The sequence below is a fragment of the Rattus rattus genome, chromosome 1 (assembly GCF_011064425.1).
Source record: "Rattus rattus isolate New Zealand chromosome 1, Rrattus_CSIRO_v1, whole genome shotgun sequence".
Taxonomy (NCBI): Eukaryota; Metazoa; Chordata; class Mammalia; order Rodentia; family Muridae; genus Rattus; species Rattus rattus.
The window spans coordinates 158,424,307-158,496,395 of record NC_046154.1 but is presented as its reverse complement, the minus strand read 5'-3'; the positions used below and the strand labels follow the sequence as shown (position 1 = coordinate 158,496,395).

Below are 72,089 nucleotides of genomic sequence, written 5' to 3'. Positions count from 1 at the left end.
ATGGAGTCAGGGTAACCCCAAAAAAGAGGTAGAAAAAGGATTGTAAAACCAAGAGGATTGGAGGACACCATAAGACCACAACCCACAGAATCAACAAACAGGGTGCATAGAGGCTCACAGAGACTGAAGATACTGTCACACAGCCTGCATAGATCTGCATTAGTTTCTCTGATTATATGTTTCAGTTGTATAGCTTAGTGTTTCTGTGAAACCACTCACTGTAGTAGCAGGAGCTCTTTCTGACATTTGTGAGTGCACTTGACCCTTTCCTCCTACTGGGTTGCCTCATCTAGCCTTTATGAGGGTGTGTGCCTAGTCTTATTGCACTTTGATGTATTCCATTGTTTTTTCGGGGAGACCAGCTCTCTTTTTGGAGGAGGGAGAGGGCAAAGGAGGAATTGATCTAAGAGTGGGAAAAGGTATGTGTGAAGGATACATGAAAGTAGGGGAAACTGCTTTTCGAATATAATGCATGTAAAGAAATAAAATATGCTCCGTGTTGATGACACAGCCCAGTAATCCTAGCACTGGCAAAGCAGATAGAGAAGGATTTCTTTGGCTTGCTGGTTGGCCAATTTCCTTGAGTTCCACGTTTAATGAGCAATTCTGTCTCAAAAACCAGGTCGAGAGTAATTGCAGAAGATCCTTGCTGTTGATATCTGGCTTCCACAAAAATACCACACTTCACGTTTTCACACATACATGTGGCCACTAACTTATCACATAGTACTCTGTTCATTGTGTGTAATAAATAACAGCAGGGACTTTTTCTGTATGGGATAATATTAACTCTCAACTCATTACAAAGCACATTAAAAGAATAACATAGTGGCTCTCAACATTCCTAATGCTACAACCCTTTAATACCATTTCTCATGATTTGATGACCTCCAACCATAAAGTTAGTTTTGCTGCTTTTTTATGACTGCAGTTTTGCTACTTCATGATTAGTGATATAAATATGTTTTCCTATGTTCTTAGGGGCCCGTCTATGAAACAGTGGTTCAACTCCCAAAAAGGTTGTCACACACAGGTTGAGAACCAGCACAACAACACTGGAGAAACAAAATGAGATTACCCTAAATAATTACTGATGGGGCTGGAATGATATCTTATGGGACAGTAAAAGGCATCCTGGTTCCTGGTTGACAAGGCTTGAGACCCAAGTGACCCTGAAAGGAAGGTAGGTGTTTCATCTGACTCCCAGGAAACCAGGCTGATCCCTAGCCCAGAGCACTCCTTAGATTTGTGACCATCAATCACTTAAGGACAATGCCCCAAGCCCCTTCACTGGTAGAGGATGTGGCCACAGGTCACATAGGCTCAAGACAGATCTCCATTATAATGAGGTACCTAAAGGCCTGGAGACTTAGCCAATGAATTTCTCTTCCCAGACACTCCTCCCTGCAAAAGGTATTTATCCCAGGCCTACCCTGAGAAGTGGAGTAAGGTTTTACTCATCTACATTTTGCCATGACAATAAATGCTTTGAAACCATGGACTGCCTCCTTTTATTGGGATCTGCCCTGGGGAGCCACAGAGAAGGCCTTCACCTACAGAACCTCCATCTAATCACCCAAAGAAAGCCTTCCTGTGCTTCCAGTGGTGGCAACTGCCAAGCTCAAGCCTACCACCATCTAGCCAAGGACTACTGTCCATAGGACCAGACAGAGCTCCCTGCTTTTCCCACTTTTGCCCCAGGTTAGATCCAGCCTCCTGGGCTCCCATTCTGTTCTCAGCTCTTCCTTAGCATTCCAGAAGCACCTGGATGCCCAAGAGCCTGAGAATACTGCCTCCTTACAGGCCTAGGGACTCCCCGGCACCGCACCCCAAGCTCCGGCTGTGTTCCACTCCGAGACTGTTTCCCCACCCCCAGAGCAGTGTTCTGTGGCTGCCCTACAGCCATTCACCAGAGTGGGATAAGCAGGATCAACCTCCTTCCTACATCTTGTCTTCCAAAGAGCCTGAGCCCTGTGGTGAAGCAGGAACCCTACCATTTAGCCTACAATTTTACAGCAGTTAAGGTCATTCCATTGCTCTTGCAGAAGGCGCAGGCTTGGTTTCCAATATTCATACTGGGGGGGGGAGTCAGGGGGCACACAACTGCCTATAACTTTAAGCTCCACAGAATCTGACACTCTCTTATGGATTCTGCAGTTAGGCCATGCATGTTGTGTACTTTCATATACTCCGCAACACACACAAATATGAATAAATGTTCAAATAATTACTGGTACCGTGAACTATGGTTCTATTTGGTGAAATGCTAATAGAGAAAAATATTAAAATGTTATTATGATAACAATATTATGGTACATGTTACAATTTTGTCACAAAACATTGGTAACTATAAACAGCTGAGTGTAGTGGCATTGGCCTGGGATACCAGCTACTTTAGAGGAAGAGGCAGGAGGATTGACAACTTCAGGGTCTGCCAACAAACACAAAAATCAAGACAAGCCCAGGCAACTTAGTGAAACCCTATCTCAAAAGAATGTGGGGTTGTAGAGAATGCTCAGTGGTTAGAAGTACTTCCTGCTCAGAATACATGAGTTCATAGGCCAGGACCCATATGGTGGCTTACAATGATAGTTAGGCACAGCTCAGAGATTAAGAGTGCCTGCTAATCATGCAGAGAACCTGAGTTCAGTAGCCAGCATCCATATCAGATGGCTCACAGCCAACTGTAACTGAAGTTCAAGGCCATGTGATACCTTCATCTGGCCTCCCAGAGAACCAAACATGGATGTGGTCCACTGACAAAACTGTCATACACATGCTAAGTGAACAAATAAATAAATAAGATATTATTCTTGAAAACAAAACAAACACGAAAAGAGGGCTGTCAGTGTTAGACTGCTTGTGTAGTGTGTGCACTGTACTAGGTTCAGTCTTCAGCATTGCAAAAAAAAAAACAAAACAAACAAACAAAAAGAAATGGATATGACATCCAAAGGAAGGCAAGGCATAACATAATTATGGTGTCCACAAATTTTAACTCTAAGACAAAAGGCACTGAAAGGAAAACCCTCACTAGATTAGATCTCATGCAGAAAATACGAGAATATTAACCTATATCCACCTAGCACATCTACAATGTAAAGCAAATAGACTTATCTGTAAGGAGTGGGGGTGTACATGAAGGAGTGTCCTTTCAACAAATCTTAATAAGACAACACAGTCTATGTGTAAAGTAAAATGAACTGGCTCGCATAGAATGATTCCTCAGATTGTCTTCTGGTCCCCACATATACCCCTGTGCACACATATATTCACACTCATGTTAAGGTGTTAAAGAGTATTCATCATTAATAATATGAAAATAAAAACAATGTGATATCCTCATATACCTAAGGAAACGGAGTGAGGGGCTGTAGATGTAGTTCAGGTGGAAAAATGCTTGCCTAGCATATTTCTGTTTCAATATCACCTGTACAGGAAGGAAGGAAGGAAGGAAGAAGGAAAGAGGAAGGAGGAAGGAGGAAGAAAGAAGGAAAGAAGTGATTATGAGATCTACTCTGGAGTAGCCTTAGGATTCAGATGAGATTACAAAATGGAAAGAGAAAATTGACTCTTATAAGCAGGCCTCTGACACCACAAACACTCATATGCATGTGTACACCTTTATATACATACACCCCACACAAATAAAATATAATAAAAATTATAAGTACATATGTGTGTTCAATCCACACTTGGTTTATTGAGATGCAACTTCAATGTAAGTTGAGAAATCCATATATCTGAAAAGATGACTTCTGGACTTTTTGAAAAACAGATGAAATTCTCAATCTACTATATCTAAAAGCCCAAGGTGAGACATTACCTAACATTTAGACTCTTTAGAAGGCAACTGATATATATATCAAGACATAGAAAAATTTGGAGAGAATTCTAGCGTGCTGGGTAGGGCACGTAGATAGCAGGCATTTCTCTGTTGGACAGCTTGAGGTAGGATAGGAAAATACTGAATTGTGGTGACATGGGAAAAGAGAGGCTTTGGGAGGAAAGATGCTATGCTCTAGAGATCTACTCTCCCATTGTAACTGATAAAAAAGTCAGAATCACACCCCAATGACAAGACCCTAAAGGCCCACTGACACTTTCTGTGTTCTTCAAGCAACATCTTATCTAAGAGGATAAATAATCTGTTATTACTTAGGGCTAGGTGATGTCTTCCTGAAGACATCCCTATCAAGTATAACAAAATAACAGGAAATTAGTTCGTGTTTACTTCTAGCTAAAACAGTGGTTTTCAACCTGTGATCATTGCTCCTTAAAGACTGAGTGACATTTGAATGGGATCATGGATTCTGCATATTAGATATTTATATTATGATTCACAACAGTAGGAAAATTACAGCACAAAATAGCAATGAAATAATTTTATCATTGAGGGCTACCACAACATTAGGGTCACAGCATTAGGAAGGATGCAAAGCATTAGACTAACATAATATACAACCTTGACTTTCTAGTACTCTTTTATCCTGCCCTAGAGGATAACCCTCATTTAGCCACCTTAAACGTTTGTGTGATCACAAAAAGCCTTCAAATTTTAATCTTTACGTAAATTCTTATTTAAGGTATTTTGAAATCCTTTTTGTACTTGTCTGTGTGTATGTTTGTGATATGTGATTGTGTGTGTGTGTGTGTGTGTGTGTGTGTGAGAGAGAGAGAGAGAGAGAGAGAGAGAGAGAGAGAGGGAGAGAGAGAGAGAGAAAGCGCATTTCTATTTTCAGAAAACAAGCTGTTAATTCTTTATTTGTGATAAAGATTACAGGTAAATTTGCAGGTGTCTCAATTACAAAATGATATTAAGTAGGTGGGGGTTGGGATTTAGCTCAGTGGTAGAGCGCTTGCCTAGCAAACGCAAGGCCCTGGGTTGGTCCCCAGCTCCGGAAAAAAAAAAAAAAAAAAAGATATTAAGTAGGTGGTGTAATACTGACAGGAGGAATTATGGAGACAAAATATGAAGGAGAGACTGAAGTAAAGGCCATCCAGAGACTACCCCACCTGGATTCATCCCATATGTAGACACCAAACTGAGTCACCATTAAGAATTATGTAAATAACATTCTTGAACAGGATGCAATTGCTGCCCATAAAAAACTCATTGTGGCCATGGCTGCTTGAGCAAGATCAAGCTAGTCAACATTCTAGCATGGATGGAAGAGGGGGTTACAAGGTCCCATTCCTAACTGAGGAGATAATGGCACTTGATAACTACTGAGCAGAACAATTCTATGTAAATAACAGTCTCCAGCTGCATCTGAAGCAGAAGATGGTCTAGTCAGACATCAATGGGAGCAGAGGCCTTTGGTTCTGTGAAAAGGCTTGATACTCCAGTGTAGGGGAATGCCAGGGCACCCTCATAGAAGCAGGACAAGGGGGAACCCCTCTTTAACTGGTGGCTGGCAGTTTGCAGAGTTGCAAAATTATAGGCAGTTTTCCTTGTGAATGAAGCTATAAACAGAAAGGGGGCAGTCTCAAACATTAATATTCTTTAGATGAGGCTTTGCTTCCTGAAATAATCTGATGGAGGAATTTGGGCAAGAATTAAAATGCAGAATATGAGACGGAGAACTGTGAAAAGCTGTCTCCTGAACAGGATGCAATTGCTGCCCACAAAAAACTCATTGTGGCCATGGTGGCTTGAAAAAGATCAAGCTAGTCAACATTCTAGCATGGATGGAAGAGGGGATTACAAGGTCCCACTCCTAACTGAGGAGATAATGGCACTTGATAACTACTGAGCTGAACCATTCTTCCATGAGGAGGGGACTCTCCTGGTAGTTGCCAGTTCAAGTAAGTAACCTCACAACTGTGCACATATACTAACTGGACTATACTTAGCTTGGTATTTCATGAGCAAGTTATATACCTTAAGTGAGAAACAACAAAGAGGGAAACCTAAATGAGAAGAAAATAGTAAGCAAAATAGAGTGAGTGAGAGGAAAAAGAAAGGAAGAGAGAGACCGAGGGAGAGAGGAGAAAATAAAGAGGGGAAGTAGGAGCGGGGGACTATGCCTGGAAGTCATGAGATGCTTTGAGGAATAAACAAGTCTAAATATATATGTGCCAGACAGCGATGACACAAAACTTGAATCCCAGTATGCAGGATGCAGAGGAATGCGGAGGAAGATCTCGGAGTAGGAGGTCAGCCTAGTCCATAGAGAAAGATCCAGGACAGGCAGGACTACATATGGGATCTCTTTCTCAAAAAGCCAAAAAGGGTAAAAGAAAAAAATGTCACCAGGTGGTGCACTCAGAAGGCAGAGGCAGGTGTATCTCTTGAGTTAGAAGCAGAACAATGCTACAAAATGAGGCATTGTGTCAAAGAGAAAAGGAATAAAAGCAGGAAAAACATGGAAAACAGAATAACAAATGAATAATAAGAAGCACCAGCTAGCATCCAGAATCCTAACAACATACACTGCAGGTATTAAAAGCAGGTATAGTCACAAGTTCAGCCCACCAAATTCATGATTTTGTTCATATACACAGGCTCCTGGAGAAGATATTTTTACCCTCCATTTTTGTTTATTTAAAGCTTCCAGCTCTAGAGATCAAACTCAGGGCTTCAGGATACGCAAGTGTACTTACCACCAAGCTAAACCTTCAACTGCAAAGGGAAAGGTAGAAGGCTAACTTTACCAGGTGAAACAATGTCCTCTCCAAGACTTCAGGTTCTAAATATCTTCATCAGAAAGTTGGGTCAAAACAATATCATTTTGTCCCTCCAGAAATTATTTTACACACACACACACACACACACACACACACACACACACACACACACATACACACACACCTCTCACATGATATGTATATGATATTTGTGCTTGAGGTACAAGCTTCATACTGCGAGTGGTTAAAAATTTTTAATATGAAAACATAGCTGGCCATTTAAAACAATACCCTAAGTATATTGAATGGACTTTGTTCTCTTTTTCTTTATTTTAAATTTATTTTTTTATGGAAAACACATTCTGTAGAAAAGGCTGACCTCAAACTCTGATATTCCCCTGCCTCTGTATCATTTTTGTTTTCAGAACACAAACTCTTAATTATTTATGGAAAAAAAGGTTATAGGTAAATTTTCAGGGGTCTCTGTTACAAAATTATATAATGCAAGTGGTTTGAAACTACAGAAAATTGAGTTAAGAATGTGGTTTTACTAGTAATATGCTTGCTAAATATGTACAGATCCCAGCGTTGCCTCCCTAGCAACAAAGAAATCAGATGTGGTGTTGCACACCTGCCATTAGTAGAACCTAGGATGTGAAAGCAGGTGGATTAGAAGTTTAAGGTAATTCTTGCCTACACAGAGATTTCTCAGCTAGCCCACAATCCTTAAGACTGTCTCAAAAACCCAAACAACTCCAATAATATCAAAATCATTTAGAATTGTATTGCCTCCCCATTTCTAGGCAAAGGTCACCAGCTTCACATTCCCTCCCTCAGGGATCCACTGACTTGCCCCTTTTGAGCTCCTACTTTGCTGAAAATCTTTGTCTTTTCCTTGCAGCTACTTAACTCTAATACCAGCTTTGATTATCACATTACATTTTCCTGGTGTTTTAGTTTCCACATGGTTACACTTAGAAAGACTGATTACATTTACAATAACTTTTTACCACCTTTTGAGGTATTATAGTTCAAGACTTTGATATATTTGTATAGCTCAGGACCCACAATTCCAACTCTCCAGCCAACAGTAATGACCACTTTTTATCGCTGTGCAAGCGACCTTGTCCATGCATTTCCCTAAGAGCCAAGGGGAGAAATACTCTGAGTCTTTAAAGGCTAAACTGTGGTGAAGGGTTTAGATCAAATACTGGGTGTATCTATACTTGCCTGCTTCTCTGTGTGATCTCCTTGTTCTCTGCCTCACACCCATGAATATAAGTATAAATATATAAACATATCTCTATCCCCTTCTACATTCTCAAGTATCCAAATTTCATAATGCCTACATGAATTATTAATAATCTTTTGTTCTGTGAGGCCTCAGGAGCACCCGCCCTAAGGAGGTCTCCAGCCTAGCTAACAATGTGGTCAGTCTACTTACTTCAAAGTCAGGAAAAGCCACAAAAAGTCAGAGGGATTGTCTGCGGATCCAGATGAAGCAAGTCCTCGAGGATTTGGACGAGTAATTTTATTTTTCCCTTTAAAAACAAAAAATGAAATAAAGTATTGCAAGATATCTTGGCTACCTTGCTAAAGTAAATCCAAATAACTATGACAGAGAATACAAAATGGTTCTAGTAGGTCTAGACACATGAGGGAGGAAAAAGGGAGGACAAATGTAGGACACCCACCCCCTTCTTATTTAACAAAGAAAATAAATACGTACAAAAGAAAAAAAGCTAAAGACAGGATTTGTTGACTCATGCTCCAGGACTTCCAGGTTAGTCCTTAATATATGACAGCTGGAACTGGGTAGAAAATGTCTATGGTGCCGTGTGATTGGCTAGTGAGTCACCCCCTTTCATTGGTAGAGAGGAGGGAAGGGTGGCAAAAGAAAGGATATGATTAATGTTTAAGGTAGGGTGTGTGAATCTCAACCCTCAAGTCCAGGTATTCTACAGAAAGCTGATGTTGCAGTGAATCTGAATATAAATTTCTGGATAGGGATCTCCAAGACTGTACAGATGGATCCTTTTATTGTCCATGTGTGATATTATTTTATATGTGCCATCACTATTTAGCATTTAAAAGGAAATTATAAATGAGGGTAGAAGTCTGTCTTTGAACCCCACTCCCCCCATGCTATGTAGTCCAGGCTGAAACAGAACTCCATTTCTTCCTGTCTCAGCCTCTTGAGTGCCAGGAATACAGGTGTATGCAACACTTATGCTTAAATTTCAAGTTCTAACTATCCTTATCAAGTCTGCTCCTTTTCCTGGCTTGTATTGACCATGGTCAACTGCAGTATGAAAATATTAAGTGGGAGAGGGGCTAGCAGTAAGAAGGCTCAGCTGGTTGTACTTGATTGACATCAAACCTTGAAGACATGAAAGGAGCAATTTACTCCTGCAAAATGTCCTCTGATATACTCTTCTATGCACAATTTATAGCGGGATAAATAAATGTAGTACATGTCTTAAAAGTTAAGTGGTAGATCCCATAAATAAAGAACTCAATATTATTAAACAATTTTTAGTGTGTTTAATTGATGTTGTTCTATTTTATTATGTTATTGTCATTAATAATTTGTTTTGCCTAATGTATAGATTAAACTTCGGCAGGTGAATTTATGAAAAAAAGTAAACAGGGATCTACGATAACTTAGTTTAACACATCTACTGCATACACTGGGCAACTTTGAATGGACATAGTTAATGTAAATATATACTAAATAAATATTGGTATACATTACAAGAAGATGGTCAGGATTTTCTATTGACTTTATGTTCATCAACTTGTATTACATCTATTTATTTGTTGGTAATCATGGCTGGCTGGGTGTGGAACAGAAGCTTGGTCTTTGAGCATATCTAACAAATGCTCCACCACTCAACTAAAGCTGCACCCTGTCTCCTATACAGTGTGGTCCGGTATTGTCATCATGGTGCCACTCCCCCTACCCCCACCTCACCCCAAAATGCTGCTTTGAAACCTGTGAACCTGAGTTTGATCCTGGGGACATATTTTGTGGAAGAGAGAACTGACTTTCCTGAGTTTACCTCTGACCTCCACACATACATATGGACCTGTGGACACGGACACACACACACACACACACACACACACACACACACACACACACACACACAAACACTTACCACATCACACACTTTAAAACAATCATATCATAGTAAAGAATCTTTTCTTTCATCATGAGATTTTTGTGCTTTGGTTTTGGGTCTCTTTTTGGGTTAATTTCTAGTTTATAAAGGCCTGGGAGTATAAAGAGATATTACAGCTTTTGCATTTTCCTCATTTAATTCTACTGAGAGGACCATCATTTTTCCTTTGTGGTGCATCACAGTGGGGAATCCACTGTAGAGGCCTCACTATAGCCAAGGGAACACAGTACACTCGGCTGATTTTATGAAGAAAGCTACAGGTGAAAAGCAGTCCTCAGCAATAGTTACAGATGCCCAGGTGATTCTAGAATGCTGAATCCTGTGTTAAGGATCTAGACCAGTTGTTCTTAACCTTCCTTATGCCATCTAGCTGGTCCTTCAGTAGCATTTGTGATATCTCTCACATTTACAGGGAACCTTGGCAGGTGATAATTTAGCTTATTCCCCAACGTAGTTTATAGCACCTTATCTATACTAAATTGAGTTTGTATGTGGAAAAATTCCTTGTCTTCTGTGCCCTACATATCACTTGCTATGAGGTTCTTACCTGATGCCCCAGGAGTTCTGATATTATCAGCTGGTGTGGACCATTTTTCAAACAGCAGATGCTGTAACAACTGCAATGAGCAAGACTTCTGGGGCGTCCAGTCTAGCTCAGAAATGCATAGGTGTTTGTTTTGTTTTGTTTTGTTTTTTATTTTCTCTTTGAGGAGTTACTGTAGCTTTGGAGGTGTGTCTAGCCTGTGTTCTGAACACCATTTGCATCTGGAGATTGCTCTGAATGTGATCCATTATAACATTGTGAACTTCGAACACCTAACACCCCCACAAACACATACACATATTAAATTATGTATAAAAAGTCATTCACACATATGTGCACACATGCAATTAAAACTTTTAAAAGGAATATGAAGGAAAACCTGTGAGTCTGAAAACTTTCTGATGTTGGGAAAATTTTATACAAATGATTATCAAACTAGGAAACTGAGTAGGAAAAAAATGAAAATAACACTCTATTATACTAGCTAATTCAGTTCAAATAGAAAGGGAAAACACTGAACATCATATAGAAAAATGACATGATGTTTACCAAAGATAAGAAGTCTTAAAATGTGTGATATTGTCTGTGAGAAATAGAATAATTTTTTTTGTTGTTTTTATTTAGTTGTAGTGGGTAAAACATTGAAAGTAAAAATGTGAAATCTCCAATGACACTGGCAAAAGGAATTATGGCTTAAGAGGGATGACACTGTCTTCAATAGAAATTTAACTTCACTCCTTAACTATTCTTTCATTTTAAAATGATTTATTTTTCTTTTTACGTGAATTCGTGTTTTCATACATATATATCAGTGTGAGAGCACTGAGTCACTCAGAACTGAAGCTAAAGACAGTTGGGAGCTGCCCTCTGGGTCCTGGGAATTGAAACAAGATCTTCTGGTGGAGTGTCTTAATTCCTGACATCTTAATTTCTGATAATCTCTCCACCTCCCTAATTATTTGATTTATATAGATTTTCTAGCCATGCTTCTTTGCTTATTTTCCAGAATTCATGTATTGTCTTCTTCATTTCTTTGCCTCATACCATATATTCCCATATTTTCCATTTTTTTTCAGTTCAGCTAGATTTAAAACATTGCTCCTTTAAATTATTTTGGGTTTATGTTTGTTCATTTCCTATATTACTTCCTTAAAAAAATTGTTTTAAGAAAGTCTGTCCCGCGGTTCAGGTTGGACTTGAGCTTTCTGCAAAGCTGAAGATGATTTTGAACTCCTAATTCCCTTTGGTCTCAAGTTCTGGGATTGCAGGTGTACACCACAAACTCTGTGGTTGCAGATGATGTACACCACTGCCCCTGGCTTATGTTGCACTTGAGTCTCAAACTCAGGACCTCTTGCCTACTAAGTAAGCACTCCACTGAGCTGTACCCCAGTTGCTTATTTTTATTTTACTTACTATTACATGTAAGCATATAATACATTAAACATAATGTCTCCCATACTGCCTCTCCCCTAACATATTTATTGTCTCTTAAAATTTTTTGAGTTTTAAAATTTTTATGTGAATAGGTGTTTCACTTGCCTGTATGTGAATGTACTACATGCAGTCAGGATCTGCAGAGATCAGGAAATGTTTATTGGTCCTATGGGATTGGTCATAAATATGGTTGTGAACTGACGTGGGGACTAGGAATCAAATCCTGGTTTTATGCTTGAACAGCAAGTGCTATTAATTACTGAGTTATCTCTCCAGGATTTTTTCCTTAATTAATTTATTCAATTTATATCCAAATAACAGCCCCCCTACCTTCAGTGTCCCCTTCTCCTTCAAGTCCTCCCACAACCCTCCCTTCACCTCTGAGAAATGGGACTTCCAGGATATTAACCCACTCAAGCACCTGAAGTCACTGTAGCACTAGGCATATCTTCTCCTACTAAGGGCAGACATTGTAGGCCAGTTAGGGGAATGGGATCTACAGACAGGCAACAGAGTCAAGGTAAGTCCCCACTCCAGTTGTTGGTGGACCTGCATAAAGACCAAGCTACACATCTGCTATTTGTGTGCAGAGGCAGGGAGGGCTAGGCCTAGCTCTTGTATGCTCTTTGCTTGGTGATTTCAATTCTGGGAAACTTCAAGGGTACAGGGTAGTTGACTATGATGGTCTTCTGTGAACTCCCTATCCCCTCACCTCAGAGTTCCTCAATCCTTCCCCTAACAGTTTCCTAAGACTTACTGAGCTTACTATAATGTTAACTGTGGATATCTGCATCTCTTTTGGTGAGCTGCTAGGTAGAGTCTGCAGAGCACAATTATGTCAGGCTCCAATTGTTGAATCCAGGCTTCCAGATATAAAGTCTGAGCCTCCAAAGTAGGAAAGCAGGCTTGCAATGTGTCCTATTGATCTCTGAGAACAGCTCAGTACCCACATACACCTCATTGCCAGGAGTTGCTAGTATACCCTGTATATCCATGGAACCTGTGTATCCATGCCAGAAGTGACAAATATAGCTGTCAACAATGTCTTCACATATTGTATCATTGTGACAAGGACTATACCAACAATGAGGTGTCAAAGCCTCATCATAGTGTATTCTTGTGTATGTATTACCCATGCAGTCACATTAGTAACTGCTTCCTCCATCCACACATAGATCTCCATGGAAATGTTGCTGAGTGGCACATTCAGCAAAGTTCAGTTCTCAGTGGTCTCTAAGGAATCCAGGTGCACAGTCACAGAAGTGAACCCCAAGAGCATCCTGACATGCAGGTTACCATGTACATATGGCTGGGATCCACATACATCAATTTCCAACTTACAGTTCACAGTAGAATACTCTTGAGGACAGACACACATGTATCTTAATATCTCATTGAAGTCTCCTAGAGTTTTAGAAGTTGTGTTTGTGTGTGAGGGGGCTGTATGTATGTATGTATGTATGTATGTATGTATGTATGTATGTATGTGTATGTGTGGTGGGCGTTTGAATACTCTAATGTAGGTGCGTTCAGAGACTAGAAGACAGCATTTAATCCTCTGGAGCTTCTGTTACAGATGGTTGGGAGAGGTCTGAGATGGATTTTTAGAGCCCAACCCTACTACTACTATGCAAGTATCTTCTGAGGCTTCTCTCCAGCCATTTAAAGTAAAAAAAAAATTAGTTAACATTTGAATAATAGGATTCAGATGACACTTCATACAGATATAACACTTTGTTTTGTCAGTTTTCCTCCCACCACTATCCTCCCTGCCATATCTTCTTCCTACCAACCACCTCCCTTCCACATGCTGACTTTTATCTATCAATTCCCTTCACCTAAATAATACCTTCTACTTTCTTTCCTTTATTTTTATTAAAAATATTTGTTTCCTCATATAACATCCTAGATATGGTCTTCCCTCCTTCTACACCTCCAAGCCTCTCCCTACCACCTGGATACACCCTCTTTCTCTCATTACAAAGAAAACAACAGGCTCCTAAGAAGTAAAGTATGACAAAATAAAACATAATATTCTAATAGAAATCTATCATATCAGAGTTGGAAACGATAAAGAAAGAGAAGGAAAGGTGCCCAAGAGAAGGTAGAAGAATCAGAGACATACTCATTCACACTCAGGAATACCATAAACAGATTAAATAGGAACTATAATATATACTTGGAAAAACAGTTGCAAACCCGTGTATGCCCCATGCTTGCTGCTTCTGTCTCTTAGTTCATGTGGTCTTTGCTTGTGCTGATGAAGAGGGCACTACGATACAAATGAGGATGCTTTCAGCTAACCATCGGACTGAGCTTGGGGACCCTAATAGAGGAGTTAGAGAAAGGACTGAAGGAGCTGAAGGTGTTTGCAACCCCATAGGAAGAACAACAATATCAACCAACCAGACCCCACCAGAACTCCCAGGGACTAAAGCACCAACCAAAGAATAGACATGGAGGGACCGATGACTACAGCCACATATGTAGAGGAGTATTACATTGTCTGGTATTAAGAAGAGAAGAAGCCCTTGGTCCTGTGAAGAATTTATACCCCAGTGTAGGTGAATGCCAGAGCTGTGAGGTGGGAATTGGTGTGTGGGAGGAGGACATCTTCACAGAAGCAAGGAGAGTGAATTTGAGAGATGAGGAAGCAGGAAAGGGGATAACATTTTAAAGTAAATACATAAAATATCCAAAAAAAGAAAAAAAGAGGGTATTGTTTTCTTTGTGTCCTTCAATTCTTGCTGGCTATTACATTCTTTATAACTCCTCTTCCACACTGTTCTCTAAACCTTCAAGGTAGGGATTTAACAAGACAACCAATTTAGGGCTGAGTGTTTCTAGCTCTCCCACTCTCTTTGTAATGTCTGGCCATGGTTGTCTGTATTTGTTCCCATCTGCTTCAGGGTAAATTGTCTCTGGTGATGCCTAAGCGAGTCTCTGACGTGTGAGTACAGGAGAATGTCATTAGCAGTCATTTTATTGCTGTGATTTTCTTTCAGGCTAGTATTATTTTGGTTTATGCCGAGTCTCTTGGTTTTCAAATTTCAGGTACCTGGCCACCCAATCAGAGTTGGATATGGGTTCCTTCTTCTGGAGTGGACCTTAGGTCAAGTAAAATACTGTTTGGTTACTCCAACCAACTATGTGACACAATTGTACTAGCATATCTTTTAGGCAGGACATCATTGTAAATTAGAGAATTTGTGGCTGACTTGTTTATGATTTTCTTTTGGTACCATGCAGAGTTCCTTCCTGTACCAAAGACAGTAGAACATAAGATCATAGACTCTATGAAGGCAGCAGTTTGGCTTCTTCATGTTAATTGAGTTGTGTAGATCCTTTTAGAAATGGTCACTGCTTTCAGCAAGTTATAATCTTGACAATAATATAGGTTGTTTGGGATTCCCACAAGAAAGCTTTGAACAAGTCAATTAGATGTAAATTAATGGCTGAGCTGGTAACTACAATTTGGTGAGAAGAGATGTTCATTGGGGCCTAATCTCTCCCATCATTTAATCATTTCATTTAGATCATATTTACATATGTATATATTTTAGAATTCGCTTACTATAAAGTTTTCCATACTACTGGTCAACTAGCCCTTATGTTAGCTCTTTCTTCCTTCTACCTCCCCACCTGATCTTCCAATTTCAGTCCACCCTCAAAAAAACTATCTATTGTCTTTCTCTTTGCTAATAAGATATTCCTGTACCACCATAATCTTTGACTTTATGCGTAATTTCTTTGGTTCTACTGATAGTAGCTAGATTAACATTGATTCAACAGGTACTATCCACATATAATCAAAAATATTCCATATTTACCTGAGTGGAATAAATCACTTAGAATTTTTGTTCTGTGTATCGTTTTGTTTTGTTTTGTTGTTTTAAATCCACCCATACCTCTGTGTTCCATAATAATGCTTTTTTAAAAAAAATATTGTGATTATATATATATATGTGTGTGTATATATATGTATATATACATACATATATATGTATATATTTTTGTACACAAACATATATATATGTGTATATATATGCATATATATATATATATATATATATATATATATATATATATATATATTTCCTGAAGAAGCCTCTCTGATGATGAATGGACAAGGCACTGATCCATGACTATAGTAGAACACAATTAGGAACAATTTCATTAATTTTATTGGTGCTTGTTGTGTTTGTGTTTACTGTAGTTTTTGGCAATTCAGACTCTGATTTCTGGCTGTGTAAGCACTGTAGGCAATAGGTTCCCTGTCAAGGTGTAGGCTAGAATAAATCCAAATATTGGTTGGTATCACCCAAAAGGTGTATGATATCATTGACCTAGGACATCTCTCAGGAATTCCCTTTTTAAATGGCTAAGTAACATTCCATTGTATAAATTTACCATGTTTTCTATATTCATTGTTCTGTGCCAATGGTGGGTTTGTTGTTGTTGTCATTGTTTTTAAATCTTTCCTTGTGCTGATGCATTCAAGGGTATACCCCTCTTCTCTTCTATTGTACGTAATATATCTGGTTTTATGTCGAGGTCCTGCATCCACTTAGAGTCACAATTTTTGCATGGTGATAAATATGCATCTATTTTTATTCTTGTACATATAACCATTAAGCATGACCAGTACAATTTGTTGAAGATGTGGCCGGTTTCATTGTGTATTTCTGTCTTGCTTGCTTTTTAATGAAAATCCTGGTGTCCATAGGTGTTTATATTTATGATGTGGTATTCAGTTTGATTCTCTTGATTAATGTATAGCATTTTTTGCCAATATGATGGTTTTTTTTAATTATTATAGGTCTGTAGTACAAGTTAAAACTAGGGAGAGTGATATGCCTTGCAGTTCTTTGTTATCCAGGATTGTTTTAGGTTCCCTGTGTTTTTGTCTCCATATGATAAATAGCCCACCTTGCAAACACAATTTTGCTTTCAGACTCCACTATATAATTACCTTGCTCTCTGAGTGAACTCAGCTACTGTAAAAACCCCAACTCATTCTATGAGCCATGTCAGCCTACTAAAAATCACAGTTCCCCTGAGACATTCCAATCACAGCAACAACCAATCAGTTCTTAAGGGGGAAGTACATAATGATTAAAATAAATTGATTAAACACACACGAGGATATACATGAACAGCTCTTGAACATGCTGAAGAAACCTCTGTACTCAGAAGACATGAGAGAGCCTCGCCACCTTCTTGAGATATGGAATAATCCTCACTGAATTTGTCTGTCTTAATGAGAGTTTGGGTGACCATACTAGGATTTGGGCTGGTGCTGACTGTAAGCAGGAGGTCTGGGAGGATCTCATCTGCCTCCAGAGCAAAAAGGTACCTTAGATTGGCCCACCCAAACTCAGAAGGCAACATAGTTCTCCTGTGCATCATGGTTATTCTTGAAGGGAGGTTTGCAGAAAAAAATAAAACAAAGCCAATGAAAGCAGGTATTTCTTTGTCTTAAGGAAACAGAAGCACAGAGAAGGAATAGGGAGCAACTAAAGACTAGAATTGAACTTTCTAGACTCTGGAATCTTAGGTGTCCTACTGTTCTGACACAAGCTATACATGCAACCTCAGTGCAGAGTGTCAGAGAGACCTTGCCACAGATCAGCTAGGGTAGGGCACCTTCCACCTTGGAGAGAAGCATGTGAGTGTGTTGTCACTAGGCTCTATTGGAGGTGGTAATGTACCTTAGTTTAAAGTGCTTACCCATGCTTGAAGTAATGGCCTCCATTCATACCAGTGCATAAAAGTAGGTGTGGTTGTACATGCCTATAATCCCAGCAATTCCGTGTATGTAGGAGGATCAGAATCTCAAGATCATTTTACAGTTTGAGAACAGACTTAGCTACAAGAGTTCTTGTAAAATATAAAAAAGGAAACAGAGATTATAAATCATGGGGAATTTTGTACCAAGGACAAAGACTAGACCACTCAGCACTCATGGTGACCCTTTTGTATGGCTGCTATGATTTATTTAACTCTTGTAATATACAGCTTTCTGAACCACTGAGCTACTTGCTGTGAGTTACCAGCTTGGAAGAAGGAGCCCAGGGGTCTGAACTCATCCATTTCCCTTCCAGAGAGCACTAAGTCTCCACTGGAAAAGGTGATAGAAGTTACTTACCTCCTTCCACCTTAGAAAAGCTTTGTCTGGTGGGCCAGGGGTAGACCTTGAAATCAAAGCACACACTGTTCAGTGTTGTTTGCAGCATTTTGGACCATGAGAATCAATCCTCATTGACTGTTTTCAGGATCCTCAGGAAAATGTCAGTTATTTGGTTCAGTGTAGACATAAGCAAGAGAATGCACAGGCATCCTGAAATATTCATCTTGATGATTTTTGACTTGTGCTTACCTGTCTATAGGTCTCAATAAAAGGAGACAGACAGTTCTCTGGCCAAGCTCAGCAAAATAAGAACAATCAAGTTTTCAGAGACACTCTATCCAATGAACCAGGGTGTCACTCCTGGGCCCTCTAGAAGAAAATAGTGGGCATTCATGAAGGACTCTGCCTCATAACTATGTATATGGACTAGAGTCAAGGGACCACCAGTAAATACCCCGGGACAAAGGCATTACAATAAAGATAAGAAGTTGAAGGAGCATCTACATGCTATATTTTCAGTCTTCTCTCTGCATCAGATCTCACCTTCCTCACCCCATTGACTGATCACCAACAAGAGACTCAATCTCATCTCTCCAGCATTTCTGCTTCTCCTACTCTTCCCAGCTCTGAAGTGCTCTTCTGGGAATAGAGAACTCTAGTACAAAACAACATTCTCTCAAGCCTCTGCAGAAGCCTTCTCATGACAGGCACTGCTGTCAGCTCCCTGCTGGATGGGTCTGAGGGTTGATATCTGTGTTAGATAAGGTTGGAAGTTGGAGGGGCTGTGACAGTACATGGGCTTAACTGTCAAAGAAGTCCACAAGGACTACAAACCAGAAGGTATCCTTTTGCAGCAAGATCATGAGTTTCTAGGCTAATTTCCCATAACTCATCAGCTCCCCTCCCACTTCAACTGCTGCTCCATTTAAAACTAAGTCATGGTGGTTTCCCAAGCCAAGTGCTGAATGTCAGTGTCCAGGAGACCTAGTGGATGGAAAGCACAAGATTGGAACAGAGGTAGTATGATTCTGCTCTGTGTGGAGTGTAGTGCTGAGTCATATCTGACTGAGGATTACTTGTGTTTCCTATTACATTATGTTATCCCTATATATTCTTGAAGTTCAGGATATACTTCCTTTCATACTCCAGTGCTAGGATTGTAGGTGAAGACCACTATACCACATCACCACTGTGTTTTGGACTCAAAGTTAAAGACTACTAAACATGGATTATTTTTTTTTATTAACTTGAATATTTCTTATATACATTTCGAGTGTTATTCCCTTTCCCGGTTTCCGGGCAAACATCCCCCTCCCCCCTCCCCTTCCTTATGGGTGTTCCCCTCCCCACCCTCCCCCTATTGCTGCCCTCCCCCCAACTGTCTAGTTCACTGGGGCTAAACATGGATTATTATCAAGCTCATCATTTCTTGTCCATGTAATACCTCTTCTTCACTTTCCCATTGTATTAACAGATAAGTAAGCTGGAAGTTTCCCAACCCTACCTACAGCCAACCAGGGATCAGGTCAGATCTTCTGTATCTTCCAATCCTGAAGGCATGTGTATGTCACAACCTTGCTTTTCCCTTATTTTAATGACTCTTCTTAGCGCTCTGATGAATTCTTCTTAAGGTACTTTGATGGACTTACATAGTTCTCAAAAGCCCTGAGTGAAGAGCTTTGTTGGTGATGTGCTAGCTCTACAAGCATAATGACCGGAGTTCAAATCCCCTGTAAAAAGCTGAGTGTGGGGTATTGAAAAGATATATGGCTTCCTGTTAAATGCATTTCCTGTTCTTTCAGAGGACTAGGATTGAATTCATACTACCAACATAGCAGCTGTCAACCATTTGTGACTCTGGTAACAGAGGACAAAATGTCCTCTACTGAACTTTACAGGCACTGCATGTGTGTGATAAACAGACATTCATGCAAGCTACATCCCCAACCATACTCAGACAGAGAAAGAGAGATAGATAGAGAGAAATAGAGAGAAACAGAGATGGAGACAGAGACAGAGACCTGTCAGTTTCTAACAAATTTTGTAACTTTTACTTGCATTTCTGGACAATATCTTCTGCCTTCTAATGGAATTGGGATGTCTCCCAAGAGATAATCAGGTTTTAGGGACAAAAATATCATGGAATGTGAGAACTGGAAGAAGAACACTTTGCCAACATTTCAATGTCCTCCGGCTTGACCCCTCCCCTGCTTGTCTCCCTCTTTCTTGTGTTTTGAGATAGGTTGCATGCTCCCACATTAATCAAGAAATTCCTTCAGAGACTTGCCCAAATGTCAACTGAAAGGAGAAAATTCCTCCTTTAAAGTTTACTCTACCAAATTCAATTCTAGTTGATGTTGGTTTGACAAAGACTAATCAGAATACACATTTTACATTTTGTGAGTGCTCTATTGTCCTTTGAATCTTTATGTTTGATACTGCCCATTGCTATGGGAAAAGGTATTGAACTTGTCTGTGCATGACCAATGAAAGAAGATACTTTTAAGTTTCTTAAAGGACCTGAAGAGATGGCTTATCCATTAAATTATTGACAGTTCTACTATAGGTCCCAAATTCAATTATTAGCACCCACATGACAGCCAACAACTATCGGCAATTCCAGTTCCAGGAGGTCAAACCTTTCTGTCCTCCTACAGAGAAAGGCAGAGAATTTCACACATACAAATAAGTCCATTTTACTAAAATAATACAAATAAATTTCATTTATTTTCAAATTTGTATTTATTTTATATGAATGAATTGTCTCAGTCAGAAAAGGATGAGGAATTCCCTGAAACTATAGTTACAAGTAATATGATGAAGTTGGCAACCAAACCTAAAGAATAGTCAGTACTCTTAACTGTTTAACTTCTCTGCAGCTCCAAAATAAATGTAAATAAACACTGTTTTCAGCCAGATGAAAGGATCAGTGCATGCCTTTCAGCCCACCACTTGGGAGGTAGAGACAGATGACTTTTTTGAGTTTGAAACTAGCCTGATCTACAGTGTAAGTTATAGGACAGCCAAGGCTATACAGAGAAACCCTAACACATACAACCAAAAGAAACAAGAAAAAGAAAAACATTTCAACATCCTGCAAGTCTAGAAATAACAGCACTTTATAGGATTGTCACAGGTTAAGTTTGAGGAAAGTCTAATGTTGCTCAGGCTGCCTTGGAACTTTCTATGTAGCTGAGGCTGGTTACATCATCTCATGGTAAATCTGATCCAACTGCCTCAGCTTTCTAACAGCTGGAATTTCAAGCAATATTCCTAAGCCCTACTATTTTGTTAAATCATCCAAAAGATGTACACAGAGGACTGGAGATACATAGAAGCAGTTAAGAGGAGCTGTCTGTACTTCCAGAACACTAGGATTCAATTCCCAGTACCCAAATAGAAACCCAAAACTGTTTCTGGGGAAGCAAAGGTCATCTTCTGGCATCCCCTATGCATAGCACACATGTAGTATGCATGCATGTGTGTGTGTATGTGTGTGTGTGTGTGTGTGTGTGTGTGTGTGTGTGTATGCAGGCAAAAAGAAGAAATAGATAAATAAATAAATATGATGTAAAAAGGAGACTTTAAAAAGAAGTATGGGGGCTGGAGAGATGACTCAGTGTTAAGATAACTGACTAGTCGTCCAAGTAGTACCAAACTAATTTTGCAGTAACCATACTCAGAATGATGTGTAATGGGATCCAGCGTCCTTTGTCCTATTCCAGTGTATCTGAAAAGATCCACAGTGTACTCATATACACTAAATAAGTCAATATGTTTTGAGAAGTGATGCAAACAAGACACTCTATGCTTACTTTCCTTTAAGAGATTTCCCTTTTCCTGGTTTTCTTTGTCTATATGTTAATGTGTGTGCCTATTACATTTTGAATGAATGTGTTGTGGGAGTTAGGAGTCGGAGGCCAGCAGATAAATGGATAAACTATATAGTTTTTCATACCTGTCCCTATTTTTTTTTGAGACAGGTTTCTTTCTGTGTAGCTCTGGGTGTCATGGATCTCACTCTGTAGACTCAACTGGCCTGAATCTGAAAGAGTAGCTTGCCTCAGCATGCAATTGCTAGAATTAAAGGATTCACAGCTGCCTGGCTAAGACAGGAATTCTCTCTGTGTAACCCTTGATGTCCAGGAACTGAGTTTGTAATCCAGGATAGCCTGGACCTCACAGAAATCCACTTGCTTTTGCCTCTGGACTTCTAGAATTAAGGCAAACACTGAGAGTGGGTTCTGGGGTTTACATTCAGCAATACAAGCCTTTCATTGAGAGGGTGTAGGCTATCTCTCTACTTCATCCCCTTTTGTCATTATTGTATGTTGTCTTGAGACAGGGTCTCATATAGCCCACTTGGCCTTGAACTCATTATTTCAGTTGAAGTTCCTTCAATACTTTTGGAAATAAATTAACAAATCAAGAGTCTTGTGATAGAACTAAGTTGTTTTAAATATACAACTCTGCCGAAAGTGATTTCCGGCATAGAGAAAAAGGCATGGATGCCATGGTGCTGAAATGGTACAAGACAGTTTAAAAAAACAAAACTTTCAGAGAGACATTCTCGTTCTCTTCTTTTATAGGACTATCTATAGGACTTGCATACCTCTTTCTCTATTTCTTTTACATAGGACAAAAGCCTCAGCCAGTGAACATATTAGGACTTCAGAGTGGCAACTTCTGATTGGTGGCTTCCCTATACAACCAGTCCAAGGAACTAGATTGACCACTTGTAATTTTTTGAAATAAATTGCTTGTTTGTCTATAATTCTGACGGACTCTAGATCACCACATACTAAAAAGGAACCAAAGCAATTTATGTCTTATATTCTTTATCATCCTCTAACATTACCAAGTTCTGGGACTTTTTCTTTATATTTTGAGAATATAAAAGTGTTTCTCATGTGCATGACACAGGTTACCAGTAAGGTTGATATTCACAGGTCTCAAGGAATCAAGATTTGTACTGAAGATGGGTCTTATTCAAGAATTTGTTGTGACTCTCAGCCTTTCTTTTCTGGTGTGTGTTCTCTTCATTTTCTTGTTCTGTCTGCCCAGTGTCTAGGGGAGATGTACTTTTCTGAAGAAGGCTTCTTTTAATGAGAATGCAAGGGGATCACAAGCTCTACACAGGCAAAAATTCATCCAAGGACATCACTGGTTGTTTCCTCGTATGTCCTGTGTGGATGAAGACAAACTAATCTTACCAGAGAAACAAGATTTTGGAACAGGGTGGAAATAAGGCACACTTGTCTCAGAAAGGTGCTGATCTTATGTCAGTTGCCTAATGGAACCCTGAAGAGCTGGCAAGCAAACTGGGATGTCCTGCAGAGGTATGCCTCCATGGCTATTTGTTACTCTTTTCACACAAACCCCAGTGACTCCTGGCATGAACTTCTCTCCAAAGCCAAGGCTTTGCCCTGCCCCATGCAGGTTAACCAGCTGAGACTGCTGTTGAATTCTAAGCCTGGAGAGAGGGGGCTTGCCTGCATTTTGAGCTGTTGGTGTGGACCTTCAGCAGCTTCAGTCCCACTTTGGCCAAGCAGTGTGCCCAGTTGCTGTTGCCCAGTTCTGTGCTTCTGCAACAAGTGGGCAGTAACTTGGTGCTGTGGCCTCTGAAGGAGGAGCTGGGTACAAAGCAGCCCGGTCTTCAAGTGCAGCCCCAGGTATGGGTTGCCATGGGACAGCAGATGTGTATGAGATGTGTGTGTGTGAGATGCTTCAGATCCCTAGGACTTAGGGTATGCAGCACCTGATGCTTATCAACAGTGTGGATGAGGCTCATGAACAGGGCTGCAAGAGCTTACTTCATTGCATTTTGGGTTTGTGGAGGGAAAATTTCCAATAGTCTAAGTTCAAGATGAGAAAGGATGTACCAATATCACTGCAGGTGTAACTTTACTGGGTTTTCTAAAGTGCCTTGGTCTGTGGTTCCTGGCTGGTGTGTGAGTCAAGATATCATGAATGAAAGCCCTTGCTTTTCAAAAGAGCATTCAGATGTATTATTAGCTATATTAGGATTGTCTGCAGAGCTGGGGCAGAGGGAAAGCCAATGGCTATAGGGTTGAGATAAGGAAGGCTGAAAGAAAAGAGAGATCAAGCTTCTATGTCACTTCTACATTACGCGGTTTTTGTTTGGTTTTGTTTTACACTCTTGTGGATAATTTCAAAGGCTCCTGAATATGAAGGACCGAAATGAGGTGACCAACTTTTGTGCTCTGAACCTGACTTCTATGATCTGCTTGACCTCAAGCCCTGTGAATGCCTTCTGAGATATCTCTAGCCTCAGCTAGACTGTGGATACTATCTCATCTCTGTATGTCTTTCAGACCTTCAAGGGCTTGGAGCTCTACTGTATAATTAGGCTTCCTGAGACATTGTGTACCAGATCCTGACTGTTGCAGAACTCAGCATGAGAGAGTCAAGCTATGCTCAGAATTGTTTGTTTGTACTGATATTGCTGTTCCCAATTCTAGCTGGTACCTTTCTTGTGATTGGACAAGGGACAAGGTAGAGAGCCTGAATGACATTCTCAGTAAAGAATTCAAAGACTAGAGTGCCCCTTCCTCAATTGCTAGGTCCTCAATTTGTAGGAAAAAAATGCATTCTCCCAAGAAGGTGGAGCAGACAGGGGCAGAGGTACTCAGCCTCAAGATTTGCTCGATAAGCAGGTGGGATAAAAGATCTATATGTAGGTTGATGCCATTATGCAGGTTTTGGCAGATATATGATAGAACAAGGCCAGTCATTGGACAAGAAGGAAGCATGAACATGAGAAAAGTTTAAGGAAGAGGAGGCCAGAACCAGGGGGAGGCAGCCAGGAGAGTAAGGCAACTGATGTTAAGATTTCTCCCTACAGTATATTACAGGTTGTTTTGACTATCTTAAGGGATGGATGTGTACAGGATTTTGTGTTTTCTAGTTGGGCAAATTATATCTTCTCTAGGTGGGTGGTTTATATCCTTATCAATTGGTTGTAAGTTTATTGTATGGATGGATATATTCTGGATTTAGAATGTGACATGTAAATCTAATTGTTGGGTTACAGTTTGTTGAATATTGTTTTACTGGGTAGCTTGAACCAGAGAGTTCATGGTTACAAGAGAACCACCAGGAGAGACACTAATCTGAGATGAATTAGCGCTGGGTCCAATGGCCCCTTGGAGCCAGAACTAGTGACCACAAAGGTATGCATGGGAATTGTTCCATGTGCTTTTTTTTACCACAGCATCTATACACATGAATATGAATTAAAATAAAAAAGCTCTAAATGTCTTTTTAATTTTAGCTCTTTGCTTTTCTCTCTCAAAAAAAGAAAACTAGTCCTCTATGTATTCCCAGGACCCAGCACAGCTGTACTGACACTGGACTGAAGAAATGTTCAAAGCCAATGAAACAGACATTGTTGAGTAGTGAGCATCTCTGGCTGAGCTGTGCTGGAACACTGAATGAAATGCAGAAAGAGTACTCTGATGAATAAGGCAGGGGCCATGGTCTTATGGAAATTAAAGGGTATTTAGTTTTTTGATACATTGTTTTGTTTGACATGGCCAATATGATGACACTATGTCTTTTTTCTAAACTTGTGATTTTGGGGGCTAGACGGTAGCAATGTGTGATAGAATGTGTGATCAACTAAGGCATAAGATCCAGTTGTCTGTATATCTTTGGACTTGGACAGGATCCTGGAGACACAGAGGCTCTTAACAGACAAGTAATGCAGAACCAGGACTCGAGCGTGAAAATAACATCTTGATCTATGCTGGGTCTCCTCATATTATCTAGCACCTGCTCTATACACACATCTATGGTATTTCTTGTTCTACCATCTAGCTCTCTTGCTCTGAGATCAGCATAGGCTCCTTTACACATCAGTGATCACATGTAAGCCACAGTAAGGAGGTATGCCAGTTCCAGAAGGGCCCAGAGTTATGTTAGCTCTATAAAGGCTGCCACAGTTATCATGGAGGAAAGGAGAAGCTCGATTGGAGCCTGTTGATAAGCAGGACCCACCCTACTTCTCATTTCAGTCTCTGGATAACTATATTAACAGGTTTCCAAAAATATAAATGTCTGTTTGGAATGAAAGCAAGCCTCTACTGAGAGGTGCTCAAGGAGAAAAATCTGGGCATATTGGAGCACTTGAGAGGTGGGAGCAGAATTTCAAAATCAGCTTTGACAACATAGCAAGTTAGAGGCCAGAATGAACTACAAATACTATCTCAAAACACAAGAAAACGGGAGACAAGAAGGGAAGGGGTCAATCTAGAAGACATTCAAATGTCAGCAAAAGTGTTCTTCTTCCAATCCTGGAGTTCCATGATATTTCTGTCCCTAAAACACACTAGTCACTTGGGAGGCTACAAAATACCATTAGAAGGCAGGAGGTATTGTCCAGAAATGCAAGTATAAGTAACGAAGCTTTTTAGAATGTGACAGGTCTCTTTCACTCTCTCTGTGTCTCTGTATCTATCTATCTGTTTACCTTTTTCTTTTTTTATCTCTGTGTGTTTCTCTCTCTGTCTCTGTTTCCTTGGAGGGTGCTGGGGAGGCGGGTCTTGCATGAATGTCTGTTTATCACAGGCACGCAGGTTGCCATGGTTGTACTATGAATCCAATCCTAGTTCTCTGCAAGAACAGGAAATTCATTTAACATGGGGCCATAAATCTTCCCAATACCCTACATTCGGATTTGAACTCAGGTCCTTATGCTTGAAGAGAAATCACTTCACCAACTGAATCCCTCATTCAAGGTTTTTGAGAACTATGTAAGCCCAGTGGAGTGCCTCCAGAAGAGTTCATCAGAGGGTTAGTAAAGAAGAAGTACTAAAATAAGGAAAAGGAAATGTTGTGGCATGCACATGCCTTTAGGATTTGAAAATACTAAAGGTCTGACCTGGTCTCTGGTTGGCTGTAGATTCTATCAACTTGTAGATGGTAAACCACTAATATTACAGGGGTGCTTATGACATTGTACATGGTTATATGAGTAAACATGGATTCATCTAAGAGAGGGGACATCAGTGACATAGGATAGAAATAGTTCTACCTGAGTCTAGTTTTAATCCAATGGATTTGAAGGATATGAGTGAGGAATGACTTCTGCAATACAGGTAATTGTAGGCAACTGCATCATGTAAGACCCATCTCAACATGTGCTCCAGAAATCTAACTTGTCATGATGTCTGCCAAATCACCCTTCTCCCAGAAAGTGCTTAATGCTTCTAGAATGCTCCCTGTTTCCCAAGTCTTCCAAATTTTGGGAACTTCTTAAAACTTATGTGTCTTCCTTCTCCACACTGAAAAATAAAACGTTTCAATGCATAGGACATAGCCACAGAAAGACTTAAAAATATAACCTTAGTAAAACAATAGAAATACAAAAGGAAGGGGGATGCTTCTAGGTATGTTGGAGGAGGAAGTTTGTTGTAGAAAACAGAGAGTAGTATAGAAACATGCAGTGGGATCTGGAAGAATTTAGAATCTACATGAACCTTAGCTGTGTGAAGATGGTGGGGGGAAAATGACAAAGGAAGGGAGTGCAAAGAGGAACCAGGTTCAACAACCGGGTTCTTTATTGAAGAGTCTCTAAATAGAATAGAGGGAATAGGATCAGGTAAGCAAAATAGTTGGATTATATAGAAAGGGGCAGCTCAGCACCTTGATGAAGAAACTGAGGGTAAAGTGGAAGTAATGCTAGTCAGTGGGGTCCATAACAAGAAAAAGTGTAAACTTGAGGATACAGGGAGAACCTTGGGAGCTGGTCTTCTTGGATAGGATAAATAAGAACCTGAACCTATTGTTCTAGTTTAGAAACCTAGCACTTCTTACCTGAAGATGTATTCCACTTCCAAAGAAGAAATCAATAGCCATTTACATATTCAGCATGCCGAGGATGCTTTTTTAATTGGATATTTTATGTATTTACATTTTGAATGTTACCCCCTTTCCCTGTCCCCCTTCTTCCTTCCCCACTCCTCTTGCTTCTATGAGAATGATTCTTCTCCCAAATACCATCTCCCTCTTTAACACCCTAGCATTCCCCTTCACCCAAGAAAAGAGCCTTCATAGGACCAAGAGCTTCTCATTCTATTGATGCCAGACAGTGCCATCCTCTGCCTCACATGAGGCTGGAGGCATGGGTCCCTCCATGTTTTCCCTCCTTGGTTGGTGGTTTAGTCCCTGGGATCTCTAGCGGGTTTTGTTGGTTTATACTGTTGTTCTACCTATGGGGTTGCAAACCCCTTCAGCTTCCTTAGTACTTTCTCTAACTCTTCCATTGATGTCTCTGTGCTCAGTCTAATGCTTAGCTGAAAGCATCCTCATCTGTATCAGTAGAGCTCTGGTAGACCCTCTCAGGAGGCATCCATATCAGGCTCCTGTCAGCAAGAACTTCTTGGCTTCAGAAATGGTGACTGGGTTTGGTGACTGCATGTGGGATTGATCCAAAGGTGAGGTAGTCTCAGGGTGATCTTTCCTTCAGTCTCTGCTCTACTCTTTGTCTTTCTATTTCCTTCTGTGAGTGTTTTGTTCCCCCTTCTATGAAGGACTGAAACATCCACATTTTGATATTCCTTCTTTTTTAGATTTGTATGATCTGTGAATTGTATGAGTATTCTGAAATATGAGGACCCACTACACCACCCTTGGATATGTACCCAAAAGGTGCTCCAACATATAACAAGGACACATTCTCCACTATATTCATAGCAGCCTTATTTATAATATCCAGAAGCTGGAAAGAAGCCAGATGTCCCATATCAGAGTAATGGATACAGAAATGTGGTGCATTTGCACAATGGATTATGACTCAGCTATTCAGAAAAAGACTTTATGAAATCTTATGTAAATGGATGAAACTAGAAAATATCATGCTGAGTGAGGTAACCCAGCCACAAAGGAAGACACATGGTATGCACTCACTGCAAAGAGGGTCCTTCTTTTCAACAATGTTCCCTCTAGGCATTTACAAGAAGAGAATGTTTTACATATGGTGTTTTAGGCTTTGGTTTATATAACCACACATGCTCTAATAAGAGAACAGCCAGTTCCACTTTATACACTGATGATTAGCATATACACTGATGATTAGCATGCCACAAGGATGCTTAATCAAAGCTTAATTTTCTGTTCATGGTTAACCAGGCAATAATTTTTAAAAAACAAACATACAAACAATTAAATTGAAAATTGAAAAGAAATTTGCAATAGCCACATATCAACAAGTCTCTTGTGTAATTCTGCCTGAGTGGAAGATGTGCTGACATGAAATTTTGATCAGTAAGCTGCCTATTATGCATGTGGATCTTCATACATATGTAAAGAGGCACTAAAAGGGTGAGGTGGCAGGGTACAGGGTAATAATTTTGTAAGGAATCTAACATTTACTTGAGTAAGAAATTCAATGCAAAGTATACTTTGTTAAATTCCATCTATTCATCATGTCTAAGAAGGCAAAGGCTTCACCATGGTGATTATAGCATGAGATACAAAGTGAATTTTATGCCATCACTAGTCCTACCCTAAAACCTACTGTTAAACACACACACACACACACACACAAAAACACACACACACATACACACACACACAAACACACACACACATACACACACACACACACACACACACACACACACCACATGAAAATATAATGAAAATGTCATTGAGATGAGAATGACCTAAGGGAACATCCCTGAATTGCCTGGAAGTCACAACTGTCGTCTGTGTGTACGGACCCTCAGAGACAAAATAAAGTTGTATATTTTCAGGATGATCAAGGGAGAGCTTTTGGTCTCTGACATTTACAGCTCAAAAACTTACAGAAATAGGTAAAGTCCTATTACATTTAAAGTGTTTAACTACAAGAATTAATGAGTGAAAGAGAATGAAACAAAAAGGAAAGGAAAGGAAAGAGAATATGACATCTCCTAGATATGGTAGAGAAAGTTTATTGTACATAAAAGAGAAGGCATTGCCATTGGGAAACACATCTTGGAAAATCCATAATGGTCTGACCCCTGAGGCATAGGATTAGAAGGGGGAGGGCAACAGAGAGTGTAGAGATGGGAAACAAGTACAGCTTCGAGGCCAAAATGACAAAAGGAGCTGGTAACTATAATGGCAGGATAATATAAGGATGACCTTCTGAGGGAAAAGGAGTCCCAAACTTTAGCTGGAGGAGTCAGGGTACATGGAGGAGAAAGTCAGCCATACCCTATTGCAGGTGAGAATTGAGTGATGCTGGGGGACCCGGGGATATGTTAATTTGGCAGTTCAGTACATTTGGGTGCATTGTTAAATCCTAGCACAATGAAAACTTTCTGTAGTCTGTGTGGATGAACCTAGAAAATACTTAAAGTAAGGAAGGAGGATATGGAGTCTTAATATACTTATTAGCGAGGCAAGGATCTCAGTGGTGGGATTGTACTACAATCAGTTTAGTTCTTGTTTTAGGAGGTCAAGTAGGCATACATAAACAGACCAGGCTCATGCTAGTTTAGAAGTATCTCTTTGAAAACTGATATCAGGGCTACATTGCCGAAAACAATTTCCATACAATTCATTGAAGGTAAAGAGGAACAACTGGTATGGGCTTTGAGCCACATTTCCTACATTCTACTACAGTTTAGTTTCTTTGGCCTAAGAAAGTACTCTGCATCCCATGGAAGAGAACCCTAGACACCCTCCCAGCTACATAACTCTCCACTCACAATGTGTCCTGCCTGTAAGTGGTGCTGCGGAAATAATGACACAGAACTTGTGGGAGTGGCCAACAAATAATTGTTTTAACTTATGACCCACAACATTAGAAGAAGTCCAATACCTACACTGCCTAGTTTTCCTAGGGACTAGGCTAGAACAAAGCATGATGGACAAAATATGCATGTAAGTATGTAAGTAAGTAATTATGTAAGTCAGTCATTCAGTCAAATAATAAATAAATAAATACATACATAAATAAACAAATAAATACATAAATAATTCCTAATGATACTCTGCTGTACTCAAAGATTTGTGCCTTGTGCAGTAGTCGTCATAGAGGCTTCATCTCTTAGCACATGGGGTCACTGGCAGAGACACTGACCTAAACCTTATGTAATCATTTCTGAACTTATTATGTTCTGAACATTATGTTGGAGTTTTCCTTTGTTTCCCTCCCCTCAGATATCAGGGAGTCTTGATGAAGATGGGAAAAATAGACAGAGCACTGCAGGAGATCATGGTCCACCAAATCAAGTAATCAATGTTCACAAGAAATTATACAGATTGAAGTTGCAAGATTGGGACCTTTATGGGTTTGCACTAGGTCCTCTACTTATATGTTTAGTCGTGAACAGGGTCCGGGAAGAGGCAAGAAAGAAGCCTTGGACTCAGAGGTGAGATTATAGGATGTAGTTCTTTCTTTGCTCAGTAGGATCTCATTCATACAACACTCATTTCTCACTAACCTTGGTCTGACCCATAGTTGTGTCCAGTATTAGCACATAAGGTGGGGCTTGCGGCATGTCCTTCTGCTCGCTGGAGCTGGGTCCCCTGCGTGGGCTCATCTTGATCAATGATGAACATCTGAATTGGTGGGCTCTGATCTCTGTGACTCGAGGAAATAAGTCATGTCTCAATGCGACAACATTTCTGTTGGACTCCAAGAGTAGGTTCCTTGCTGTGGCCATTACAGGGTTTTTAAACTGCTTTTAGTCATCACATTTGGGGTGCATACATTACTCCATTAGGGAGTATCCTTATCAGGCACACACACACACACACACACACACACACACACACACACACACACGCAGTGGTTTCTTATGCAGGGTGTTTCTGAAATGTTTATTTTACATTTTAGTTTTCATAGTATTCCTTACAGTTATGTTTGTTACCATCAAGTTTTTCTTAAGACTATAAACACTGGGAAGAATTGAATCTTTGATTCTTTTGCTTCTTGTTAAGACTCTTCCTATTTTTTTCACTTATCTTTGCCTGAACATCCTTCATATGAGGCTCCTGTCTTTGTCTGATAATTTCTTGTTTTCTTTTGCTCTTCTCTCGGACACCTGATATTTTCTGATGAATAGAAGGAAATGTGAATCTGGGAGAACAGGGCAGTGGCAAAGGCTAGGAGAAGAGAAGGGGGAAGCATGTAGTAGGGGAGTATTGTATAAGACTCCTAATGAGAGAGAGAGAGAGAGAGAGAGAGAGAGAGAGAGAGAGAGAGAGCTAGAGAGAGAAGGACGACAAAGGAAAAGCTAACAAATGAATGCAAAAATGAAAAGAAAATTAAATTGAGGCTATCCTAGGAATGAATTCTTCAATTATTCAATTTCAAGCAGGCAGCTCTAAAAATACATACATATGCTCAACAGTAATGAATTTAGCATATGAATACTGTCAAAATTATTCCACAAAATATAAACAGATGGATTACTACCAAATTCCTTCTATGAATCCACAATTACTCTTACACTTAATCCACACAAAGACCCAACAAAGAAAGAGAACTTCAGACTAATTTCCCTTATGATTGTTGACATAAAAATACTCAGTAAAATTTTGCAACCTGAATCCAATAACACATCAAAACATTCATCAATCATGATCAAGTAGACTTCATCCCAGGTATGCAGGGATGGTGTAATATATGGAAATCCATCAATGTAATCCACTATATAAACAACTGAAAGATAAGAACCACTTAATCATTTCATTAGATGCTGAGAAAGCATTTGACAGACTTCAACACCCCTTCATAATAAAAGTCCTGGAACGATCAAGAAATCAAGACCCATACCTAAACATAGTAAAAGCAATATACAGCAAACCAGTAGCTAACATCAAACTTAATGGAAAGAAACTTGAAGCAATACCACTAAAATCAGGGACTAGACAAGGCTGCCCACACACTCTCTACTTATTTAGTATAGAACTCAAAATCCTAGGCAGAGCAATCCAATCAGACAATGAAGGAAGTCAAAGAGATACAAATTGGAAGGGAAGAAGTCAAAATATCACTCTTTGCAGATGATATGATAGTAGAATTTAATGACCCCAAAAATTCCACCAGAGAACTACTAAATCTTATAAACAACTTCAGCGAAGTGGATGGGTATAAAATTAACTCAAAAAAGTCAGTAGCCTTCCTCAACTCAAAGGAAAAACAGGCTGAAAAAGAAAGTAGGGAAATGACACCCTTCACAAGAGTAACAAATAATATAAAGTATCTTGGTATGACTTTAACCAAGCAAGTTCTTGTATGACAAGAACTTCAAGTCTCTGAAGAAAGAAATTGAAGATCTCAGAAGATGGAAAAATTTCCTATGCTCATGGATTGGTAGGATTAATATAGTATAAATGGCCATTTTGCCAAAAGCTGTCTGAAGAGTCAATGGAATCCACATCAAAATTCCAAATCAATTCTTTACAGAGATAGAAAGAGTAATTTGCAAAATCATTTGGAATAACAATAAAAACAAAAACAGGATAGCGAAAACTATGCTCAAAAATTAAAGAATTTCTTGAGTAATCACCATCCCTCATCCCAAGCAGAGCAATAGTCTTAAAAATTTATGGTATTGGTACAGGGACAGTCAGATAAATCAGTGGAACAGAATTGAAGACCCAGAAATAAACGCATACACCTTTGTTCACTTGAACTTTGACAAGGAATCTAAAACAATCCAGTGCAAAAAAAGATATCATTTTGTGAGATCTTAATGATTATCAAGGGGTGAATTAAGCTTTAGCTGAATTTCTTTTTACAAAAGTGGGTTTCCTTGTGTTTGTGGTAAACAAATTAAGAAACAAAGCAAATTGATGAATATGTAATACCATTTTCTCTTATGATTTGTTTTGGATTGAAGCCTATTTTGTTACCTACTGGAATGAATGGCTCAAGAAGCTTGCTCCTTAGGTCCATTTGTGTAAATTTTTTCCCACTTTTTTTTATGAGATATTTTATACCTTTGATGTTGAGGTATATTACTGGCATGCAGCAGAAGTATTGATTAGATGCAGGGAAGCATTTGAATATATCAAACACCACTTCATAATAAAATACTGGCAGCCGTTAGAGATATGTGTGAATTGCCCAAACATGATGATTGTAGTTTACAACACATACATAGCCAAAAAGAATAATTTTCATACTTTTAAAGAAGCACTTAATTTTTACATCGAAATTTCAAATTGTGGAGAATTACAATAATTTGACTTGTGCATTTAGTATGAAAAGTAAAATCATATTTGAGATAGGATGTGAATCTAAATTGAATTTGGGAAAAGGTGGGTAAACAGGGACCAAATAATTTATTGAGCATGATGATTTTGTTGAAAATCTCACAAAGATTCCAGTATGAATGGCAGTACATGTAGGAGTATGTTACAAATTATCCAGAGCTCTGCTAGAATTTTTTGAAATTAACATGAAAGAGCATACCAAGTTATTTTCTGTCATTTTTTGTTTTGATTTATGATTGTTCATACTATGCAAGATTGCATAAATCTTGGTGATTTCAATAAATGAATAAACAAAGCATACTATGTATGACTTATTTTTCTTTCAAAAAATGGAAATTCATCATCTCCATGTATACTACATTTTTGTGGTTGTAGCAAACTTTATTCATGGTATTCAACAGAGTAGGGAGGGCTACCTAGACCCCTCCTGTTATTATGGGGGCTTGAGATGGAAATCTTGAGGGAGATGACCAGTCTTGGGGTCCTTGATATGACATGGACTCCTCAGCAACTGGGGGCCATACTCTTGTTCTCAGTATCCTTTCTGGGGTGGGGTGGGTGGTCTGAGGTTTCTTACCTCTTGGAGCCCATGTACTCCTTGAGATTGAAAACCTGCTGCTGCAGCCATGTTCATTGTCATACCAGGTAATGAGCTTTACAAAGTTGTTATTGGGAGCACTGCAGCCCCTGTATTAAAAGTGGAAGAGTAAGAATTACTGATGAAGCTACAGCATACAAACTGATCCTCACTGTAACCCAAAATGCCCCTTAGTGATCTCTCAGATGTTTGCTTCACCACCTTCTTGATATCATCATACTTGGCAAGTTTTGCCAGGTAGCATGTCAAATCCACAACCCATATATTGGGGAAGAAATATGAAAGGCCATCCCAGTGATCTTCCATTTAGCTCTGGGATGAACTTGCCCACAGGCTTGGTAGTACCAGTAGATACAGGGATGATGTTCCGGTCTACCCCATAGCCATCACACAACAGCTTTCTGTGGGGGTGGTTATCTACAGATCCACAGTCTTTTGAGTAGCAGTGACAGCATGGACTATGGTCATGAGCATTTTCATGATGCGAAAGTTGTCATGGATTACCTTGGTGAGAGGAGCTAATCTGTTTGTCATTCAGGATATATTCATGACAATCTTGAGTGAGATGTCATATTTCTCTTGGTTCACACACATCACAAACATGGGGTCATAGGCAAAAGGGTGGAGATGATTACTTTTTTAGCCCCACATTTCAAGTGAGACAAGGCATTCTCCATGTTGGTGACGATAACAGTAGCCTCCATGACAAACTCAGTACAAGCAACAACTTATTTGATGATAGCAGGATCTCACTCCTGGACAATGGTAATGGATTTCCTGTTGATGACAATCTATACACTCTCACCTTGAGTGTTCCATTGAATTTGCCATGGGAAGAATTATACTGGAACTTGCAGACCATGAAGTTGAGGTCAATGAAGGGGGCATTGACGGCAAATATCTCCAATTTGCCAAATACAGAGAAGGCAGTTCTGGTAACCAGGTGCCCAAAATGGTCAAATCTGTTCACTCTGACCTTCACCATCTTGTATACAGGACTAGACTAGCACTGCACAAGAAGATGTGGCTTTCTCTGGAAGAGGGAGGAGCAGGGGGCTATAAACTGCATTCTTAGACTTTTAACTGTGCTATTCAATGGATATTAATTCTTAAATATAATTATTTAGGCTAAAACTCACAAACCAATCTTATAAATCTTTAAAGATACAGACTTTATATAATGCAGAAATTATTGAAAAATGGATGAAGCTCAACACATTATATTTCTGGGTACACTGTTCTCTTGGTTATATCACAATTAAATGAAAGACATGAAGGGTTTACAGACAAATACGAAACTTTTCTCAAATAATAAAGAGTTATATAATGATGTTAACAACAATTGAGGATATAACAGGGCCTTATCATTTTAAACTTAAGACTGACTTAGGAAATTCAAACTTTTCTGAGTCTGGAAATAATAGTCTGTGTCTTTTTAGCAGTGTGTTTGTATGTGTTCGTGTGTGTGTGTGTGTGTGTGTGTGTGTGTGTGTGTGTGTTTGCATGTTTGTGAGCATTTGTGCATTTGTTTCCACATATTTGCACAAAGAAAGTAGTAGAAGTATCATTTGGAATGTGAGTAGGTATGAAGTAATTGAGAAGAAGTGTATCATATAACGATGTTAGTAAGAAAATATTGATGAAAATATCATTCTTGAATGGAAAACTAAGCATGCACACAATGTCATGAAGGGAGAAAGAGGTTTATTGAACTAAGGAATGATTCAGTAGCATGATGGGCAAGTGATAATATTGATGGAGGTGCAGAATACATGCTACATTTTTGTCAGTGTGCCATAATGAAAACCAAAATAATGTGTGGTGCTTCAAAAATAATAATAATTATTAAACACAAAATCATATATACTAAATCTAGACTACAGCAAATTTCATTTGAACTCTTCTTTTATTCTTTTTTATTCATTATTTTATTTACTTACTTTTCAAAATTATCTCCATTCCGAGATACACGTTGCCAAACTTCTAGGCTACCCTCTGCTCCCAGATTATATGAGGGTGCTCATACACCACTTTCTCATTTCTGATTCTCTGTACTTGCATTGATTTATGCACTTTCACAGGAACAAGAGCCTCCCATTCTACTGATGCCAGGTTAGGCCATACTCTGTTATTATGCAACTTAATCCGTTGGTCCTTCCATGTGTATTCTTTGTTTGGTAGTTTAGTCCATATGATCTCTATGGTTTCTGCATAGTTGATACTGTTGTTTTTCCTATGGAGTTGAAAATCACTTTAGCTCCTTCAATACTTCCCCTATGTCCTCCACTGAAGTCTGCATGATCAGACTGATAGTTTCTTACAAGAATTTGCATCTGTATTGTGCAAGCTCTGGCAGAGCCTTTTCAATGACAGCTTTATCAGTCTCCTGTCTGCAAGGACTTCTTGGAATCAGAAATAGTGTCTGGTTTTTGGTGGCTACATATGAGATAATTTCCCAAGTTGGGCAGTCTTTAATTGACAATTTTTCAGTCTCTTCTTTACTCTTTATTTCTGTATTTCCTTCACACAGGAACAATTCTGAGTTAAAATATTTGAGAAGGTTGCGTGACCCCTTACCTTATATTTGAAATTTCTTTTTGTATTCTTATGAAGCCTTCTCCATTTGCATTCATCTAGATATAAGTCTAAGCAATCTAGGATATTTGATAACAGAACCAGAAGTCATTCACATGAAAAACAATGACTTTTAAGTGTACAGCAATATCCAGGGCAAAGTACTAAACTTGTTGTATAATTAAAACAAAAAATATAATTATCATTTCACAAACCAATGAGTTAACTATCTGTGCTCTGGTTTCTTTCAGTCCAAATCCACTAAAAAAGTTCATGAATATTCAATTTTCAGTAAATTCATGATTGCCATTTTTATACTAGATTTAAAGTAAGAATAGATGGGTGGAAAGATTGTATGAGAAAAGTTTACACATTAGAACACAGTGTTGCTTCCTAATCACTAGTTGCTTCTAAGATACAAAAAAAAGATGTTTCCAAACAATACTTCCTCACAGCCACTACTGCATTGAAAATGGACAAAAATATGCAGAAAAATAAAGGTAATGTAGAATAGGTTGGACAGCACAAGTTTTTAAATTGAAAAAAAGCATGAGAATCAGGGTGGAAATCATGATTTTGAATTCCAATATTTAGATTACATTACTTTTTCATTAGTATTGAATGAAGAGTTAAAGGGACTAAACTACCAACTTAAGAGTACAAATTGGAGTCCCATAGCTACAGCTGGAATTTTAGTAGAGGAGTGCCTTATCAAGCATAACTGGTGAGGGTATCCCTTACTCCTATGGGGGCTCCATGATGCAGTGTAGGGGAATGCTAAGGAACTGGGCCAGGATTGGGTGGGGTTTATGGATTAGAACCCTCAGAGAGACAGAGGAAGCAGATGGGATAGGGATTTGTAGAGGAGAAACTGGGAAGGGGGATAAAAATTGAAAAGTAAATAATTATAATGACCAAGGGAAAGAAAGAAAAAAGGAAGAATGCACAGATCATGACATCCTCTCTGGATATTCTTGAAACTTAAGTATACAATCTTTATCATGCAAATTATCTGTGGAACAGTGAAGAACTGAATAATTTTGGATAAAATTAACTTGAATATATTTCTGTCTTAGGTTGTTTATTGATTTTCAAGAAAATGGAAGTAGAGGCACTGTTTTGATACTCTGTTTGTTCCACTGGTGTGACATAGTCAATATTGTGCATGGTCTGTGGATTTCAGTGACTATAAACATGATACTGCCTATCCCTGTCTTGTACCTTGTAATACAATGTTCTGTGTGTCTCCAGTAGCTCTAATTGTACTATTACTGGATTTCTCACTGTGAATGTTCGGATACAATCCACTGACATCATTTCTAAATGTGTCTATATAATAACCTGCTTAAAAACTTCCACAACCAAATAAGAACAAATGCTTCCTTTCAGGCATTAAGAAACATGACTGATATCATGGAGACTGAGAATGAATAATTCTCCAAAGTATTTACCAATCTGTGTTACATGAGCTGTAGTCACCAGTTGCAGAGCCCCAGGCAAGAAAGTGCTTAACCTTCCTCCAGGGCTCAGAAGCAGTCTGGAGAAACAAAATGATTCATGAATATGCAACCACTTCTTTACACAGAGTAATAAAAGATGGTAGAAATTTGATGTGCTGATAGGCACCGCACATCACAAGCCACACTGCCTAGGTTTAAGTCAGGAAAAATATGTTTATTTTGATGGTAGTATTTTTCCTCCTCAACCTTCCACTTCTCATGGCAAATTTCATTGATCCCAGGTGCTTTTGGAGAATAAATTTGAGTAAAGTCAAGGAAAAAAAATTGGATATAAGTTGTGCTTTCATCATTGGAGCAGTTCAGTTGCCTGTGGAGAAAGATTATTTCAATGAGACTTTGAATGTCCTGTAAGTGCATTTTTATTTTCAATGTAAATGACATCTTCCATATTTCTTGAGTGTTCTGAATATGAATGTTAGGTAAATCATTGAGTTTTTTGCCATGTTTCTTAGTCTGAACACCACAAAACAAGCTTAATTATTTTACAGATCCAATCCTATTTTCTCCTTTTAATTATTCCAGTGAAAGTATTGTTTTTCTTCAGGATGACCTCTGACTTAAAGACTGGAAGTTTAGGAATAAAGGAATATCTACATGGATCTTTCACTTAAATCCCTCCTAAAAACAGTTTATGTTTCATACCAAAGAGTGATGACTTATTGAATTTGATGCCATAATGTTTTATCCCAAGTACTTGCAAATAAATGGTCATAAATTCTGCTTACAATTCTTCCATCAATATCTTTCTCCTAGAGCATATGCTGATTCCAGTAATATTCATGGTGCCTCTGGTTATCAAAAACTTTATATTCATGCAAACTAACCCTTTCAATTTCATTGCATGTGGTCACTTCTTGCCTACAATGCTTCATCAATTTTGGAAAGAGAAGATCTTTACACTCAGAAATTCGTATTTCATATGAATGCATGTATGTATATGTTTGCACATAATGAGTATGGAATATTTAGTTCATTAGAGGGCAAGACATTCATTTGCTTTAAAAGATAAAATCAGAAAGACCTGTGACTGTGTGCTTTACAGTATTCATGTACAATCACTGGCTTTTGTCTTTTATAAAGCACAGTTTGGCACTCTGTCTTTTGAGTAAAATATATTTGAAACATATGGAATTAAATGATATGTTTACATTCTTGATATAGTGAGGCTATCAATAACAGTGGTGATGGCTTATGTCCGTTCTCACAGGCATAGGTTACATTTGTGGAGTGGGACAGTTGTAAAATTTGAGAACAGATTAGATTTTTGTCATTGTTTTAGAAACATGTCTACTTTTTGCATGTCTATGTTGGTTAATCTCGGACCCCTTTATGATATTTATATCTTAAGAGACTTTTTGCAGTTATGTTAGAACATATAGGTTCACATATTACCAATGTGATATCAATAATCATTTTAGTGAGTTGCTGAGAGTTGTTTTAAAACATAGCCCTTTAGAATGCTAGGCTACACAGACAGCTTAAGTAACTGATGTTTCCTAAAATTTCACTGAAGGAAGTAGTTTGAGCACTGCATAAGTTTTATTCTTAAGTTACTTTTTTATATTAGTAAAATGTTTAATTGAAAATTTTGTGTGTGGTAATAGAGAACATCATAAAATTGCCAATTTTATAGAATATAGAATGAAAACACCAAAGAGATACAATTTTTGGTGAAAACCTAATTGTATTTACCTCAAATTTAATCACTAAATATATAGGAATATGTTTGCTGTTTATAGATCAGATTATATTAAATGACAAGGATGACATTGGAGATATTATTCATTACATAAACATAAACACAATGTAGCATTATTTCACTCACACTGTCTTGTGGCCCACTTTAATTACAAAAAAATGAACATATTACATCAAAATTTCTTCTATATTATAAACATATAATACCGGAAAATACAAGTATCCCTGCAATTTATTTATTTTCCTTGTTCTCAGTAGGATGCTAGCATTATTTCATTGTAACTGGAAAGGTTGTCAAAGACATGTACTATAAATTAAGTTATAATGATGAGAAGTACCCAGAGTGAGTATATCACAGTCCTTTGTAAATAGAAAGTAGGTGAATGTTGCTTGGGTGGTAGAGCAAACCCTTAATTACTGCCCTAAGTACCTGGTACACGTGTATAGCTGCACATTTGAAGTGAGTATAGCATGTAGTAAAGTATCTTATGAAACACTCAGATAAAATTGATGAAGCTAAGAAGTGCTGACAGGAAAGTAATATAGCTGTCTCCTGAGAGGCACATACAGAACATGTCAAATACAGAGGTGAATGCTAGCAACTAAAAATTGAACTGAGAGTGGGATCCCAGTTAGAAGATTAGAGAAAGGATTGAAAGTGCTGAAGGGGCTTGCAATCCCATAAGAGCAACAGTGCCAAACAACCAAAGCTCCGAGGGACTAATCCACATGACTCCAGCTTCATATGTTTTGTCCATATCTTTTGTTTTTTCTTTCCTTTCTAGTCAAACACTGAAAAGCAAAGATGGATATCCTCTCTGTAAAGGATGTAAATACCATATCTTATTTATGGGAGACACACTGACATGAGCTTTTGAAGTGTTTGTTATTTTCTAGGTTATCATGTCAACTCAATATCACAATGAAAGACAGCTATTTCCTTCTTTACAAGTCAGATGCAGAAATATCCAGTACAGAATGGTACTTATATTGAGTATAATTGATCATATACAGACATCTGTCCATAATAAAAACTGCTGTTTTACAGAAAAAGAACTAAAACCAACAAATATACCTTGGCATTAGCCTTTTCATTGGATGAAATCAACAGGAATCATAAACTTTTACCAAATATGTCTTTGGTTATAAAACATACTTTGAGCTATTGTGATGGAAATACTGCACTCCATATATATAAAGAAAAATTTTATAAGCCCTTTCCTAATTATATGTGTAATGAAGAGACTATGTGCTCATTTCTGCTAACAGGAATGGATTGGAGGAAATCTATGACACTTTTCAGCAACTTGGACACCTTCTTATTTCCACGTGTGAGTTTTCACAGGCAAGGAATTCTTCACATCATTTTTCTTTGGGAGACTTTAATAGATATTATGAAAATTAATAGATGAGATTGTACTTGTACTGATATCAATCTATATAGTTCAACAGTACTTCCTAATCAGAGATATGATAGACCTTCTACTAGGCGTGACTCCCTGAATTTGACAGATTCCAGAAAGGAAGAAGAGAAGATACCACAAAGAACTGAGTCTGGCATGGTGTCAGCGAGAAACTTACAGCCTTGACTGACTAGCAGTCAGAATGTTTCTTAATTTATAAAAATCTCATTAACCAATGATTTATTGATGTTGTTCCAAAAACTAGAAAATATTATCTCTATCCCCAGATATCTGTTATCTTCTTCTTTAGTTTAGATATCATTGTTAACATTTCAAATAACACATTTATCACTTACCATCATAGTGGTGTTATAAGTTTAGTTATCAGTGATGTACTGTGATGGATCAGAATTTTATTTTACAAACATTTTCTCTATAAGTCAACTTTTAATTATCTGGAATACTTTTTTCCAAAGGCATGAGGACAAACCATTTTTAGCCTGGAAGGTCATAACAATTTGTTATGTTAGCCATTTTACTAACATTTACATTTATTTACATTTTGCTATATCTTTTGGTTCTTTTATATTTTTGGTTGTGAGCCTAGCCTTTAACGGCTGAGCCATCTCTCCAGCCCCATTTTGCTATATCTTATCTTGCTTTTCATTAACTTCCTCCTCATAAGATACAAGAGTGGACATTCATAAGTGAAATTTTCTAAGAAAGAGGGGTTATGGGGTTCTGATAACTCCTTCTTTCATATCTTTCCAAATGATTATTTTTCCATCATTATAAGATACTTTGTATTTTAGAGATAACTCCATTCAATCTAACTTTGTTTCTGTCTAATTGCATGAAGAAATACAACTTACGAGTCTAATATATTTTGCAGCAAAATTATTTGGTTATCTAGTGCTTCACTCCTTCTTTAAAAGGGGAACAAGAATACCCTTGGCAGGGAATAGTGAGGCAAAGTTTAGAACAGAGGCTAAAGGAACACCCATTCAGAGCCTGCCCCATGTGTGGCATATATATATATATATATCTCCACCAAACTAGATAAGATGGGTGAAGCAAAGAAGTGCAGGCTGACAGTAACCGGATGTAGATCTCTCCTGAGAGACACAGCCAGAATATGGCAAACACATAGGCTGATGCCAGCAGCAAACCACTGAACTGAGAACGGGACCCCCGTTGAAGGAATATTAGAAAGGACTGAAAGAGCTTGAAGGGGCTTGAGACCCCATATGAACAATAATGCCAAGCAACCAGAGCTTCCAGGGACTAAGCCACTACCTAAAGACTATACATGGACTGACCCTGGACTCTGACCTCATAGGTAGCAATGAATAGCCTAGTAAGATCAAGGTGGAAGGGGAAGCCCTTGGTCCTGCTAAGACTGAACCCCCAGTGAATGTGATTGTTGCGGGGAGGGCGGTAATGGGGGGAGGATGGGGAGGGGAACACCCATAAAGACGGGCAGGGGGAGGGGTTAGGGGGATGTTGGCCCGGGAACCGGAAAAGGGAATAACATTCGAAATGTAAGTAAGAAATACTCAAGTTAATAAAAAAAATTTTTAAAAAAATATGTGTTCCTAAAACCTAAAGAAGTATTATATATCAAATTTTCCTGTTAAATAGTACAGGAAGTATTTCTGTATTGAGGCATAAATGACTTTTTGAAAAAAAATTAGCCAAATATCCACAAGTTGTAAATATATTAAAATTTCTCCAAACATTGAATACACAGACATCAAGACAAAAACGGTATGACAGAACAGAAGTCATTATAACATACAAATATGTTTTGTTATATCTTTTTCAAACAGCTATGCTTGCTGTCCCCATTAAAAGTGGATGTAACAGTCTTCCACTTTTGCTCATTTGAATCAATGATGAGAGGAAAAGTCAGAGATAATCAACTGTTTGTGAGTAAATATGATTACATGTTTTTAAGTGAACTATAACTCATGCTGCTCTCTGTATTGTAGTTCCTCCAGATTTCCTATGGACCTTTCCAAACCATCTTCAGTGATAATGACCAATTTCCCTATCTCTATCAGATGACCCCAAAGGACACATCACTAGCATTGGCCATGGTCTCCTTCATACTTTACTTCAACTGGAACTGGGTTGGCCTTCTCATCTCAGATAATGATGAAGGCAATCAATTTCTGTTAGAACTAAGAAAAGAGACCCAAAACAAGGAAGTTTGCTTTGCCTTTGTGAATATGATGAAAAGCAATGAGTTTTCATTTGATTATAAAACTGAAATGTACTACAAACAAATTGTGACATCATCCACAAATGTGATTATCATTTATGGGGAAACAGAGAGTATTATTGAATTAAGCTTCAGAACGTGGCAATCTCCAGTTATGCAGAGGATTTGGATCACCAAATCAGAGTTGAATTTCCCGACAAGTAAGAGAGACTTAACTCATGGCACATTCTATGGCTCTCTGGCATTTCTACAGAACCATGGTGAAATTTCTGGATTTAAAAATTTTGCAGAGACACGGTACCATCTCAGAAGCAGAGATTTAAATCTATTAATACCAGAGTGGAAATACTTTAGCTATGAAATCTCAGCATCTAACTGTAAAATATTGAGGAACTTTTCATCCAACGCCTCATTGGAATGGCTAACAGGACAGATGTTTCACATGGCCTTTAATGATAAGAGTCATAGTATATACAATGCAGTATATGCCATGGCACATGCACTCCATGAAAATAATCTGCAAGAAGTTGATAATCAGGAAATAAGAAATAGGAAAGTAGCAAGTACTCACTGCTTGAAGGTAGTGTTTCATTCTTTTTCCTGTTTTTATTGGATATTTTCTGTCTTTACATTTCAAACGTTATCCTTTCATTCACTTCCAACCGCCCTCTCCCTAATTCTATGAAGATGATCCCACTCTCCCAACCCCTCTCATTTTCCATCTCATAGAGAATTACGTGTTTTGGGAATATAGGTTTTATAGTAGGATCTGATAGTTTTTAAAATTCTTCAGTTTCTCATATCACCCTTTTAATTTCTGATTTTGTGAATTGGGATGCTGTCTCTGTGCTCACTGGACAGTCTGGCTAACGGCTTAGGTATATCTTGTTGCTTTTCTCAAAGAAATAGCTCCTGGTTTTGTTTAATCCTTGTATAGTTCTTTTTGTTTCTACTTGGTTGATTTCAGCCCTGAGTTGGATTTTTCCTTTGTCTATTCCTCTTGAGTGTATTTATTTCCCTTGTTCTTGAGCTTTCTTGTGTGCTGTCAACCTCTGTCAATCTGCTAGTCTGCTTTTTTTTTTTTAAGTCACTCCAGCTATGAGATCTCCTCTTAGCACTGTGCTCTTTGTGCCCAAAATGTTTTGGTACGTTGTACCTTTTTTTCATTACATTCTCAAAAGATTTTAATTTCTTTATTTCTTTCATGACCAAGTTATCATTTAATATAGTGTTGTTCATCTTTCATGTGCATGTGGGCTTCCTGTTTTTTGTTTGTTTGTTTGTTCATTTGTTCGTTTGTTTGTTTTTTGAAGACCAGTCTTAGTCCATGGTGATCTGATTGGATGCATGGGATTATTTCAATCTTCTTCTATCTGTTGAGGCCTCTTTTATGAATGATTATATGGTCAGTTTTGGAGAAGGTTCCATGAGATCCTGAGAAGAAGGTATATTCTTTTTGTTTTAGGATGAAGTATTTTACAGATATCTTTCATTCCATTTGGTTCATAACTTCTGTGAGTTTCAATGTGTCTCTCTTTAATTTCTGTTTTGAGGATCTGTCCATTGATGAGAGTACAGTGTTAAACTCTGACTATTATTGTGTGTGATACAAGGAATGATTTAGCTTTAGTAAATTTATTTAATGATAGTGTGTTCCATGGCATTTAGAGCACAAATGTTCAGAATTGAGAGTTCATATTGGTAGATTTTTCCTTTGATGTAGAAGAAATGGCCTTCCTTAACTTTTTTGATAACTTTTGGTTGAAAGTTGATTGTATTCAATATTAGAATTGCTACTCCAGTTTTTTTCTTGTGACCATTTGCTTGGCCTTGTTTTCCAGCCTTTTACTCTGAGGTACTGGCTGATTTTGTCACTGAAGTGTGTTTCCTCTATACAGTAAAATGCTGAATCCTGTTCATGTATTCACTATGCTAGTCTATATCTTTTTATTGGGGAATTGAGTACCTTGATAAGAGACATTAGGAAGCAGTGATTGTTCTTCCCTGTTATTTTTGTTGATAGAAGTGGAATTATGTTTGTATGGCCATCTTATTTTTGGCTTGTCAAATGAAGATTACTTTCTTGGTTATCCTAGAGTGCAGTTTCCTGACTTGTGTTGCAGTTTTCCATCTATTTTCATTGTAAGCCTGGATTTGTTAAAAGATATTGTGTAAATCTGGTGTTTTGGTTTTTTGTTTTTTGTTTTGTTTTGTTTTGTTTTTGTTTTTGTTTTTTTTATGGAATGTCTTGGTTTCTCCATTTTTGTTAATTGAGATTTTTGCTGGGTATAGTATCCTTGCTGGCATTTCTCTTCTCATAGGGTCTGTATGGCTTGTGCCCAGGGTCACCTAGCATTGATCGTTCTATTGAGAAGCCTCATATAATACTGATAGATCTGTCTTTATATGTTACTTGACTATTTTTCCTTACTGATTTTAATAATCTGTCTTTGTTTTGTGGATTTGGTGTTTTAAGACATATTTCTTGGATATTTCTTGTTCAATCTACTTGGAGTTCTGTAGGCTTCTTGTATATTCTTAGGGATCTCTGTTTTTGGGTTAGCCAAGTTTTCCCCTATAATTTTGTTGAAGATATTTACTGGCCCTTTAATTTGGGAATCTTCACTGTCTTCTATATGTATTATCCTTAGGGTTGATCTTCTCATGGTTTCCTGGGTTTCCTGAATTTTCTGGGTTAGGGCCTTTTTATATTTTGCATTGTTTTTGACTATTGTGTCAATATTTTCTACAGTATCTTCTGCCCCTCAGATTCTTGCTTCTATCTCTTGTATTTCGTTGGTGAATCATATGCTTATGACTCCAGATCACTTTCTTAGGTTTTCTATATCCAGGGTTGTCTTCTTTTGTGATTTCTTATTGTTTCTCTTTTTATTTTTAGAACCTGGATGGTTTTGTTCAGTTCCTTCACCATATTGGTTGTGTTTCCCAATAACTCTTTAAGGGATTTTTCTGTTTTCTCTTTTAGGGCTAATGCTTGTTAATTGTGTTCTTCTGTATTTCTTAATGGGAGTTATTTTTGTCCTTCTTAAAGCCTTCTATCATTATCATGAAATGTGTTTTTAAATATGAATTTTCTTTTTCTTCTCTGCTGGGGTATCTAAGACTTGCAGGCCAGAAGGATCCTATCACAGGCTCCTCCATGGTTCCAATGCCCTATGTGGTTCTCAAGGGTCCTTCTTTGTACAGTTATCATAGCAAAACTGGGCACTCACTTGTGGGCTTAGGAGTGAGTGCATTCCTGAAAGACCAGCTCTCTCTGAGCAGGTTATGGATCTGGAGGCTGTAGGAGAACCTTAGCTTTGGGTGCAGATGGAGACAGGGATATATAGTGTTTCTTCTAATAGATGATGGTTCATGTCTTCAATTGCATTGCCATTTAAAATCTCTCAAATGCACACACTTAATGAAATAGGAAATAATTTCCAAAATAGATTGGTTTCTGAACATTTTTTAAGAAAAAGAAATTTAGTGACTTTTATAAATGGAATGGAAAACAAAGGCACAGTTTATCAATTAAAATGTGTAGTTTCCTAGTTAGCATCTGCATATCCATCAGCATACTCCTACAATGTTCAATATAAACATTGCTTCTTCATGAATTATCTCTAGGATGAGAATACGAGTTTTTCTATATACTCATCAATTGTTTGGAAATCATTCTAAGGAATGATTTTCATTAGGTCCTCCATTATTCTGTCCACAGTGTTGCCTCTGGTAACTCATTTGGTTTCTGAGAGTAATTAAAGATATTGTGAATAGAATATTTTTACAGGATATTTTTAATTTACATTTTAAATATTATCCTCATTCTCTGACTCCCCCTCCAGAAACCCAATATCCCATCCACCCTCAGCCAGCTTCTATAAAGTTGCTCTCTCACCCAACCACCCACTACCTCCCAGCTTCCAGACCTGACATTCCCTTACACTGAGGCATTAAGACTTGACAGGAGCAAGGGCCTCTCCTTGAATTGATGTTTGGCAAAGCCATCCTCTGTTACATTTGCAGCTAGAGACATTGGTCCATCCATTTGTACTCTTGGTATGGTGGATTAATCCCTGAGAACCTTGGAGTTCTGAGGTTTAAGGTCTCTTGATAGTGTTGTTCTTCTTATAACGTTGCCAAATTCTTCAGCTCCTTCAATACTTTCTCTAACTCCTACATTGGGGACCCTGTTCTCAGTTCAAAGGTTGGCTACAAGCATTTGTCTCTGTATATAACAGGCTCTTGCAGAGGTTCTCAGGAGACAGCTATATTAGGCTCTTCTCAACAAGTACTTCCTGACATCCACAATATTTTCTGGGATGATACCTGTATATGGGATAGAGTCCTCAGGTGTGATAATTTATAAATGGCCTTTCTATCAGGTTCTGCTACAAAATGTATCAAAATACTTCCCCAGTGAGCGTTTTTGTTCCTCCATATAAGACGGTCTAAAGCAGCCACACTTTGTTCATCCTTCTTACTGAGTTTCAGGGCGTCTGGGAACTGTATTTTGATTATTCCATTCTTTTGGGTAAATAGCTACTTATAAATGAGTGCACACCATGCACAGTATTTTGTGATTTGGTTACATCACCCAGGATGATATTTTCAATTTCCATTAACTTAAGAATTTCAGGAAGACATTGTTTTTAAAAACTGAGTAGTATTCAATTGTGCAAGTGTACCACATTTTCTGTATCCACTCCTCTATTCAAAGATAGTTGGATTTTTTTTTCAGGTTATAGCTATTATAAATAAACTACTTTAAACATAGTGGAGCATGTGTCATTGATATATGTTGGAGAACATTTAAGGTATATGTCCAGGAGTGATATAACTTGGACCTCAGGTAGTACTAACACCAATTATAGGAGGAGCCACCCAAGTGATATCCAGAGTAGTTGAACCAGGTGGCAATCCAACCAACAATGGAGGAATGTTCCTCTTCTACACAGCCTTGCCAACATCTGCTGTTACCTGAATATATGATCGTGTACATTCTGACCTGTGTGGGGTGGAATTTTAGAGTTGTTTTGATTTGCATTTACCTGATGACTAAGGATGTTGAATACTTTTTAGGTGCTTCTCATGTATTCGATATTACTCAATTGAGATTTTTTTCTCCATCTTTATTAAATTGGGTATTTCTTATTTACATTTCAACTGCTATTCCCTTTCCCGGTTTCTGGGCCAACATCCCCATAACACCTCCCGCTCCCATTCTATATGGGTGTTCCCCTCCCCATCCTCCCACATTACCGACCTCCCCCCAACAATCACATTCACTAGGGGTTCAGTCTTAGCAGGACCCAGGGCTTCCCCTTCTACTGGTGCTCTTACTAGGCTTTCATTGCTAGCTATGCAGTTGGAGCACATGGTCAGTCCATGTATAGTCTTTGGGTAGTGGCTTAGTGCCTGGAAGTTCTGGTTGGTTGGCATTGTTGTTCATATGGGGTCTCAAGCAGCTTCAAGCTCTTTCAGTCCTTTCTAAGATTCCTTCAAAGGGGGTCCCATTCTCAGTTCAGTGGTTTGCTGCTGGCATTAGCCTATGTATTTGCTGTATTCTGGCTGTGTCTCTCAGGAGAGATCTACATCCGGTTAGTGTCAGTATGCACGTCTTTGCTTCATCCATCTTGTCTAATTGGGTGGCTGTATATGTATGGGCCACAGATGGGGCAGGCTCTGAATGGGTGTTCCTTTAGCCTCTGTTCTAAACTTTGCCTCACTATTCCCTCCCAAGGGTATTCTTGTTCCCCTTTTAAAGAAGGAGTGAAGCATTCACATTATGGTCATCCTTGTTGAGTTTCATATGTTCTGTGCATTTAGGGTAATTCAAGCATTTGGGCTAATATCCACTTATCAATGAGTGCATACCATGTGTGTTTTTCTCTGATTGGGATACCTCACTCAGGATGATGTTTTTCAGTACCATCAATTTGCCTATGAAATTCATAAAGTCATTGTTTTTGATAGCTGAGTAATATTCCATTGTGTAGATGTACCACATTGTCTGTATCCATTCCTCTGTTGAAGGGAATCTGGGTTGTCTCCAGCTTCTGTCTATTATAAATAAGGCTGCTATGAACATATTGGAGCATGTGTCTTTGTTATATGTTGAGGTATGTATTTGGGTATATTCCCAAGAGAGGTATAGCTGGGTCTTCAGGTAGTTCAATATCAATTTTCTGAGGAACATCCAGACTGATTTCCAGAATGGTTGTACCAAACTGCAATTCCACCAACAATGGAGGAGTGTTCCTCTTTCTCCACATCCTCACCAGCATCTGCTGTTACCTGGGCTTTTGATCTTAGCCATTCTGACTGGTGTGGGGTGGAATCTCAGGGTTGTTTTGATTTGAATTTCCATTATGACTAAAGATGTTGAACATTTCTTAAGGTGTTTCTCAGCCATTTGGCATTCCTCAGCTGTGAATTATTTCTTTAGCTCTGAACCCCATATTTTAATAGGGTTGTTTGTCTTCCTGCTGTCTAACTTCTTGAGTTCTCTGTATATTTTGGATATAAGCCCACTATCAGTTGTAGGATTGGTAAAGATCTTTTCCCAGTCTGTTGGTTGCTGTTTTGTCCTAACAACAGTGTCCTTTGCGTTCCAGAAGCTTTGCAGTTTTATGAGATCCCATTTGTCAGTTCTTGATCTTAGAGCATAAGCCATTGGTGTTTTGTTTAGGAAATTTTCTCCAGTGACCATGTGTTCCAGATTCTTTCCCACTTTTTCTTCTATTAGTTTGAGCGTATCTGGTTTGATGTAGAGGTCCTTGATCCACTTGGACTTAATCTTTGTACAGGGTGATAAGAATGGATTGATCTGCATTCTTCTCCATGCTGACCTCCAGTTGAACCAGCACCATTTGCTGAAAGTTCTATCTTTTACCCATTACATAGTGTTGTCTCCTTTGTCAAAATCAAGTGACCATACATGTGTGGGTTCCTTTCTGGGTTTTCAGGTCTATTCCACTGGTCTATCTGTCTGTTTCTGTACCAATACCATACAGTTTTTATCACTATTGCCCTGTGATACTGCTTGAGTTCAGGGATAGTGATTCACCTGGAGGTCTTTATATTGTTGAGGATAGTTTGAGCTATCCTGTATTTTTTGATATTCCAGATGAATTTGCAAATTGTTCTGTCTAACTCTATGAAGAATTGGGTTGGAATTTTAATGGGGATTGCACTGATTCTGTAGATCACTTTTGGTAAAATGGCCATTTTTACTATATTATTCCTGCCAATCCATGAGCATGGGAGATCTTTCCATCTTCTGAGATCTTCTTCAAGTTCTTTCTTCAGAGGCTTGAAGTTCTTATTGTACAGATCGTTCACTCACTTGGTTAAAGTCACACCGAGGGATTTTATATTATTTTGGAATATTATGAATGGTACCATTTCCCTAATTTCTTTCGTGGATTGTTTCTGTTTTGTGTAGAGGAAGGCTACTGACTTGTTTGAGTTAATTGTATACCCAGCCACTTTGTGGAAAGTATTTATCAGGTTTATTAGTTCTCTTGTAGAACTTTTGGGATCGCTTAAGTATCCAATCATATTGTCTGCAAACAGTGATATTTTGACTTCTTCCTTTTCAATCTATATCCCTTTGATCTCCTTTTGTTGTCTGATTGCTCTGGCTAGGACTTCGAGACCCATATTGAATAAGTAGGAAGAGAGTGGACAGCCTTGTCTAGTCCCTGATGTTAGTGGGATTGCTTCAATTTTCTCTCCATTTAGTTTAATATTAGCTACTGGTTTGCTGTATATGGCTTTTACGATGTTTAGGTATGGGCCTTGAGTTCCTGTTCTTTCCAGGACTTTTATCATGAAGGGGTGTTGAATGTTGTCAAATGCTTTCTCGGCATCTAATGAAATGATCATGTGGTTTTTATCTTTCAGTTTGTTTATATAGTGGACTGTGTGGATGATTTTCCATATAGTAAACCATCCCTGCATCCCTGGAATGAAGCCTACTTCATAATGATGGATGATTGTTTTGATGTGCTCTTGGATTCGGTTCCCAAGAATTTTATTGAGTATCTTTGCTTCAATTCTTGCAAGGGAAATTGGTCTGAAGTTCTCTTTCTTTGTTGAGTCTTTGTGTGGTTTAGGTATAAGAGTAATTGTGGCTTCGTAGAAGGAATTTGTTAGCGCTTCATCTGTTTCAATTTCATGGAATATTTTGGATAGTATTGGTATGAGATCTTCTATGAAGGTGTGATAGAGTTCTGCACGGAACCCATCTTGACCAGGGCTCTTTTTGGTTGGGAGACTTTTAATGACTGCTTCTATTTCTTTAGGTGTTATGGGGTTATTTGTTCCTGATTTAACTTCGGTACCTGGTATCTGTCTAGGAAATTGTCCATTTCCTGCAGATTTTCAAGTTTTGTTGAATATAGCTTTTGTAGTAGGATCTGATGTTTGTTTGCTTTGATTTTTGTTTTTTTGTTTTCTTTTTTTTCATTTCCTCTGGCTCTGTTCTTATGTCTCCCTTTTCATTTCTGATTTTGTTAATTTTGACACTCTGTGTGTACTCTGATTAGACTGGCTAATGGTTTATCTATCTTGTTGATTTTCTCAAAGAACAAGCTTTTGGTTCTGTTAATTCTTAGTATAGTCCTTTTTGTTTCTACTTTGTTGATTTCAGCTCTGAGTTTGATCATTTCCTGCCTTCTACTCCTCCTGGGTTTATTTATTTCTTTTATTCTAGAGCTTTTAGGTGTTCTGTCAAGCTGCTGATATATGCTTTCTCCTGTTTCTTTCTGCAGACACTCAGAGGTATCAGTTTTCCTCTTGGCACAGCTTTCATTGTGTCCCATAAGTTTGGGTGTGTTGTACCTTCATTTTCATTAATTTCTAAGAATTCATTAAATTCTTTCTTTATTTCTTCTTTGAGCAGGTTGTCATTGAGTAGAGAGCATTTTTCACATTCCATGGATATGAGGCCATTCTTTCCTTATTGTTATTGAGGACCAGCTTTAGCCCATGGAGGTCTGATAGGACAAGTGGAATTATTTCTATATTTCTATATCTAGTGAGGCCTGTTTTATGACTGACTATATGGTCAATTTTGGAGAAAATACCATGAGGTGGTGAGAAGAAGTTATATCCTTTTGTTTTAGAATAGAGAATGTTCTATAAATATCTTTAAATCCATTTGGTTCATGATTTCTCTTAGTCTGTCTATGTCTCTGTTTAATTTTTGTTCCCATGATCTGTCCATTGATGAGAGTGGGATGTTGAAATCTCCTATTATTGTGTGAGGTGCAATGTGTACTTTGAGCTTTAGTAAGGTGTCCTTTATGTAAGTAGGTGCCCTAGTATTTGGAGCATAGATATTAGGATTGAGAGTTCATCTTGGTGGATTTTTCCTTTGAGGAATATGAAGTGTCCTTCTTTATCTTTTTTGATGACTTTTGGTTGAAAATCGATTTTATTCGATATTAGAATGGCTACTCCAGCTTGCTTCTTCAGGCCATTTGCTTTGAAAGTTGTTTTGGAGCTTTTACTTTGAGCTAATGTCTGTCTGCCTCTGAGGTGTGTTTTCTGTAGGCATCAAAATGTTCTGTCTTCATTGCATATCCAGTTTGTTAATCTGTGTCTTTTTATTGGGGAATTTAGTCCATTGATGCTGAAAGATATTAAGGAATAGTGATTGTTGCTTCCTGTTATATTCGTGTTTGGATGAGAGATTATGTTGGTGCTTGTCTTCTGTTTGCTTTGTTGCAGAATGATTAGTTTCTTGCTTTTTCTATGGTGTAGCTTGCCTCCATGGGTTGGGTTTTTACAATTTATTATCCTTCGTAGGCCTGGATTTGTAGAAAGATCTTGTGTAAATTTGGTTTTTTCAAGGAATATCTTGGTTTCTCCATCTATGTTGAGAGTTTTGCAGAATACAGTAAAATGGACTGGCATTTGTGTTCTCTTAGGGTCTCTATGACATCTGAAATCTGTCCAGGATCTTCTGGCTATCACAGTCTCTGGTGGGAAGTCTGATGTGATTCTGATAGCTCTGCCTTTATATGTTACTTGACATTTTTCCGTTACTGCTTTTAATATTCTTTCTTTGTTTTCTGCATTTGGTGTTTGACCATTATGTAGCAGGAGGAGTTTCTTTTCTGGTCCTATCAATTTGGAGTTCTATAGGCTTCTTTTATGTTTATGGGCATTCTTTAGGTTAGGGAAGTTTTCTTCTATCAATTTTTAAAAATATTTACTGGTCCTCTGAGTTGTGAGTCATCACTCTCTTCTATACCTATTATCTTAAGTTTGTTCTTCTCATTGTGTCCTGGATTTCCTGTATGTTTTGGGCCATTAGCTTTTTTCATTTTACATTATCTCTGAAAGTTGTGTCAATGATTTCTATGGAATCTTCTGCTCCTGAGATTCTCTCTTCTATTTCTTGCATTCTGTTGGTGATTCTTGTATCTACGGCTCCTTGTTTCTTCCTTTGGTTTTCTCTATCCAGGGTTGTCTCCCTCTGTGCTTCATTTATTGCTTCTATTTCCATTTTTATTTCTTTCACCTGTTTGATTGTGTTTTCCTATAATTCTTTCAGGTATTTTTGCATTTCCTCTCTATAGGCTTCTGCCTGTTTATTTGTGTTTCCCAGCTTTTCTCTAAGGGAATTCCTTATGTCTTTTTTTGAAGTACTCTATCATCATGATTAAATGTGATTTTAAATCATGTTTTTCTGGTGTGTTTGAATATTCAGTGTTTGCTTTGGTGGGAGAGGTGGGCTCCGATGATGCTATGTAGTCTTGGTTTCTGGTGCTTGGTTCCTGTGCTTGCATCTTGCCATTTCGTTGACTCTGGTGTTATCTTGTTCTGCTATTTCTGAGAGTGCTTAGACCATCCTATAGGTCTGTGTGTCCGGAATGCTGTAGACCTGTTTTCCTGTTCTCTTTCAGCCAGTTATGGGAACAGAATGTTCTGCTTTCAGGTGTGTAGGCGTTCTTGTCTACTGATCTTCAGGTGTTCCTGAGAGTGTGTCTCCTGAGTCCACCAGGCAGGTCACTTGGACTTACCTCTGGTCTCTGGCTGGGAGTTGCTTCTCAGAGCCAGATTTCAGCTCTCTATGAGGGCAGCAACCAGAAGAGCCTGCCCCACCTTTGCCCTGGACCCTGTGCACACAGGGCCCAGATGGTACCAAGTGTTTTCCTCTAGAGTCTGCAATGTGGGCAGAGACTAGTCTCCTCTGGCTTCCCATGTCGGTCTACCCCTCTGAAGGTCTAGCTCTCCTTCCCATGAAATTTGGTTGCAGGGAGCTGTTTGCCCGGGTCCCTTCAGATCATGGCGGTGTCTGGACCATATCCTTGATTGCCCTTATCTTCCTGTTACCAGAGGCCCTATACAGTTTCCTCCTGGGACAGGGATGTGGACAAGGGTGGGCAGTACTGGATGTCTCTCCTGCCCTGCAGTTTCAGGAGTGGTCACCTGTCTGGGTGGTGAGCTCTCTCTCCCACGGGTTTTGGGAGCAGGGAGCTATGGGTCTGGATCAGGGAGGTTCAGGCTCTAGCTAGAAACTGGAAGTGCTGGGTCCTGGAGGAATTTTGCCTCTGTGAGTACTGAGTCCACCAGGCAGGTCACTTGGAGCAGAAAATTGGTTTTGCCTCTTGTTCAGAGCCTGGAGTCGCTTCTCAGATCCTGGTTTCAACTCTCCCTGAGGGCAGCAACCAGAAGGGCCTGACCAGGGTTTGCCTGGGACCCTGTGCACCGGGGGCCCAGATGGGGCTAGGCGTTTTCCTCTAGAGTCTGAAATGTGGGCAGAGAGTAGTCTTCTCTGGCTTCCCAGGTGTGTCTCAAGAATTCTTTTTTTAGCTGTGTAGCACATTCTTTTAAAGTGTATTTCATTCTCTGGAGCCTAACTTCTTGAAGTCTTTGTACATATTTGTATCAATACTATATTGGATATAGGATTGGAAAAGATTTTTTTCTCAATTAGTTAGTTTATGTTTTCTACTGACAATGTCCTTTTTCCTATGGCAGCTTGGCAATTTTATGAGGTACCATTTGTACATTCTTGATCTTCAGCATATGTTATTTGTGTTCTGTAAAGTAAATTTTCTCCTATGCCCATGTGTTTAAAGTTCTTCCCCAATTTCTTTTCTATTAATTTCAATGTACTTGATTTTAGGTGGAAGATCTTGATCCACTTGGCCCACTCTCTCCTTCTTTTTTCAATATAGTACTTGAAGTCCTAGCCAGAGCAATTAGGCAGCAAATAGAGGTCAAAGAGGCAAATTAGAAATAAGTTAAAATATCAATATTTGCAAATGATATGATAGTATACTTAAGTGACCACAAAATTACACTCGAAAACTCCTACAGCTCATAAACAACTACAGCAAATTGCCTGGATATAAAATTAACACAATCAAATCAGTATACTTCCTCTACCCAAAGATTAAACAGACTGAGAATAAAATTACGGAAATGACAACCTTCACAATAGTCACAATTAAGACAAAATACCTTGGTGTAACTCTAACCAAATATGTGAAAGATCTATGTGACAAGAAATACAAATCTCTGAAGAAATATATTGAAAAAGATCTCAGTTGGTAGAAATATCTCCCATGCACATGTATTAGCAGGATTTATATAGTAATAATGGACACCTTGCTGAAAGCAATAAAGAGATTCAAATAAATACTCTTGAAAATACAAAGTCAATTTTTCAGAGATAGAAAAAGAAATTTGTATATTCATTAAGAATTACAAAAAAGACAAGAATAGCAAAAACTACTCTCAACAATTAAAGAACTTCTGAGTGAACCACCATCCCTAAAGTCCAGCTTTATTACAGAGAAATAGTAATAAATACTGCCTGGTGTGAGGAAAGAATCAGTCAGGTAGGGTAGATCAATGGAATAGAATTGATGACCCAGAAATGAACCCACACATCTATGGTCACTTCATCTTTGACAAAGGAACTAACACTATCCAGTAGAAAAAAGACAGCATTTTCAACAAGTGATCCTGTTTCAATTTGAAATCACCATGTAGAAGAAAGGAAATTAGTCTATTTTTATTGCCATGTAAAAAGCTCAAGTCAAGACCGCCACATAAAACCAATTTCATTTCTCAAATTGCTATTGTTGTGATTTTTCTCTTTCTTTCTTTAAATGGTGTTGCCTTAACTACAAAATTATAATTTTACATTTTATGACTTGAAGGAATGGTATGTACATTTTTGTGCAATGCTTGTCTTTCAGCTAAACTCCTTTCTCAGAAAAACCCACTTTACTAATCTTCTTGGGGACAGAGTGATTTTAAAACAGAGAGAGAGAGTGCACGAAGACTATGACATTGTTCATATTCAGAATTTCTCACAACAGCTTCGGATTAAGGTGAAGATAGGAAAGTTCAGCCCATCTTTTCCACATGGTGAACCCTTTCACTTATATGGAGAAATGATGGATTTGGCCACAGGAAGTAAAAAGGTGGGTGTGTACTAACTTATTCATTTATGCTACCCAGCAGTAACACTGCAAAATATTGAAATGAAATATTTTATCACATCAGGAACCAATTTGGAGGCTCCTGTTTTATCTTTCCTTTTTTCATTTTTAACATATTTTTAATAATTCTCTGAAGATTTCATGCATGCATAAATATATGTTTGTCACATCAGAACCATTTTCTGAAATATAATGACTATAAAACTGTTCTTCACCACTATTTGATATTCTTTTTTTTAAAGTGAACAATATTCTCTTCATATCATTGTTATTATTACACAGTAATCTCCTCCCTTAACTTAAATCTCTGGAACATATATAGATACTAGTGAGACTAATGGTACACTTATGAAACACTAAGAGTCATAATTCTAACCTTTGTCCTTATACTCACAAATGTTTTCTCATAAAATAGAAGGACATATACCAAGTTCACCAATGAAGACAATTTCAGAAATTCATATTCACGGAAACATCAATTTTTCATAAAGTTGAAAAACGCCTTCACACTTTTAAGTTAGATGATCAAAATTTCAAAGGAATAAGTAGACAGGACTAGTATACCAGACAAAGAAATAGTTACTAATACCTATTAAATACAGCAGTAACAGCAACCAAACCAAAGAAAAAAATTAAGTTTCAATTATAGTTGAATATTTTTATAATATTCTCCAAATGAAATCAATGACAAAAAGCTTCTTTTTTAATTTTATAATATTCCTTGGTAATTTCAGAAGATGTGGAGTATCTTTCACATACTAGAGGAGAACTTTTCTTTATTAAACTGTAGGTAAACATTTAAATGTGTAATAAGAAAAAAGGAAAATAGATAACAATATCATTGATTGATAAGTATGGATTAATTCTTGACTAAAACATCTAACAAAGGAATATAACACACAACAAAAGATCATACTCTGAGAACAGAGAGAATTAAATCCAGAGATGCAAGCATGGTTCCACATATGCAAATTATTTGAGTGTAATATATTGCACAATATAGAATTGCATTATTTACTATAAACATTCAGAAAAGGCTGTTAACCATGACCAGAGATAAAGAAATCAAACAAGCGATAGAACAGAAGGAAGACATATTGGTATGATATTTTCTTTCACAAACACCTTGAAAATATATAGAGAAAATTATTATCCATGAAAATCAGAAAAAAATAACAAGTAGTTTTATTGTTTCATGTTTTTAATCCAAGCACTTTAGGAGCAGTGGTGCAAAAATCACTTTTACTTATCAGTCTGTACTATATTGTAAGCCTAATCCTGCCATGTGTGATATGGAGATACTAACTTAAAATAAATAAACCTGAAGCACAAAAGTATGCCATTTCTAGGACAGTAACTCAAAATAGTCTTTAAAATATTAGAGTGTAAACATAAATGATGGTGAGGTGTAAAAGAGAAAGATATACTCTGGTCTGTATTTTGCCAATTAATCTATGGATACTTCATGGTGAGACCCTGTAGGTCACTACCTAGCACTTTATTATTTTCAACCATATTAAACCAGTATCTGCATATTCCACTTTTTCACATAAAATTTCTCATGCTTTAAAATGATAATTTATTCAAGATCATATTTTTATCAGATTAAAAGACACACTGTCCCTCTTTCAATGTCTTCAAATACTAACTTGCTTCTCTATTGCTTTCATTACATTTCATCATAAGGAATGTGAGGAGTGATTTGATGTATGGTTTATAGTCAAAGAAATACAAATATGCATATCTACAGACTGGAACCAAGGCATAGATCTAAAAAGCACACTATTTACTGGCAATAATGCCCACAGTGAGATATGCAATCTTATATCAATTGCCAATTAAGAAAATGCTTAAAACTTATGAAGGCAGGCCAGTGTTGGTTGAGAAAATATTTGAATTAAAGTTCCCTCTGTCTGTTGACATTACTTCGTGCAGAATTGAAAATAATTAACTTTTTTTTTAAAAAGAAGGCTGCAATATCTAGTTTTTACACACAGCTCACCATCAGTTCTTTTTTTTCCTTAATAACTAGACATTGAGAATTATCTACAAATTCTTCAACACATTTCCATTATTCACAGCTGGTCATTAAAAATAGACCCCATATGAACAACAATGCCAACCAACCAGAGCTTCCAGGACTAAGCCACTACCCAAAGACTATTCATGGACTGACCCTGGGCTCCAACCGCATAGGTAGCAATGAATAGCCTAGTAAGAGCACCAGCGGAAGGGGAAGCCCTTGGTCCTGCTAAGACTGAACCCCCAAAGAACGTGATTGTTGGGGGGAGGGTGGCAATGTGGGGAGGATGGGAGGGGAACACCTATAGAGAAGGGGAGGGGGAGGGGTTAGGCGGATGTTGGCCTGTAAACTAGGAAGGGAAATAACAATCAAAATGTAAATAAGAAATACTCAAGTTAATAAAGATGGGAAAAAAATAAAAATAGACCGGGTGAAATGGCAATAATTTGGTGTACATAAAACAATCTCATTGAATCTTAATATACTAATATAAAACATAAAAGGAATAGCTAAAACTCATTATTAGTATGTGTATATTTTTTTTCTCAGATGCCATCCTCTGTGTGCAGTGCAGATTGTAGTCCTGGATTCAGAAAAATCTGGAAGGAGGGAATGGCAGCCTGCTGTTTTCTTTGTAGCCCATGCCCTGAAAATGAAATTTCTAATGAGACAAGTGAGTGTTTGCTGCTCTGAAAAATCCTGCAAATATATATTACTCTTGTGCCCCCCCCGGGGTTATAAAGTCAACTAAAAGGCAACTGTAAATATAAAATATATCACTTTTCTAATATATGTTTTAGATATAAAAATAATTAATAAACTCATGCCAAAAACAAACAAACAAACAAACACATATACCTTGTGCCTTGAAACACATATTGACTCTTTGAAAATTCATGACAGATTACATTTTCATAAAAAAAAACCTTTAGGAAATAAAACTGCAATATGAGGGAATTCTACTCAAGATTTTTTCCAATAATTATTCTACTGTAAAAAGAACCATGTACATTATATTTTAGTCTCTTTTTTAAAAAAATTAAATTTCATCAATACATCCATCATGGTATGAATATGATTATTCACACCATGTACATAGAGGGGCACATGAAGAATAAATGTAATAGAAAATCTATTGGACTATGTTATGAGATGGCTAGGTACAAAATCTATGTTCTCTGTATGATTAATATAGAAGGTAAATGTGTTTGAAAATTTATGAGAAACTGCTAAGTACGTAAAATCCTGAGGATCATGTTCAAAGCCAGATGTGATATGAGTCGAGAAAGCAAGGGATAAAGGATAACCCATGATTTAGAATATATGATGAGACTCATATTCAGCACATTACAATCCACATTCATTATTAAATTATTATTTAGGATTGGCAACATGCATAAAGTTTGTTGTTAGCTTTTCAATTATGTTGCCTTTCAATTTAAATAATGAATTAAAATTATCAAAAGACATATGATGCCTGTGAGATGGTATAGCAGTTAAGTCATTTGTTGCTAAGGCTTACAATCTGACTTAATTCCCATGATGCATGAAATAGAACCAAGCAATGTCCTCAGAAGGTCTCTTTTGAAGTCATGCATTCCAACATTACACTATGCTCTAAAATAATTTCTAATAGTATACTGAAATTTTTTAGATTTAAAAACAAAATAATTAATATTTTTATCAAAGAATTCCAAAAAATTCCATAAAACATTTCATTATAATAATTGTTATGTATGTGGAATGGGTAATACATGTACAGGTACACATAAGAGGAAATAATACTCCTGTAGTTAAAATTTACATGCACTCATGAGAAAACAGTCCTGGGATCTGAACTTAGGTTCTCTGCTAGAGTAAAACATTCTATTTAGAGCTAAACCAATTTCTTAAGGTTTTAGACAACTTATCAAATAGCTCTGCACAAAGGCATTGTTCTAGATAAGAATTCTGGAAACCAAAGAAGCACAACAACATACTATGAAATGACATAAAAATAATTTAAAATACAATCACATTTAATGTTTTAGCCATGATGGGAATTACAACTTAAGAATGAGATGTTATTGCTTAAGGAAAAACAACCTGGGTTACTATACTTGCTCAAGGATTCCACTGTTACTTTACTGGATTTGTTTCTCAATACTGATTTTATCCTTGAGTACATTCATAGGCACTGAGGGAATGGAGGTGAGGCAAGGATGAAAATGCTCAGCATTCCAAATGAAGAAGGGATCAAAGCAAAGTACTTCTTAGTACCAAGTATTTACACAGTGTCTTTTTTGTTTGTTTCTTTTTTATTTTGTTTTCTATTTCTTCTTCATTGCTAATATTAGTGTAGCTCAGGAACAAAAGTCTTAACTATTGTTTATTTATTGCCAGATGAAGAGACATCTAACGGTTTATTTCTTTAATGTTTTCTACTTTTCAAACATCAATATTATATCTTCTCTCATTTTCTACCTTCTTATGAATCATGTAATTAACCACCTAAATTCAAAAATGTCATTTTTACTTTTACATGAACACATACTTATAAATATGAACACATGCACACAGCAAACCTGTTCAATTGAGTGGTATTTCTATGTCAATGACTGTGAGATAGTGAATTATCAAGAACCTATTACAGTTATTTCTGTAGTAAAGTCAGAGTCCTAATATATCACAGGGAATAAATTCATAAATCAGTTAATTATCTCAGAAAACAGTGAGTGTAGGGTTTTGTATTTATAAAATATACCCAAAAAGTCTGGTTTATGAAGGCATCACCTCTCAGTTCAATATTCAACTTGATATCAATATAGAACAAACACTGGTTTTAGAAATCTTTTCTGTCTGATAACATTGAATATGATATAATCAACAAAGTTAAATAAACAAAGAAATAATTTCTTGGTATTATTTTTCCTTACATCTTTATGAACATTATGAAAGGAAAGCAATGCTTTGCAGCAATGTCCTTGAAATTACATTGTCAGCATCAAAGGTAGCATTGCTATGCTTCTTTCAACACCCTTACTTGAAATACCTTGTAAATAATGTTTCTAAAGTAGTACTAACTAAATCTCTTTGGACATCAGATATGGATCAGTGTGTGAATTGTCCAGAATACCAGTATGCCAACACAGAAAAGAGCAAGTGCATTCAGAAAGTTGTGACATTTCTAAGCTATGAAGATCCCTTGGGGCTGGCTCTTGCCTTAATAGCCTTCTGTTTGTCTGCCTTCACAGCTGTGGTACTTTGGGTCTTTGTGAAGCACCATGACACTCCTATTGTGAAGGCCAATAACAGAATCCTCAGCTACATATTAATCATGTCACTCATGTCCTGTTTTCTGTGCTCTTTTTTCTTCATTGGCCATCCTAATAGAGGTACCTGTATCTTACAGCAAATCACATTTGGAATTGTATTCACTGTGGCTGTTTCCACAGTTCTCGCCAAAACAATCACTGTGGTTCTGGCTTTCAAAGTCACAGACCCAGGAAGAAGGTTAAGAAACTTCCTAGTATCTGGAGCACCCAACTACATTATTCTCATATGTTCCTTGTTGCAATGTATTCTGTGTGCAATTTGGCTAGCAGTTTCTCCACCATTTGTTGATATTGATGAACATTCTGAGCATGGCCACATCATCATTGTGTGCAACAAGGGCTCCATTGTGGCATTCTACTGTGTCCTGGGATACTTGGCCTGCCTGGCCCTTGGAAGCTTCACTATGGCTTTCTTGGCAAAGAATCTGCCTGACACATTCAATGAAGCCAAGTTCTTGACCTTCAGCATGCTAGTGTTCTGCAGTGTCTGGGTCACCTTCCTCCCTGTCTACCATAGCACCAAGGGCAAGGTTATGGTTGCTGTTGAAATCTTCTCCATCTTGGCATCGAGCACAGGGATGCTTGGATGTATCTTTGCACCCAAAATCTACATCATTTTAATGAAACCAGACAGAAATTCTATCCAAAAGATCAGGGAGAAATCATATTTCTGAACAAATATTTCAGGAATTCTGTCAAACATAAAGTTGGTATATAACCACCAACTATTTGGTTTTAGTGCATATGTATAGTTTTAGAATCACTCTATCTGGAACCTCTAGTGATATCTAGAGATAGCATATCTACCAACTTTGTATACCTTGTCCATAATAATCTTGCACTCATTCACCTCTTTAGTTTCCTCTGGGAAAACTACATTTCTCAAATTGTTATTAAATTTTATTCAACATTATTCATTCATGGAGATTTCCTCCCTAGTAACATCAAATTCATATGTTACAGCAGTTGAATCTTTAACCTTATATAGTTTATGAGTTCCAGGACAGACAGGAGTTACACATAGAAATCATCTCACAAATCAAACAATTAATCAGATTAAATATAAATTAAGGGATCCACAAAGATAAAAATCAGAATACATTTTCTGATTTCTAGTAGGAACATATTCATGACAAAATACTGTGTGTATTTACAGTTGTTCTTCCAGTTTTGGTCAGTAATCTAAGGTGGAAATGTTTTTTTTTTCTGATCTCAAACACAAAAATATTATAACGAAAAATGGACAGAAACTAGGGACCACTGTGTTTGAATTAGGGAATAATTGGAGTATCCTGAAAAGGAGGGTGACCCAGAGGACGACCAGAAGTCTTAACTAACATGGACAATCAAGAATTCTCAGACACTGCACCTCTAACTAAGCAGCATACAAAAGCTGATATGATGTCCCCAACACATATGTAACATAAGATAGCCTGATCTGGCCTCAGTGAGAGAAGACACATTTAACCCCCAAGAGACATGAGGCTCAAGGAATTGGAAGGTGTGGGTATTGGGGAGGTGCAGAGTTTCTCTTGAGCTAGGGGAAGAATTATGGGATGAGGAGGTGTCAGGGGGCAGTGTGGGAAAGGAATAATGAGTACAAGGTTAAAAAAAGAATAAAAAACTAAGAAAATTAAATTAATAGACTTGTAGATATATTAACAGGCTATTATATTGTAGTTATGGAAGGGATAGGTGAAACTCCTGATATCGGTATGTACCTAATTTTTCTCAGAGTCTGTCCTAGGTGTGCAGTTCCAATTGAGGTCCTGGTGTCACAAAATTCTGGAAGAACGGATATTGGGAGGCACTTGCTTTGAGTTTGCTGCTTCCTAGAAAATGAATATTCCAAAAAGACAATTGTGTTCTTGCAGCTCTACTAAACCTTCGCATTTGTCAATTCTCCTCCTACAATGGGATATTGTATGGTTCTCAAATAGATCAGCATTATCAAAAAATAAATCACTTCCCTTAGTTTTCATAGATTATTAACAATGTCCCCTTAAGGAATACATTCTGCAATAACATCCCCATTTTGTCACTGAAAATTTGTGGAAAATGTCATTTTCCCAAAGAAAGATTTGATATTTAATCCGTGTTTTAAGGGATTTCTGCACAAATTTATAACACTATCTGATCTTCTCTAAAATTACATTCATATTATATTCCCATCGTAATTTTATTAATATTTACTTATTCTTTTTGACATTTAAGTATGAATCCCTTGTATATTTTCTGGTAACCATGTAAGTGAAGGAGACTCTGGAGAACAGAAAATGTCAGAAGGTCAACTGGACTGTACTTGTTGAATGCTGGATATCAAGATTTAAGACCTCTGTTAGATTAATGAAGAGGATAAATGATTAATTTGAAAATTAAAATAAACTGCTAGTTAAGAGACTGAAGACTTTATTCTTGAAGTAGACACCTCCATTGTTTTAGTCGCAGTTCCTATTTCCGCACACAAACAGAAGCTGCTAGTAAAACTGCACGCAGAATATGTCTTTTTTGATGTAAATTGTTTTAAAGTTTAATTTTTTTGCATTCCTGATTTTATTACTTTCTCAGTCCATGCTCCAACTGTTCCACATCCCATACTTCCTGATCCTTTGCAAGGCGGATGTCCCCACCACATCCCCACCTTGCACCTCACCAGACCGCCCCCATTCCCTGGGACTTTATGTCTCTTGACGGTTAAGCTCATCATCTTGGACTGAGTAAGACACAGAAGTCATCTACTTTTTATGGCCTTTTCTTAGCTGGTTATGCTATATGGTTGATGGTACTGTGTCTGAGAGGTCTCTGGATATAGGTAAATTCAGACTGCTAGTTATCCTACATGGTTGCCCTCCTCTCCTCAGCTTTCTTCATTCTTTCACGTACTAATATACACATGAATCAGTAGCTTTAAACCAGTTCCATTGGTTGGGTATTAATATCTGCATCTGAATGCTTTATGTGTCTTTCAAGAGACAGTCGTGATAGGCCCCTTTCTGTGAGAAGACCATAGACTCAGTAAAAATGTAAGGCCATGGGGTCTCCCCTTGAACTAGATCCTACTTTGGGCCTATAACTGGACCTAATTTTCCTCAGGATCCTCTCTCTTTTTGTCTCTACAATTCTTTTAGAAAGGAATAATTATGGGTCAGGGGTTTGAATATGAAATTACGACCCTATCCCTCACTGCCTTTCTGCTGGAAGTGGACTCTACAATTTCCCTCTCCCTACTGTAGGCCACTGGATCTAAATAACTTTATTCTTCTTCGTAAGTTGTATCCAGGCATCCTAAATTGGGAACTTTGGTTTATCAACTTTTTTTGAGTTCTGTGGTGTTTATTCTATGTTTTCTCTATTATTTTTGCTAATATTCCTTTATTAGCAACTATATACAATCCATGTACTTTTGGTTCTGAGTCACCTCACTCATAATGATATTTTCTAGTTCCATGAATTTCCATGAAAACTCATGATGTTCTTGTTCTTAATATCTGTATAGTATTCCATTGTATAAACCATGTATTCTCTATCCATTATTCTGTTATGTGACATCTTGGTTGTTTTTACTTTCTGGCTATCACAAAAAAAGGCTCTATGAACATAGTGCAACATATAGGCTTGTGGCATTGTGGGGCACCTTTTTGGTATATGCCCAAGAGTAGAGTAGCTGGATCTCCTGGTAGTTCTTCTTCCCATTTTCTGAGAAATCTCCAGACTGATTTCTAAAGTGGTTTTACTCATTTGTAATTCCATCAGGAATGGAGAAGTGTTCTTCTTTTCCACATCCTTAACAATATGTGCTGTCCACTGAGGTTTTGATATTAACTATTCTCATTTGTGTTAGGTGGAATCTCAAGGATGTTTTGATTTGCATTTCCATGATCACGTTGCACTTTGAATATTTCTTTAAGTGATTCACATTCAGAGTAGATTGCTGTGATGTGAATTTTTTGTCTAGTTCTATACCACAGTTTTGTATTGTGTTTTTGATTTCTTGGTTGATAGCTTCTAAAAATCTTTATTTTTTTAGATATTAGCCCTCTATTGGATGTGGGAAACATGAATATTTTTCCAATCTGTAGTGCAGATTTGTCTTATTTCTTTTCTGTCTTTCTTTTTTTTTTTATTAACTTGAGTATTTCTTATTTACATTTTGAGTGTTATTCCCTTTCCCGGTTTCTGGGCAAACATCCCCTAATCCTTCCCCCTCCCCATCTTTTCGGGTGTTCCCCTTCCCATCCTCCCCCATTGCTGCCCTCCCCCCAACAATGTAGTTCACTGGGGGTTCAGTCTTAGCAGGACCCAGTGCTTCCCCTTACACTGGTGCTCTTACTAGGATATTCATTGCTACCTATGAGGTCAGAGTCCAGGGTCAGTCCATGTATAGTCTTTAGGTAGTGGCTTAGTCCGTGGAAGCTCTGGTTGGTTGGCATTGTTGTTCATATGGGGTCTCAAGCAGCTTCAAGCTCTTTCAGTCCTTTCTAAGATTCCTTCAACGGTAGTCCTGTTCTCAGTTCAGTGCTTTAATGATGGCATTAGCCTATGTATTTGCTGTATTCTGGCTGTGTCTCTCAGGAGAGATCTACATCCAGTTCCTGTCAGCCTGCACTTCTTTGCTTCATCCATCTTGTCTAATTGGGTGGCTGTATAGTATGGGCCACAGGTGGGGCAGGCTCTGAATGGGTGTTCCTTTAGCCTCTGTTCTAAACTTTGCCTCACTATTCCCTCCCAAGGGTATTCTTGTTCCCCTTTTAAAGAAGGAGTGAAGCATTCACATTATGGTCATCCTTGTTGAGTTTCATATGTTCTGTGCATTTAGGGTAATTCAAGCATTCGGGCTAATATCCACTTATCAATGAGTGCATACCATGTGTGTTTTTCTCTGATTGGGTTAGCTCACTCAGGATGATATTTTCCAGTTCCAACCATTTGCCTACGAATTTCATAAAGTCATTGCTTTGATAGCTGAGTAATATTCCATTGTGTAGATGTACCATATTTTCTGTACCCATTCCTCTGTTGAAGGGCATCTGGGTTCTTTCCAGCTTCTGGCTATTATGAATAAGGCTGCGATGAACATAGTGGAGCACGTGTCTTTTATATATGTTGGGGCATCTTTTGGGTATATGCCCAAGAGAGGTATAGCTGGATCCTCAGGCAGTTCAATGTTCAATTTTCTGAGGAACCTCCAGACTGATTTCCAGAATGGTTGTATCAGTCTGCAATCCCACCAACAATGGAGGAGTGTTACTCTTTCTCCACATCCTCACCAGAATCTGCTGTCACCTGAGTTTTTGATCTTAGCCATTCTCACTGGTGTGAGGTGAAATCTCAGGGTTCTTTTGATTTGCATTTCCCTTATGACTAAAGATGTTGAACATTTCTTTAGGTGTTTCTCAGCCATTCAGCATTCCTCAGCTGTGAATTCTTTGTCTAGCTCTGAACCCCATTTTTTAATAGGGTTATTTGTCTCCCTGCGGTATAACTTCTTGAGTTCTTTGTATATTTTGGATATAACGCCTCTATCTGTTGTAGGATTGGTAAAGATCTTTTCCCAATCTGTTGGTTGCCGTTTTGTCCTAAACACAGTGTCCTTTGCCTTACAGAAGCTTTGCAGTTTTGTGAGATCCCATTTGTCGACTCTTGATCTTAGAGCATAAGCCATTGGTGTTTTGTTCAGGAGATTTTTTCCAGTGCCCATGTGTTCGAGATGCTGCCCTAGTTTTTCTTCAATTAGTTTGAGTATATCTGGTTTGATGTGGACGTCCTTTATCCACTTGGACTTAAGCTTTGTACAGGGTGATAAGAATGGATCGATCTGCATTCTTCTACATGATGACCTCCAGTTGAACCAGCACCATTTGCTGAAAATGCTATCCTTTTTCCATTAGATTGTTTTTGCTCCTTTGTCAAAAATCAAGTGTCCATAGGTGTGTGGGTTCATTTCTGGGTCTCCAATTCTGTTCCATTGTTCTGTCTGTATCTGTACCAATACCATAGATATTTAGGATTGAGAGTTCATCTTGGTGGATTTTTCCTTTGATGAATATGAAGTGTCCTTCCTTATTTTTTTGATGACTTTTAGTTGAAAATTGATTTTATTTTATATTAGAATGGCTACTCCAGCTTGCTTCTTCCGACCATTTGCTTGGAAAGTTGTTTTCCAGCCTTTCACTCTGAGGTAGTGTCTGTCTTTGTCTCTGAGGTGTGTTTCCTGTAGGCAGCAGAATGCAGGGTCCTTGTTGCATATCCAGTTTGTTAATCTGTGTCTTTTTATTGGGGAGTTGAGGCCATTGATGTTGAGAGATATTAAGGAATAGTGATTATTGCTTCCTGTGATATTCATATTTGGATATGAGGTTATGTTTGTGGCCTTTTCTTCTCTTTGTTTTTTTGCCAAGTTGATTAGTTTCTTGCTTCTTCTAGGGTATAGCTTGCCTCCTTATGTTGGGCTTTACCATTTCTATCCTTTGTAGTGCTGGATTTGTAGAAAGATATTGTGTAAATTTGGTTTTGTCATGGAATATCTTGGTTTCTCTATCTATGTTAATTGAGAGTTTTGCCGGATGCAGTAACCTGAGCTGGCATTTGTGTTCTCTTAGGGTCTGTATGACATCTGTCCAGGATCTTCTGGCTTTCATAGTCTCTGGCGAAAAGTCTGGTGTGATTCTGATAGGTCTGCCTTCATATGTTACTTGACCTTTTCCCTTACTGCTTTTAATATTCTTTCTTTATTGTATGCGTTTGGTGTTTTGATTATTATGTGACGGGAGGAGTTTTTTTTCTGGTCCTATCTATTTGGAGTTCTGTAGGCTTCTTGTATGCTTATGGGTATCTATTTTTTTAGGTTAGGGAAGTTTTCTTCTATGATTTTGTTGAAGATATTTACTGGTCCTTTGAGCTGGGAGTCTTCACTCTCTTCTATACCTATTATCCTTAGGTTTGATCTTCTCATTGAGTCCTGGATTTCCTGTATGTTTTGGACCAGTAGCTTTTTCAGCTTTACATTATCTTTGACAGGTGAGTCAATGATTCCTATGGAATCTTCTGCTCCTGAGATTCTCTCTTCCATCTCTTGTATTCTGTTGGTGAAGCTCGTATCTACAGCTCCTTGTCTCTTCTTTTGGTTTTCTTTATCCAGGGTTGTTTCCATGTGTTCTTTCATGATTGCTTCTATTTCCATTTTTAATTCCTTCAACTGTTTGATTGTGTTTTCCTGGAATTCTTTCAGGGATTTTTGTGACTCCTCTCTATGGGCTTCTACTTGTTTATTTATGTTTTCCTGGAATTCTTCCAGGGATTTTTGTGACTCCTCTCTGTAGGCTTCTACTTGTTTATTAATGTTTTCCTGTGTTTCTCTAAGGGAGTTCTTCACGTCTTTCTTGAAGTCCTCCAGCATCATGACCAAATATGATTTTGAAACCAGATCTTGCTTTTCTGGTGTGTTTGGATATTCCATGTTTGTTTTGATGGGAGAATTGGGCTCCGATGGTGCCATGTAGTCTTGGTTTCTGTTGCTTGGGTTCCTGCGCTTGCCTCTTGCCATCAGATTATCTCTAGTGTTACTTTGTTCTGCTATTTCTGACAGTGGCTAGACTGTCCTATAAGCCTGTGTGTCAGGAGTGCTGTAGACCTGTTTTCCTGTTTTCTTTCAGCCAGTTATGGGGACAGAGTGTTCTGCTTTCGGGCGTGTAGTTTTTCCTCTCTACAGGTCTTCAGCTGTTCCTGCGGGCCTGTGTCTGGAGTTCAGCAGGCAGGTCTCTTGCAGCAGAAAAGTTGGTCTTACCTGTGGTTCACTTCTAACACTGGATATTCTGATATGATCTACTCACAAAATTTCTGAAGGGTTTTACAAACCCACAACTTGTCGACTCTGACCTGGTAACAGGTTTTCCAATGAATCCTTCTTCCTAGGGGCCTCAGTTTATTACTATATAAATGATATTACAGGAATAAAAACTTACTTACATTTCCTCAAATGTATTTTCCAAACCAAATTTTCACCTCTACTTTGGACTTTGGAGGCAGATCCCAAATGTAGAGTGTGACAGGCATTCCTCAAAGAATATAGCAAACTGTAAAGAACCCATCTCAAGTGAACTCTCCAGTGGCAGTGCTTGACATAACCATTTTATACACGTCAGTGTCCATTTGATATAATGACCTCCATATACAATACACTCTCCATGGTTTTAGATGCATGTGAAGAAGCTCACTGTAAGTTTTTAATATTTCTTCACAATGTCTTGTACTTCATGCTGAATTTCAACAAGAGTGATTTAGGAGAAGGAAGCAAATTGAACAATGGAAAAGATGCATAGTAAAATTTGTTCCTTACAGCTCTTAAAAATTCATTTAAATTTATGATAGTCATGCCATAGTTATATTAGTAATTTCTTTGTTAATTTGATTGTGGAAAATGAATACAACAACTGCAAATGGGCAGAGAATGCTGAATTTTGTTCATGTTCTTTCAACTGAAATCCTATGTATATGTGGAAACCAAACTATGTTCTACTCAATGATAACTTGGCCAGGAAAGAAATAAAGATCAAAATTAAAGACTAATAGGAATTCAAGGAAAATTATGGCAAAACATACCCGATGGGGCACTGTGCTAGCAGTGCTAAGAGAGAAAAATTTACAGTCCTACGTTCTCTTGTGAAATAATTCTAGGGATAGTACTCTAGGAACTTAATAGCACACCTGAGAGCTTTAAAACAAAAAGAAGCAAAACACATCCAAAAAGGAGTCAAATTCAGAGCCAAAATCAACTAAATAGAAACAATGACAAAGATACACAGAATAAATCACAACAAAAATTTTGCTTTTTGAAAAATCAAGATATAGATAAATAAACCCCTAGCCAAACTAATTAGAGGGGCTAGAGACAATATCCAAATTAAGAAAATCAGAAATCAAAAGGGAGACATAACAAGAGAAAGATGGGAAATTAAAAAGGAATCGTCAGATCCTACTAAAAATGCCTATACTCAAAAAACAAACAAACAAACAAACAGAAAAATCCTGGAATATCCAGATGAAATGTTTGGTTTTCTAGTAGAAAATCCATAAACAGGACATATAGCACATATCGC

At 37.9% G+C, this 72,089-nt stretch overlaps 1 protein-coding gene across 3 annotated transcripts; it reads left to right on the top strand.

Annotated features, from left to right (window-relative positions):
- The first annotated feature begins 39,007 nt into the window (after nt 1-39,007).
- LOC116889888 (vomeronasal type-2 receptor 116-like) lies at nt 39,008-63,668 on the top strand. Of its 3 annotated transcripts, none has more exons than XM_032890710.1 (6): nt 39,008-39,204; nt 41,604-41,839; nt 43,951-44,762; nt 57,412-57,639; nt 60,230-60,353; nt 62,764-63,668. In XM_032890710.1, the coding sequence occupies exons 1-6, from the start codon at nt 39,008-39,010 to the stop codon at nt 63,666-63,668; spliced, it is 2,502 nt and encodes an 833-aa protein (XP_032746601.1). The 3 variants fall into 3 exon arrangements, with proteins under 3 accessions (XP_032746601.1, XP_032746602.1, XP_032746600.1); XM_032890711.1 differs by having other exon boundaries at nt 41,604-41,886; nt 43,950-44,762; nt 62,914-63,668; XM_032890709.1 differs by having other exon boundaries at nt 41,604-41,886; nt 43,950-44,762.
- Nucleotides 63,669-72,089: the final 8,421 nt, after the last annotated feature.

What these genes read in the sequence shown, in the direction of transcription:
- LOC116889888 (XM_032890709.1), top strand. Translation starts at nt 39,008, where the DNA reads ATGTTTATTTTGATGGTAGTATTTTTCCTCCTCAACCTTCCACTTCTC. An exon ending in ACACCTTCTTATTTCCACGT is followed by an intron (nt 41,887 to 43,949) that starts GTGAGTTTTCAC and finishes TCTGTATTGTAG; the next exon opens with TTCCTCCAGATTTCCTATGG. An exon ending in TGGCCACAGGAAGTAAAAAG is followed by an intron (nt 57,640 to 60,229) that starts GTGGGTGTGTAC and finishes TTTTTTTCTCAG; the next exon opens with ATGCCATCCTCTGTGTGCAG.